This window comes from Chionomys nivalis, chromosome 22, assembly GCF_950005125.1.
Source record: "Chionomys nivalis chromosome 22, mChiNiv1.1, whole genome shotgun sequence".
NCBI classification, from domain to species: domain Eukaryota; kingdom Metazoa; phylum Chordata; class Mammalia; order Rodentia; family Cricetidae; genus Chionomys; species Chionomys nivalis.
In genome coordinates, this window is record NC_080107.1 from 41,343,966 (window position 1) to 41,415,187 (window position 71,222).

The 71,222-nt window shown below is 46.6% G+C and overlaps 2 protein-coding genes and 1 non-coding gene across 3 annotated transcripts; 2 read left to right on the forward strand and 1 right to left on the reverse strand.

Annotated features, from left to right (window-relative positions):
• Window positions 1-20,764: 20,764 nt before the first annotated feature.
• Window positions 20,765-24,495, reverse strand: LOC130864962 (von Ebner gland protein 1-like). The gene is made up of 6 exons (XM_057755839.1): window positions 24,409-24,495; window positions 23,830-23,966; window positions 22,647-22,717; window positions 21,628-21,738; window positions 20,976-21,077; window positions 20,765-20,790 (listed from the first exon to the last, which is right to left on the reverse strand). Exons 1-6 carry the CDS (start codon window positions 24,493-24,495, stop codon window positions 20,765-20,767), a joined length of 534 nt encoding a protein of 177 aa, XP_057611822.1.
• A 9,904-nt stretch (window positions 24,496-34,399) lies between these two features.
• Window positions 34,400-34,563, forward strand: LOC130864969 (U1 spliceosomal RNA). The gene has a single exon (XR_009056017.1). It is a non-coding gene; the product is annotated as a U1 spliceosomal RNA (small nuclear RNA).
• Window positions 34,564-39,736: 5,173 nt separating this feature from the next.
• On the forward strand, window positions 39,737-43,489 carry LOC130864963 (von Ebner gland protein 1-like). Its single transcript, XM_057755840.1, has 6 exons — window positions 39,737-39,823; window positions 40,267-40,403; window positions 41,517-41,587; window positions 42,516-42,626; window positions 43,177-43,278; window positions 43,464-43,489. Exons 1-6 carry the CDS (start codon window positions 39,737-39,739, stop codon window positions 43,487-43,489), a joined length of 534 nt encoding a protein of 177 aa, XP_057611823.1.
• The last annotated feature ends 27,733 nt before the right edge of the window (window positions 43,490-71,222 follow it).

The window sequence follows — 71,222 nt, forward strand, 5'->3', positions numbered from 1 at the left end:
TCTCATTATTGCTATCATGGCCCTTCCTCTTCCTAACCCTTTATTTCACCTAGTGACCAAATATACCTAATCAGTTCTCTGCACCTGCTGAAATATACTTTTTAGTACCTTCTTATGCAGCAGACACTATGGGGGTTGGGATCTAGCAAGCCTATCTATAAAGTTCAAAGTATAACACTCTTTGTCCATCAACATTAGCCCATCTATTCCCTTGCTCATCATACATCCCATGTATGGCAAGGGTTCTGCTGTAGTCTTATACATTCTCATACTGTGCTTCCCTATCCCAGAGATGTTCCTGAAAAGATAATCCTTGTCTTGTAGATATATAGAATATCATTATTAAAAGAGATTGTGCAAAGCCCATATCCCGCATAGCCAGCTAATCGAGAAACCCGTCCATGCCTCAGTGGTGGCTAATACCGGGCTGTCTGCCATTGACCTCCAGGAAGCCTAGTCCCATAGGACATGTAGCTCCAGTCCGGTATAATGACATATGTCATGTCACACAGACAACACTGGAGTTGGTGTGTCACTGCCGATGTCTGATGGGACCTAATGTAGGATGAAAAACAAAAAACAAAACCACTTTGTACTGAATCTTTCACACCTGCTGTCTTAACCTTTGGGTCATATTTTCACAGACACATTGCTGTTGGAAGCATTGTTTTGGGGTTGGAGAGATGATGGGGTCCATGGACACACAAGTGTGAGAACCTGAACTTAGGTCCCCGAAACCCACTTAAAAACCTGGGCATGGCGGTGTATGTCTCTTTCCCCAGTACTTGGGGGTGGAGGTGACTGGTAAGAGCTCACAAAGCAGCTAGTCTACTAAAAGGGTGTCATAGGTGAGCTCCAGGTTCATTGGACAACATTGTCTCAAAAACTAAAGTGGTGAGTGATTGAGGAAGATACCTGACGTGGATCTGGCTTTCACGTATACACACCACCAGCAAAGTCAATGCTGCAGCTGGTGCTGTTGCTACTGCCACGGCTGCTGCCACCATTCCTCCTCCTCTGCTCTCTACCTCCAAACCCAAACTAGAACTTAGTGGCCCAAGCCTGTAATCACAGTATGGAGGAGGTGGAGCTAAGTGAATCCCTGATACTTGTTGGACTGCCAGTCTAGCCCAGTTAGTGAGTTCTAGGGTCATTGAGAAACCCTGTGTTTGTTGTTGTTGTTTGTTTGTCTTTGTTGTTTTTTTTTTGTCTTTTACTTTTTGAGACAGGATTTTTCTGTGTAGCTTTGGAGCCTGTCCTGGAACTTGTTCTGTAGACCAGGCTGGCCTTGAACTCACAGAGATTCACCTGCTTTTGCCTCCCGAGTGCTGGGATTGCTGGGATTAAAGGTGTGCACCACTACTACTTGGCTAGAGAAACCTTGTCTTAAAAAGTAAGGTGGTGAGGGGGCTTAGAGAGATGGTTCAGAGGTTAAGAGCACTGACTGCTCTTACAGAGGTCCTGAGTTCAATTCCCAGCAACCACATGGTGGCTCACAACCATCTGTAGTGAGATCTGGTGCCCTCTACAGGCATGGAGGTGTGCAGGCAGGAGGAACATTGTATGCATCATAAATACATCTTAAGAAAAAAAATATGGTGGCGAGTAACTGAGGAAAACACCTGATGACCTCTGGTCTCCAAATGCACTCTCATCTGCGTGTGTGCACCCTCTCATACACATATATACATGAAGATACACACACAGAGTGATGTTTTACTCAAGAAAGGTACCAATTGGAAGCTTATGTTTTCTCCTCTGGCCGCTCCATGGAGGTTCCCTGACTCTGCCTTCTTTCTCCCAGCATTTACTTTAGTTTTCCCCACCTACCTCTATTCTGCCATGCACAGGCACAAGACAGCTTCCTTTTGGTTTTTATTGAGTTCTACATTTTTTCTGCTCCCCTCCCTGCCTCTCCCCTCCCCCTTTAATCCTCCCCCAAGGTCCCCATGCTCCCAATTTACTCAGGAGATCTTGTCTATTTCTACTTTCTACTTCCCATGTAGATTAGATCTATGTAAGTCTCTCTTAGTGTCCGCATTGTCGTCTAAGTTCTCCGGGATTGTGGTTTGTAGACTGGCTTTCTTTGCTTTATGTTTAAAATCCACCTATGAATGAGTACATGTGATAAGTGTCTTTCTGGGTCTGGGTCACCTCACTCAAAATAATGTTTTCTAGCTCCATCCATTTGCCTGCAAAATTCAAGCTGTCGTTATTTTTTCTGCTGTGTAGTACTCCATTGTGTAAATGCACCACATTTTCCTTATCCATTCTTCGATCGAGGGGCATTTAGGTTGTTTCCAGGTTCTGGCTATGACAAACAATGTTCTGGAAGATGATCATGATATACCAAGAAATTACCACATTCCATACATTCATAGGGCTTTTCTCCAGTATGTGCTCTTTCATGCATTTGGAGTTTAGAGCATTGTGAAAAAGCTTTATCACATTGATTACATTCAAAGAGCTTCTCTCCAGTATGTGTTATTTTATGTTTTGAAGGTGACCATGACTGGCAAGAGCTTTACTGCATTGATTACATTCATGGGGTTTTTCTCCAGTATGTGTTCTTTAAAGTAACTGGAGACAACTACAACATGCAAAGGTCTCATATTGATGTAATCAATGTGATAAAGCTTTTTCAACTAAACTAAATGCTGGGAGAAAGAAGACAGAGTCAGGGAGCTGCCATGGAGCTGCCAGAGGAGAAGACGTAAGTTGCCAGTTGGAACCTTTTTGGTAGTCCATGAGCCTCATGATAAAATATAAAATAATAGAAAAAGCTTAATTTAATATGCAATGATTTGTTAGGAATATGCTATAGTGATTGGCCAAGCAGTGATTTAATTTAAAAAAAAAAAAAAAAGACGCCCGGAAAATAAACAAGCGGCCTCCTACTGGGTCTTTCTACTCCTGGGACCAGGGATTCACTCTCTTCCCTTTTCAGCTTCTGAATTTCAGACAAGCTTCTATCTGTTCATCAAAAGGGGGTAATATTCAGAATTTCTTTTTTTTGGTCAAATTAAAGAAGATTTATTTTATTATGTGTATGAGTGTTCCTCCTGCATGTATGTATGAGTATTACATGTGTGCCTGGTGCCCACGGAGATCAGAAGAGGGCATTGGATCCCCTGGAACTGGAGGTACAGATGGCTGTAAGTTACCAAATGGGTGTTATGGATCGAACTCGGGTGCTTTTCAAGAGTAACAAGTGTTCTTAACCACTGAGCAATCGCTGCAGCCCACAGTCAGGATTTTTATTTCCCATAAAAGGGTCATGCTTGACTTGTGACATAAAACTGGATTTTCTAGAATTTTGACTTGACTTTATTGCAGTGTGTTTCATGATGAGACATACGGCTCTGGAGGACCAGCCGTCCATGCACCCATCTGTGATGGAGAGTAGAGGCTGGCTGAACTTTTCCTAATATTTGATGTCCCATCCTGGTCCAACAGGTCTAGAGACAAGTCCAGTGTTCTTGGTACCCTGGCTCCCTCTAGTGACAATTCCAGTTTTTGGGACCATCTATCTCAAAGTTTCAGCCGCCCGTGCCCCAAGGTGACCCCAAATCCTCCATACCTCTGTGAGAAAAATGTCCAGTTGCTAGTCATGTTCTTGACTACTTAGTTCTGGGACTCCCCCACCTTCCCTCTCTACCCTTTCCACCCCAAACTCGTGAGCTGTATCTTCCCTGTGTTCTTACAAAAAGATAGCTGTCAGTTGTCTTAGGCCTTGCTTATCCATGGCCCTGAAGCCCTGGGCACACAGGGCAATTGAGGTCAAGGGTCTGAAGAGACAAGGAACAAGGCAGAAGCTGGAGTTCAGGCTGGGGTGGGCGTCATGAAGTTGAGGCCACCATGACTGTCCTGTGCTCTGTGGGGACCATGGCAACTCTGTCACTTGGTTCCAAGAGAAGGCTGGTGTGTACAAATACTTAGAGAAACCGAAGCCAGAGGGGGAAGGTGGCAGGCACTGGACCTTTGGTCTGGCCACACCCCGCCAGGGTAACTGAGGTTATTTAAGAAGTCCACAAGCTATCTGCTGCTGCTCTAAGGACCAGCCTTCAGCAGCTCAGGAATTGAGGAGAGCCACAGAGTTGGTGAACTAGTCACTCAATTGACTTTTCTATCTGAGGGAGTAACACTTAACTCTCTGTGGCCAGTGAGTGGGGCGAAACTTAACTCTCTAGGGTCAGTGAAAAAGGGAAACACACACACACACACACACACACACACACACACACAAAAACACACATCCTCAGGATCTCTCTATCATTTCTTTGTCTTTATTTTTCCTTTATATCTTATATATCCCAGCAAAATCTTTCAAGCAACATAAAAATTACAACATTCTATTTTTCAAGTGAATGATTGCAATGAATACAGGTGAAAAGCAGCCTGTTTCCCATGTCCCTTACATGATTACATTTTATGTTTTACAGGTGAAAAACAAATTATCCCCAATAACCCACATACATTCATCTCCAAACAAATTGTTATAGATTAACAGAGTCTAATCAATCAAGATATTTTTCTCAATCAGTTCTTCTCAGGTTGCATTTTGCAGCTACAAAAAAGGGATCAATTAATTTTTATTTATCTCAAAAGATAATCTTATAAAAATCTTTAAAAGAGTCATAAATCTAAACTTTTACATTTAAAAAGCAATCATTCAGCTCTACTTTAAATCCTCAGGGTGCATACCCAATCATCAATAGTTTTTATATCAGAGGCTGAGGGCAGAAAAGGGGACAAGGAATTAATCATCACCTTTGATCACCAACCCATCCCAGCAAGAGAGGTACGTCAGCCAGCAATAGCCAGGCTGCCACTGTTTTTGTCCCCTGACCTCAATGAGTCCACTTGCTCAACCATTATAAATGTGCTTTTCTAAACTTTAAATTATTCCCCAAGATTTTCTACCTCAAAGCCATTAGCGAAAACATTTTAACCTAACCTAACATCACTATTGAAAGCTTTGTTTTGGCTATGATGCACACGAAACCTGTGAATACATCTCCCAACATTAAGATAAAAAGAACCTGAGCTAGGCTAGCTTCTGGGATTGCTTTCCCTAATCATTAACCTAAGCCACAGTCTATATGGTCCTTCAAGGGAAACTCATAAATCCTAGTTGCCTGACACTTCCTTGTTTTTATTTTCTACCCTCTGCAGTCCCCGACCTACCAGGGGTGGGGGCAACACTATATTCTACCTTTATCTGTATTGTTTTCCCCTAAACTAATCTCTATCATAATCCCTTATTATATTTGTTAGAAACCCTTAATTGTCACAATTCTACTTAAACTAACACTATCATTATATAAGATCATTACTTCAATTAAACAGTACAGCTTCAGAGGAAATTATCTTCATAATAATCCATAGGTAAAAATGCCCAGTAGAACAGGATATTTCCATGAGATAATCACACTATATTAAAGGCAGTAGGTATCTCCTGACACCTATCCACACCATGCCAGATAGCAGAGAAAAATGGCACCTGAAAACATGTAAAGGCACAGCAGTAACAAGAGACATTCTGGAGCCAAAGCCCTTGGGGCCTTGTCTATCTGAGATTCATCCATCAACATCCTGGTGGGCAGAGCTCCTGAAGTCAATTGGGCCCCCCCCCCCCCAAATCTGGCCATTTCCGGAGAGTTTTGTCTCCTTTGCCCCAGATTCTGTCCTTTCTTAGGCTTATAAACAGAAAAAGCTGACCCAGTCTGTTAGGTGACTTTTCTCCTCTGGCTTAGGATGCTGATTTTCCATAGCATCCTCATTAGACTCCCTCTCAGCAGACCCCTGTCCCGTTTGCCTGGCTTTCTCTGCTGCTGTCAAGGAGCTGGTCATGAGGCAGACATCTGATCCATTGTTTCAGATTCCTCTAGCTTTCATTGAGACCCTACCTAAGACCCTTCTGTCTCCATCCCTACTTTAGCTCCAGCCTGGGACCCCTTTCCCTGGCTCTTCCTATCTCTGATGCCCCTGCCCAGGTATGACTTCCCCTCTAGCTCCTGGAAAATTGTTTGTAACTCGCTGGGCAGGAAACCTGCCTGTTTCTGCAAAGAAGAAGTCCAGCCTGCTGCTGCCCTTCATGTTTAGCAGAAACAAATTTAGGGTTTTAGAATTCAGGATGAACCTCAGGTGAGCTCTCTGTTTCTGTTTTTCATTCCATGTTTCTCAGGCTCCCTTACCTCCTGCAGATCCACAAACTTAACTTGTGCTTGTATCTTGGCAGTCATGAAATGATGCTCAGAGACACTGAGCTCCACACAAGAGGCCCGTCTGTTGCCACATCCACGACTGTCTCGCCTGTGTGACAAAATGCCTCTTAGGTGGTGGCTGTCTCAAAATGAGGGGCTCATGCTTCCTGGAGCTTGGCCCCCTGCGGCTCCCTGGCAGTCTGCTCCAGTTGAGGTGCCTGATTAGCCTCATCGATCTCGTTCACTTTCTTCCTGGCGATGGTTTCTTGCATTGGCTCTGCTATCTTTTTCTTCTGTTCTATTTTTCTCTTGACAAAAACTTAATCTGTTCAAGGAACCAGGAAACCTTCCCAACGGCTCCTTGAATACGGAGGAAGTGATGTGTCAGTTTCTCCCTTGATTCAGGCCATTAATGTTATGATTAAGACTCCAGCTCACCCCCGCCTGGCGGTGGTGGCACACGCTTTTAATCCCAGCACTTGGGAGGCAGAGGCAGGCGGATCTCTGTGAGTTCGAGACCAGCTTGGTCTACAGGAGCTAGTTCCAGGACAGGCTCCAAAACCACAGAGAAACCCTGTCTCGAAAAACCAAAAAAAAAAAAAAAAAAAAAAAAAAGACTCCAGCTCGCTCTCTGGGGGAATTTACAGATACCCTAGAACAGAAAGAGCTCATGATAGGAGATTTGGTAGAAGATGGGTAAATTACGAAAGAAAATGTATGGAATGGCATGAGTTACCATTTATGGAGAGGCTAGCCAGAATGAGAAACCTCTGATGCATTTTAGATAGAAAAGAAAGGCAGGCTATTCTTGATAACATGAAGCCAGCCATTCAATATTGGAGCAAACCCTGGGACTGGAATCCTGAAGAATGGTGTTTGGGTCACCTTGGTTACCTTGAGGGCAGATATGATTTAGTGGTGTGAGACGAATTTCAAAGAAAAGCTCTGCCCACCTGGCCCTGACCACAAGACTTGCTGAGAATAATCAACTGCCTGTAATCATTTTTCTATGTAAGCTTTTACGTCTGCCAACTTCCTTCTGTAATCTCTTAAAAGTGATGCTAGAATTTTAATCTAGCATCTAGCATATTTAAATCTCATTAGAGTTGTGTCTGTCTGTCATTTGCCGAATCCTGGGTTCTCCTAAGCCTTCACCCCTGTTCTCCCTTGGTCTTCGATCTCCAAGAGAGTCAGTCCACGGCAGCCTGTCACACTCTAGGTTGATGCTCACTGGCCATGCTCTGGGTTGGTGCTCACTGGCATGGATTTCCTGGCACAGGGCTCATCTCTGTGCAAGAGTCTTGGGCTCTTCAAAATTCTTTTGCATTTAGTGACCAGTGAGATGTTGGAGAGACCCTGTTGGTTAAAGGTTGCCGTCCATCATGTCTGGACAGCTCTCTCTGAGATGGACACAAGATGGAGGATTCCCCTCCCCCTACCCCAGACAGTGGTTTCCTTCTCTCTTCTTGACCTTATTTGGAGACTGTCCCTGAGCCTGGATGCCTGACTTATCTCAGGCATGACCCTTGACAGAGTTCCCTGCAATTCTCTCCCCCTACTGCCACACACAGTAATCAGACATTGTGCTAGGATCTTTATGATAGGAACATGCTGCTAAATGCAATTTAGGTGACGTCCCTGCTGCTGTTCTAATCTTATGTATCTCCCTGACTCTGAAGGAGAGCTGGGCTGTAACACTGAAACTGTCTCCCGAAAGGCTGGCTATTTCTGTCGTGCTCACAGGCCGTACCAAGCCCTAATGGCGGCTTCTGTTCCTTTTGTCCTTGTGGCCTGGAGGCCAATGAGGAGCCTAGCAGGGGTGGGGGTGAGGGGCCGGGTGGGCTTGAGCAGGCCTAGAATCCTGTCATCTGGGATATGTCTTTGGAGACACATTTGGAGGCCCAGGCAGAGTGTGGCCTCCTTAGTGGACATGCCCAGGTGGACTATGGGCCAGGCTAGCCTGAACTTGGAGTGTGAACTGGTTATCAGCTCTACCCGGTGTCTTCCTGATGGTATCACCTGGAGTATGCAGGGAGGGAATATGGGGTTCACTGTGAACCATGTCTCAGAGCTGTTGCTTGTTGCTGTAAATAAGGATTGGCCAGGAAGTCTTGTCTTTGTTCTTGGAACTAGGATAGTAGTCTTCAGAAGGCTTCAGAAAAACCAACTTGTGCTGGGTGGGACATTGTTTGGGTCCATGTTTGTGCTTTGTCTTGACTGATCTTCACTAGTCTCAGATGCTCCAGCATCCCTGTGTGCCTGTAATAGGGACCATCTAAAGCTACACTGGGTATTCCGTGAGTAATCTGCGCGTGGGTGTTCAGATGTCTGTGCTTGCAGAGTTGAAGGATCTTCATTGACTGCTGAGTTAATATGTTTCCACGCTCCGAGTGGGAGCAGGGAAGAGTCTGTCAGTATCTGAAGGAGAACCATGCTAGGATCTTGTTTCCAGGAAACCAACTGGACGCATTTAGTTCAAGCTGCCCATGAATGAAGATGTCTAACATGGCACCTTCTCTACCTGTAAGCAGCCAGATAAAAATTCTTTTTTTAAGCCGAAGCTCAGAAAGACACTTGAGGGCTGCATGGTTTGTGTTGCATGAAGGGTGGGGGCACATCATATACATCAACTTCCTGTCTGTGAGGGATTCTGCCATTGTCTACATCGAGGACAAGAATATGGCTGCAAGATGATGAAGCTTATGAGAATACTCTGGTGCTTTTGGGTTTGTTGAGCTTAGATGTGGATTCCTTAGGATCTCTGATGGATAGGGATCTGCTCTGCCTCACTGTCCAGGTCCCTCTGGTTTCCATCTAGGGAGCTTCTCCTAGCATTGCTGGTTTGTAGATAGGAGAGTGGTTTACAATTGGCCTGTCTCATCCTCAGCTGTCATGTGATCAATCCCAGTATCCCAAGTCCAAATGGGTAGACAATAAACAGTTAAGATCAATGTTGAAATCAATGAAATAGACACTGAAAAACAATACTTAGAAAAGATAAAGAAAGTTGTTGATTCTTGCAGAAATCCTTTGCACTGTGGGGATTTTTAACACTCTTTCAAGGACCTCCAGGGTTTCTTTCAGATACTTCCTGTGGTCAGAGGTCAGAGGAGCAGTTGGGGTGTGACTGCATAGCCCTTCAGGGAGCCAGTGACACAAGATAGGAACAATGTCCAGCACCAGGGATTCACCTTACAGCAGTAGCAGCAGGACGGGAGGCAAGACCTTAGAGTGAAAATAGAAGTGGATACAATTGGAGGAATGGACATGTTTCTGCTGACTGGTCACATGGATGTGACACCGCCTAAGCAGCCATGCAGTGTGACAACATGACCTAGAAAATCCCGTCCCCTGGGGATACTGGTCTGTATCCTGACGCTAAGGGATCTTACCCACCAAGGGCATCTGGTAGGACACAACCCGTCAAACTGCTGTGTCATGCAACCTGAGAATCCAGGAAGTAACATGTCATGTTTTTTTTTTTTTTTGGTCTGGAATTTCCGGCCTAAGTGGACAAGGCTCTGAGAGTCACATCAGCCCTCACTGCCAAAGTACAGGCCCAGCTGATTCCTCAGATCTTCCATGCTGCACAGAACTCTGTGCCCAGCCCCAGAAGATCAGCAGAAGAAACTTCCTAGTCCCCAGGTCAAAGCTGCTGCACATTCCGCTGGTGTTTGGTAGCAGAGACCATGAAGGAAGAGGGGATCCCTGGTACCCTTACTTATGGCCCTTTCCACATAGATTTACCTCTCCAGTGAAGTCCATTCACTGTAGAAGATGTCGTGGTCCTTCGCCTGAAGCTTGTAGATGGATCTGACAGTCCTGCCCCAAGTGTAGATACACAGAGAAGACGGGTCTGTAGTGTTGTGTTCCAGACATGGGAGCAGAGCTGCTGGGGAATGCTGACAAAGGGGAAAAGTGTGAGAGCTGCAGGGGTCAGGATGGACACACGGCTCCCAGGGGCTGGTGATGTTAGCATCTGGAGGCTTCAGAGCTGTGTATTCTCCTTGGGTCCCACAGTTTCCAGACCCGCCCTGTGAGAATGGAGACAGCCGGGGACACCGGACTGAGACATCTCTTGTTTTCAAAATGTGATTGACAGTCTGCATAATAGCTAAGTATGCACAAACTTTTTTGTTGTTTGTTTTTTGTTTTTTTTTCTTTGTTTTGGTTTTTCGAGACAGGGTTTCTCTGTGGTTTTGGAGCCTGTCCTGGAACTAGCTCTTGTAGACCAGGCTGGTCTTGAACTCACAGAGATCTGCCTGCCTCTGCCTCCCAAGTGCTGGGATTAAAGGCATGCGCCACCACCGCCCATGCATAAGCTTTTGCTAGTGTGTGTGTGTATATATCTGTGAGGGTCAGAGGACAACTTGTAAGAGTCAGTTCTCTCCTTCCACGATGTGGGTTCAGGGAACTCTGTTCAGATTTGGCATCAAATACCTCTATCGACTGAGTCATCTCACAAGCTCTTTTTTTTTTTTTTTTTTAAAAAAAAACTGTGTTTTAAAACTACTTTGTGTCTGTATGTATGCCAGATGTATGCGTTTGTGTGGACATATGCATTTGTATGTGATAAGATCATGTACAGGTGTGCTTGTGTATATGGAAGCAAGAGGTCGAGATTACATGAGTTCCTAGTTTCCTCTAATTTGTTAGTCTCTCACTAAGCCTGGAGTTCGGTTCAGCTAAACCAGGTGCCCAGTGCACCACACCCCGGGATCCTCCTGCTTCTGACTCCCCAGTGATCAGATTACAGCTGTACTAGTGAATTTACTGAACGCAGGCTCTCATGCTGGAGGAGCCAGCTCCTCTGACTGAGCCATCTCCCCAACCTTCCCATTTTCTCTTGCTAGGATGGTTAATTAGGGTCTCAGACCTGTCTGGTCAGAGGGGTACATCTTATACTTGACAACGTGCTGAGTAGTGCATAGGCCTCCACACTCCGGAAACCAGGAATCCCAACCCTACTGCCATGCAGCAGCGCGGATGTACCCAACCAGGTGTCTACTCAGAGCAGGACCATGACAGAGGATGAAAGGAAAGGAGGGAAGGGCTAGGGATGGGTGGGTCTGATGTGGTTGTGAGTCTCCGGCTTCAGGTTTGGTCACACCATGGTTGAGGACTCCCAAGAGCTTACAAATCCCTCTCTCAAAGAACCCAGGAACCTCAGGCATGGGTTGGGAGCTAGAGCAAGGGGATCAGGAAATAGTCACTCACTCTGTGCCCTCTGCCCAAGAATGCCATGCCCAGCTCTCACAACTCAGACAGAGCAGGACACACCCATGAGCAACTACATCCCGATGGTGGTTCTGTCTGTCCTGATCATGATGCAATCAACAGAGACTGCCTCCCAAAACAGGAACTTGATAATGTCAAAGCATTCAGCTCTTCAGGCAATGACAGAAACTGAGCTGTACAGTTGTCCCCTGTCTCCCTGAAGTCTCGATTAAAAGGAAAACCCTTCACCTGAGCACTTACTGTTATGGAGGACACCCTGATGTTCTTTGAATTCATCCAGGGTCAGCTGGATCTCAACATATCCAGTTAGATTTCCTAGAACACAGGGCAAGAGGAAGATCATCTTCTAGACATCTGTCCCATCTGTCCCTGTTCCCACCCACAGGATATGACACAGGGTGAGCTTAACCCTTCATCCTGATGCCTGAAACAGTGGCTACACTCACAGATTACACCATGAACCTTTGCCTTCTCCCAGGAGGAGAGGAAGATAAAGAAGATTCAGAGCTATGACTGATGCATTCTCTGAGTCCAGGTGAATATGTATAGCAAGCAGACACAGCTGGTCCTGAAAAAATGGTAGATATGATGTGGTCAGAGAGAACAGTTCCCAGACCAAAGGCCACCCTGCTGACTGCCAACTGGACGTAACTGTCCTGCAGATAATTGAGATACAGCCCAAACCTTAATCTTGTTCTAACAAATTCAACAATGAAAAAACACAAACAATTTTCTTGATAATCATGGGTTTCTGGAGTTCATTTTGCATGAGCCTTAAATCATAAAATAAAAATTCCAAAAAGAGGGGGCTGGAGAGATGGTTCAGTGGTTAAGAGTTTTGTCTGCTCTTCCAAAGGTCCTGAGTTCAATTCCCAGCAACCACATGTTGGCTCACAACCATCTGTAATGAGACTTGGTGCCCTCTTCTGGCCTGCACTGTATACATAATAAATAAATAAATAAATAAATAAATAAATAAATAAATAAACAAATAAATAAATCTTTAACAAAAAAAATTCCAAAAAGAGCACTTTTGAAGAAAGACAAAAGTTGGGAAGCCACGAAACAGGGAAAGTGTCCTGTGATGTCAGAGCAGGCTTCCCTAAGCCATTCCTCAGCCTCTGGATGCTCCCCAGAGGATAGGCAGACGCCATGCTGTCCCCCCGCCCGCCCCATGGGCTGCTTGGTGTAATGTCGTTCTGTGCAGACATCAGCAGGAAGGTGAGGCAGGGCAGCTCATGACATCCAGCTGTGACTCTCCTCAGCTGTATGCGATGCTCATCCTGTCCACAGGTCTGACCTCAGAAACTCCAAGTCCTACCCAAGCTCCTCAGAGCTGCCAGGGGTCGCCAGAGGCCATTGCTTTCCTCTCTCATGTTAAGGGCTGCAAACCCCTTGCCCCTTGACTTTCTTTGCCTGCCTCAGACCCTTTGCCTGCTGGAGCAAAACAACTTGTTTTCCTGTGTCTACAGCTGCTTTGAGCACAAGATCATCATGAATTCCTGATGGCAGGGGAGTGATTTCTGGTGGGTTTTACAGCAGGAAATCCCAAGACTTGAGGCATGGCTATCAGTTAAGGATCCTTACATAAACTTCCCTGGAGCACAATAAAGTTGGCATTCTTGTTTCAAGGATGAGCTGGGTCCCTGTGTCTCTGTGTCTCTGTCTGTGTGTCCATGTTTTTAAATCTCCAGCCTAGTTCCCAGCTCACATACCATCCCGTCCCGTAGTGCAGGTGCTACATTCTCAGACCTCAATCAGCAAGAGCAGCTGCACGGTCTCCATGTATGTGCTGGGCTCCTGGCCTCCCTGCAGCTGCTTTGTCCTATACTGAGTGACCCAGGAGGCAGGGCCTGCCTGCTCTCACTGCACAAGGATCCTACCATGATTTGCATCACTTTGTTAGCATGGAGCTGAGTGGACTGTGCTAAGTATTGGAATTAGCCATCCTTACTGTCTATGAATGGGAGGAAGCTTTGTCCCAAGGGAGAGCGCTCTCAGAGAAGGGCATGCCTAGCCTTAAACCTAGAACCTAAGTCACCAACAGGCAGATCCCTCCCTGTCACAGGGCTACACCTTTAGCTCAGGCTGAAGTTGGTCAGCGCACATTGAACTGTCAACAAAGGAGGCTTGCCTGTCTTCCTTGAGATGTGACTTGGTCTCCATGACTGTTCTATCTGATCCTGGCACTAACTGTAAGTGCAGACCTACTTGAAGACAATGATGTAATTCTCAATTGTATGACCTCCAATATGAGTATTGTTTAAAACAAACCACAATTTTTAAAAAGTAAAAGTGAAGAAAGATATGGGGTTTACTGAGGGCTCCTCTGTCCAGAACCAATCCCAGCGACACCCACTACACAAACTGTGGCTGATGCAGGCCATGGAATAGGGCTCAGCCATGAAAAGAATGGAGGTTTGACTCAAGGGTTGGGGGCTAGGGAGCCAAAAGGGAGGGGAGACCTGGGATGTAGAGAGGGAGAAGGCTGGAGGAGGGGCACATGAGTCTAGCTGGGTCTCTGAGGAGGAAAAGGGAAGGTGGCATGAGCATCCTGAAGATACCTTGGTTATTGCTTTTCATTAGCTGTAATGGGTGTCATCCTCACTATTCCTGGGCACATCACAGCTGATCCCAGAAGAAATGTCAGGACGAAGCTGATGACCTCCATAGGTCTGTCTCAGCTCTGGCCGTTTCTAGCCTGTGAGTGGGATCCCAGTGCTCAGGAACACTCAGCAGACCTGAACTGAAGCCCTTTTTGGGGAACAGTCCTGGGTGCTGAGGAGATTTCATGTCCCTTTCTAAACACACAGAGTGAAAGAGAACATAGACAAGGCAGCACTGCCCCCATTACCCACAGACTGAGTAGGAAGGGACTTCAAGGTGTGAGGATAAGTAGAGGCCCTGGAAAGTTATGGGGCTGAAACAGGAGGACTGCACAAGTCAAGCAGATACATTTGGAAGCGTTCTGTGGTCTTATCACTGTTGGTCATCTTCCTAGGGTCTTCTGGGAGAGATAAAGAGGTCAGTAAAGATCCTGGAGAGGAATGTGGCATCCAAGAGAAATTCTCACAACCACTTCTGAAGCTGCCTATGTTAGAGGAATCCAAGGCATTATGGGGCCTCACTGGTCTTATGCTATGTAAGTCTTTGTGTAGAAGTTTCTTTATGAAGAGTTCATTAAGAATCTGATCTCAGGGGCTATAGAGATGGCTCGGCAATTAGGAGCACTGGGTGATGTCCTGGAAGACAGAGGTTCAATTTCTAGCACCCATACAATAGCTCACAACTGTCTATAACTCTAGTTTTAGGGGATAGGACTTCCTTAAACAGACATATATGTTGAAGGGGCTGCGGGCTGCTTCCTGCCACCCAGCTCCCAGCTGCCTGGCTAGCTTATGCCCCAAAATAATGACACACAAACTGTATTCATATAAACACTGCCTGGCCCATTTCTATTTTTGTGTGTAGCACCGAGGTGCGCTTACCGGGAAGATTCTAGCCCACGTCCATCCTGGGTTGGAGCTTCATTGTGTTTGCCCCAGAGAGCAGAGCTAAGGCGTATTAGCTCACTTCCTCTTCCTCCCAGCATTCTGTTCTGTTTACTCCACCCACCTATGTTCTAACCTATGAGGCCAAGTAGTTTCTTTATTAATTAACCAATGACCTTCCCACATCATTTCCCCTTTTTCTGTTTAAACAAAAAGGAGAGGCTTTCACTTTAACAGCAAAATTACATACAACAAAACAGTTATCAAGCAAGAATTACAGTTACAATATTTACATCTATTTTATCTTTTATCATAACAAAGGAAAGCAACTATAACTATCTATTCTTCAACTCCATCAAAGACTCCAGAAGGATATAATATTACCTAAGTAAATGAGAAGTAAGCAACTTAAAAACTCTAGAAATCACAGAGACACCTCGCTGCCTGGACAGTCACCCAAAGTTCCTCTGTACTGTTGGGGCATCCATCTTCGGCCTGCAGGCCCATAGTTTCCAGCAGACATTTCCATGAAGCAGGAAATTTCAAAGGCAGTTCAGTCACTATCTGCTGTGTCCTGCAGAATGTCTCGCAGACTCTTTCATGAATCAGGAACCCCAAAAGATCATCTCACCTTTAGGAAAGTTCAGCAGTCCTCTCTCTGAGGTTTCTCTGTGTCCAGTTCATACAACAGTCTAGGCAAGAGCAGTTTCTTGCCCAAATGGCTAACCAACTCTATAAGGATCCTCTTCGATGCCCATCTTCCTCTCAAAGTAGATTGGTGCTGCAAGAATCAGATGTGTCTCATTGTCATGAAAAGCCCTAAGTTATTAAAACATTAAATACCATATTCTGTAGTCTTTGAAAGATATGAGGAATGCCTATCTGAAATATATCTATGCACATCTAGAAAATCCAACTAACATGTCTACAAACTTGACTGATGATTATCTATTAACAACCTATATACATTACATTTTTTAATGAACTACACAATCAGAATACATTAATCAAGATCAGAAATACATATAATATAACAAAATTGACCTTAAATTTAAATCACTAAAGCAAAATCTATACTAATGCAAATTATTCATACCTATATCATATCCCCCTTTAAATGTAAAAGAACATTTATAAACAATATTTGGGAATATGGGAGCAGTTATTTCTCTCCAAACTGCTTCCTGCTGAATGGGGGCGCTGTTATTTAGGTCTTTTATAGTATAACCTGTGTGCTAGGTTCATCTCAGTCGGCAGTTGAGTAAAGGAATTTTCTGTAGGTGTTCACGGCAACCTTTCAGGAGGACGTGGTCTATCATACCATATTGGGATGGAATCAATCCACAGGGTCTCATCCTCTGTGAAAACAAAAGAAGAAACTCTTTCCAAAGCATCATGTCCTTAGATCCAAATTTTAAAGTCAAGGTATTTTCAAAATATCTATGTTGGATTAGTTCAGTAGCATTTATAAACAAATATCTTTTAGCAGCTGTTGCTCCTTTCTCAGCATTCAAACAATTCAAAGAGAGCATAATAGCATACAGTATCAAGATTCTCTGTGTATTTCCATCTTTGTGTGGCTTTGTTTTAATCTCTATTTTGTTTATTTTTACTTTTATTTTATATTCTCTGTATATCTTTGTCCTGGAATAACTCTGTAGACCAGGCTGTCCTTGAACTCTCGGTGATCCATCTGTCTCTGCCTCCCAAGCATTGGGATTAAAGGCGTGTGCTACCACACCTTGAAGTCACAGAGTTCAACTCCGAGGTCAGTCTACCTCTGCCTCCCAAGTGTTGGGATTAAAGGTGTGTACTACCACACCCAACTACTCTCTTTCTTCCTTTTTTTTGTTTTTTACTTTAAAAACTTTAACTTTTAGTCTGCATATATTTTTAACACACTGTAAATCATTTAAAGGTTTTCTTTGTCTTTGAATCTCTCTTTATTGTATATCTCTCTTTTTCTGACCACATGAGCCTTTAAATTACTGAGCAATATGGGTAGGATTAAAGCTGTGGCTTTACCAGCTAGATCCAGCCCATTCCTTAGCTTTCCAGCCTCATGGCGGAGATACTACTGGAGCCATTTTTATTGCCACAACTCTGGCATTTCAAGGTCCTTGCCAGCAAACAAGTTGAGTGTTGTTTAACACTCAAAAGCTCCTTAGTCAGGACCACCTGCTTGAAAGAGTCAGAGTTTGCCCTGGCAGGATGGCCCAGAAAGCCAGCATTTTAAAACAGCACAACTTTTTTCCTGCTACGGCTGAAAACTGAAACCGAAAAGCATGCGTTCAGCTTTTCATCAACACCGTTTAAGTGTTTCGTGGCAGGAGTGGCAGGACCTCTTAATGAGCTGCACATATATGCAGGTCTAGCACCAATGCATCTTAAAAAAACAAAAACGAAAAAAGAATCTCTGATCTCAGCTGGGTGTGGTGGCACACTCATTTAATGCCAGCACTCTGTAGGCAGAGGCAGGTGGGTCTCTGCTAGTTAGAGGCCAGTCTGATCTACAGAGTAAGTTCTGGGACAGCCAGAGGAAGCCTGTTGCGAAAAACCCAAAAATAAAAAAAAAACCCCTATGATGTCTTGTATATCATCACCTTCCAGGTCCGTGTTGGTTCCAGTCACCTCTTCTGGAGGGCCTGGGACTAAACCCAGGAACAACCCAGCCTCTAAGTCAAGCCTTTCATCAGATTCATCATCTCAGTGCCCTTCCTCATAATGGACCCCAGACTTCAGTTCTGCCCAGTACAGTCCATTGTCTACAGGTGATGGACAGATAGACCATCACAGGCCCTGCTGCTCAGAGGAAAGATGATGCCAATAGACAAACCATGCTGGGCCCAGGATGCCCAGAGCAGGTGCCTGCAATCTGGGTGACTTCCCTCTGATTACACCTGCTGGAAGACCACACTGATGGAAAGATGGAAAGAGATGAAGAATAATTACTACAAAAAGCCAGCGCCAGCAAAGGCCAGCCACGGGAGGCTTCCACAGGAATGACAAGCACACGTGGCACAGTAGGAACCAACTGCATATGGAGGCTTCAGGACCCTCCTCAGAGAAGGGATTACATGGCTCCAAGAAGTCTGCATGGGATACCTCTAGTGTCCCAAGGAGGCCTGACATTCTGAAACAACCCTGCCAATATTGGTGGGTCCAGGAAGTTCAAGGTCTTGATGGAGTTACCCTGGTACCCAAGGAAGTGAGGTTGATTCTTGCCTCCCATAGGGATAAGAACCCATCATCACAGCTGGCTTTCCATACTACTCAGTGCGACCCTCAGGGTGATTTGGGGAAGCACACCCATTACATTAGAATGCACTGGCAAGGAAATTCCCTAGAGATGGGCTGTGGTGGCCTCTTTTTCTTCCCGGTGAGTTGGTCACTAGTCCACAAGGACAAAGGGGCAGAAACGTTAACAGAGAGCTTTTTTTCATTTTATTTTACATATAGACTGGTTTCCCCTCCCTCCTCTCCTCCCAGTATCCCCTTCTCCCCATCTACCTTCCTCTCCTTCCACTCTTCCTCTGTCTCCATGCAAAGAGGGGCAGGCCTCCTATGGGCATGAGAAAAGCACGGCACATCAAGTTGAGATAGGGTCGAGTTCTTCCCCTTGCATCAAGGCTGGGCAAGGTAATCCAGCATGGGGAACAGGTTCTCCAAAGGCAACCCAGAGCCAGTGACAGATCGTGATCTCACTGCTGGAAGCCTTCATAAGAGACCAAGATACACAACTGTCACCCACATGCAGAGGGCCCAGGTTCAGTTCCACGGGGGCTCCCTAACTGTTGATCACATAAGCTCAGGTGAGCTAACAGATTTTTTTTTTCCATCATGAACATGATGGAAATCGCCTTCAAGGAAACTGCTTCAGAGAGAAAGATTGGTTTTATTCCAGAGTATGGGAATATATGGGACTGGGAATATCATCAGGGGAATCACCTACTCTGCATTAAACAGCATATTCCTATCCCAAAACTCCTAGCACAAGTGTTAGTCATCAACTGTGGAGGCAAAGTCCTATCATAAGGCTCCTAGCACAATGTCTAACTACCATCTGTGCAGCAGGGGGAAGCTTCTGCAAGGGACTGCAACCAGCCTCATACTAGAGATAAGTCAGGCATCCAGATCTAGGTACAATCTCCAACCAAGGTCAAGTAGAGAACAGGGTTCCTTCTTCAGGGGAGATTGGGGAGGAGAGGGTCCTCCATGTTGCCAAACTAGGAGAGAGGAGCCAGGCCAGGTAGACTGTCACCTCTGGCAAGCAGGGCCTCCCAGCAATGGGCGACCTCCAGATACATAAGATCACGTTGAGGAGGACTGCACAGATGAGTCACAGCACTGCACATTCTTCAAGGGATCTTCCTAATGGTCTCCTGGTCCTACCACAAGCCAGTACCCTAATGGATGATACTCCCACTCCTGCCATGGCCACCAGGTGATCAACACCTGCCATTAAGCCCTCCTGGGACCTCACTTCAGGCCTGGAGCCCCACATGCCGATCCTCACACTCATCCCATCACACACCAGTTGGCTTTGAGAGGACAGAATCAGAAGTTATGAGAGGCACCTGGGGTACAACAGCTTTGCAGCCCTGCACACAGGCCGTTGTGGCCTTTGCCCAGAAAAAAACAAAACAAAACAAAAAAAACCACCATGAGAACCAAGAGGAAGCTGGGAGCATCTGTCCATCCTAGCCACTTTACCACTCCTCCTCCTCAAAAATAACAGCCAAGTCTCTGGACTGTGAGAGCATCTTGCTGCGACCCCTCACCACCCACAGACACACAGAGACACCAGGGAGATGATGAAGTTCTTTAATGAGAAGCAGGGGAGTGGGAGACAGAGGGAAGGGGTGGGTGAAGCCAGAAGGGAGAGGGAGGGAGCACTTCTGTGTCCTGCGCTCCGAAGGTCTGGGTGCAGCATTGCTCTGAGGCAGCCTGGACCCCGGCATCCCTTGCTGTGGAAAGAAGGAGAGTCAGTGGAGCCAAAATGATTCATTCAGGGGAAACATGTTGGGATGCTGGGGTCTCCACTCACCAGATCCAAATAGGGCATAGGTCATTTCCCCCTCCTAAATGCAAACCCCATCCCCACAATTCTCCATGCTCATGTGTGAAAAGGGGAACAAATGATTTCAGGGCAAGAGCATGGCAAAGGGATGACAAGGATACTGTCGGACTCAGGCTCTGCCCACACGTGCACAGATCACCATGGGCAGATCTCTGAACTGCATCTCCCAAGCATCACACAGCAAAGAGGAACCCAGGAAGACAGGTAGACCCCAGGCATGGCTGCCACATATTTAAAACAACGTACGCCATAAATGGAATCAACATGGGAACTGAGGGGAAGGGAGCTCAAAGGAGGGATTTCCCGGCCGGGCGGTGGTGGCACACGCCTTTAATCCCAGCACTTGGGAGGCAGAGGCAGGCGGATCTCTGTGAGTTCGAGACCAACCTGGTCTACAGAGCTAGTTCCAGGACAGGCTCCAAAACCACAGAGAAACCCTGTCTCGAAAAACCAAAAAAAAAAAAAAAAAAAAGAGGGATTTCCCTTCTGCACAGAACTGCAGGGGATGCATGCAGAGAGGTATTCTCTCCAGTTGCAAACAGAGTATCAGTAAGGGAGATATCTGATGTCCAGGAAACAACACCCATGAAGGGATCCTGAACAAAATACCCACAGGTAGAGTGTGTTCCAGTAGCACAGGTTGTACCTGTCCACACGGGCAGGGAAACGTTAAAACACAGGGTCTCCAGAGCCCCATTGACCCCAGGACCACGGTTCCCTCAAGTGTCCCACAAAAATGACCACTTACCCTAATCGCTTCCTAGAGGGCAGGTTTCTGTCCAAGAAAGAAAGAACATGATTCAGAAAGTCCATGGAATTCAGGCAGAAAACCAAGGCCCTCCATCAGCCAGCATGTCCCCCACCCCCAAAGCACAAAGCTGAGTGAGAGGCAGCCTGTTGTCCTGAGGGACTGGTTGCCTCCTTTGTGTAGGGCAGAGAGCATGGCAATTTGCTTCCTACCACTCTGCCTGGGGATGAGGATGTTCTCTGTGTTGAGGCCTCCAGCCTTCACAGCTTTCTGAAAATCTTCCAGAGCCACCTGGTGGACATCAGGGTCTCTGCCTATAGGAGAGGTCAGGAGCGACGTGGTGTCAAGGACAGAGCTGGGGGAGCTGATAGAACTTCCCTCCCAGCCCAGGGAACCAAGCAACTTAGGGTGAAGTGGGAGGCACGGCCTACCCAGGTGGGGATATGAACCAGGGCCTGGGTGAGAGAGGAGAGCCCAGGTGGGGAAAGAGGACCAGAACACCATGGTCATCCCTCCATCTGACCTCGAGGACACGGGCACTGTGCCTTCAGCTCACCTGCGTTTCTCACAGGGCAGTGGGGAAACTGTGACCTACCTCACTCCGGGGGAATATGTCACCCTTGGCTGAGGGCTCCGTGCTGCCTCTCTGCTCTATGTAGGCAGTGCCCAGTCACAGGGAGGGCTCAGGAGGCTCTGGGGCTCTTTCCCAGGCAAGAAGGACACTGGTACGGGCTGTGATTGGGGCTAGGCTTTATATGATGGATCCTGTTCTGTACCCATCCTTATTCTAGTTGGAACCCCAACAGTGGTGAGGCACCTGTCACCCTGTGAACCCTTGGCCCACGTCACGATTATAGAACTCACCCACAAGATTTACAATTCGGAATTGTTCCCCTTGTATGTTGTTTTTCCAGTAGAAGATGTAGTGGTCCTCCAGAGCAGATGGTATGATCAAGAGCTCCTGAGTGCCCCCATCTGTGGAGATAGAGTCACACGGATCCTGAATAAGCACCCTGCCTCTTCCACAAGGATCTAAGGGTGTCCTGGTGTCTCTCAACCTGACTCCCTCCCAATGGCTCAGTTCTTGCTGCCCCAGCTTCTCCACCATCCCAGAAGCTCAGTTAGAAGGAACCTCCATATCCATGGGAGCCACATACATTGGATAGCCATGTACCCAACCTGCGTGTCATGCAGGAGGGTCTGCCTCTGGAAACAGATGCATCCCTCTCCTGACTCCCTTCATGAGTTCCCCATAGCTAATGGGCCACCACTGGGCAGTTCTGTTGACTAGTTTTATGTCAATAGTTTTATTGACACAAGTCAGAGTCATCAGAGACTTGTTGGGAAAATGCTTCCATAAGATCAGGCTGTAGGTTACCAAGTAGGGAATTTTCTTACTTAGTGATTGACAAGGAGGGCCTAGGGCAAATGGGGCCACCTCCATCAGAAAGCAAGCTGAGCAAACCATGAGGAGCAAGGGAGTAAAGAGCAAGCCTCCATGGCCTCTGCATCAACTCCTATACCCTGCCTTGTTTGAGAGCCTATCCTGACGTCCTTTGAAGGTGAGCACTGATGTGGAAGTGTAGACAAAATAAGCCCTTTCCTCAGCTTGTTTTTTAACACAGGGTTGCGTTCCTACAACCCTACCCTGACTAAGAAAACAGCCGATTCTCATCTAAGGACCCATCTACCACACCCGATGTAGTGTTTGGTGTCGGCTGTTCCTGTCCCATCAGGAAAATGCCTCATGGGAGCCATCATGGGTATTAACAGGGTTAGAAGAAGCAAAGGTCCTCAGGCCATGGGGCCTCCTGGGATGGCCGCACTGGTCTCATGAGTGTCAAGGGAGGTTGGGTACAGCCCTCACAGGCCCAGGGACTCACAGGCTGTGTATTTTATAGGCACAGCTGTCTTCTCTAGGACAGTGTTCATCTCTTGGCACCGTCCTTCAATCCTGAAACACAGAAGGTCTGTGAGACAAACGGCCCAGCCACACAGCTCCCCTCCTGTCAGCACCCACAATATGGCCTACAGGTGCCTGGTCCCAAGGTGACCTAGGAAGTGCAGGCTTCACTGGGTCCCAACTACATTACCAGCAAGCCTCCTGAGTCACATGTTCAAATCCCCTGACTTCCACATTGGCAGAGTTCTGTGTCATGTCACCTGCTGGCTTCACCCCGACAGCCTCTTGCTCACTCCCTTAGAGAACCTTAGCTACTTGGTTTATAGACATCGTCTGAAACAAATTCTCCCTTCCTCACCTGCATGCTGAGTGGCTCTTGGGGCTCACCCTCTGTCTCTGGAGATACTTAGGGATGAGCTCAACAATCCCTGTCACCTGGCCATTGAGGAAACTACTCAGAGAGCAGGATTGGGGGAAGAACAAAGGGCTCACTCCAGGGTAACTGACAGGACAGGGGCTGCCCAGATGCCGGACCTGGTAAAGACAGCTCAGACCCTGTCTTCTCCAGGAGTACTGAAGCGAGAGAAACCCAAATATGAGATCAGACAAGAAGGTAGAGGTCACACAAATGGAAAGTCACACAGGTGTGAGACAGCACAGGTAAGAGTCTTCAAAGAGAAGAGGTCACACACATGACAGGTCACACCAGTGACTGGTCCCAAAGGCAGTAGATCACACCAGTGGGAATAGACTGGGATTTCAGTGTCTCTGCAGAACCTGATAAACTTTCTCCCTGGGGTGCTGTACACCTCTCAAGTGTTGTGAAATCCTGTCCCCTGCCTCCCTTACAGGCAGAATTTTATGCTAGAGAGAAAACAGACGCAGTCTAAATGTTTACACTGGATATGGCAGTGAAACCCTTCTCCAAGGCCCTGGGTCACTGACAACGAATGTCCCATGAGAATAGAAAGTGGGTGCCACTTCCATCTGAGTTACTTTCTCTGCACCACTGACCGTCCCATGGTCCTCTCTAAAGTGAAACACCCTCAGTGGTACTGTGGGACCCATGCCCCCAGCTCACACCATGCACCCCACTCAGCCCCCAGATCTCGTATGTGGCAAAGGCCAAGAAGAATGCTACCAACTCAGTGGCACACACTCACAGGACAGTGAAGTTGACTTGCAGGTTGCCCCCTTCCAGGGTGGTGATGGTCATGGGAGTCACAGACATAGACCTTAACTCCACGCCAGGAATCTCCTTGTTAGATGCTGTAGCTTTTATATACCACGTTCCTGTCAGCTGGAGAAGGACCCGCCCATCAGGACTCAGGGAGACCCCAGGAATGCCCCTAGTCCTTAGCCCCTGTCTCTAGCTTGCCTCCATGTTCTGGACATGTGAAGCTTTTCCCCTTCTATCAACCCATCAAATAAGCTAGTTCAACCAGGGCCACAGCAGTGTGGTCACCAATCCTTGCAGGTGTGACACTATCACAGACCCCTGCATTCCCAGAGAACAGTGAGGAGAGCTGGACTCTGGACTCTGATCTCTTCCAGCCCTCTGCACCCAGAACCATCTGACCAGATTCTTTGTGCTGTGTCTGGCATTCCCTCAGAGTAGGGGTTCAAGCCTGGCTCTGAAATGATGTCTCTTTATATGAAGAAGCCATGGCCCCTCCAACCCACAGCCTCAACCCCCCAATCTGCCATAACCCCCTCGAAGCCACTGCCCATTTCAGCCTCACATCTAGAGTCTCTTCTGTGACACGGAAGGCCTGGGCCTGAAGGGCAGCAACAAGGCCAAGGAGAAGGCACAGGATCAGGGTCTTCATCTCCAGAGTCTGTGCTCACAGGTCCCCACAAGTAACTGGGCTGGCTGAGGATGCTGTGCTGGGGCTCCACTCAGCTGCCCTTTATACTGCTCAGCCCAGGGTCCCCAGGAAGTTGGCAAGGATGACTGACCAGTCCCTTCCTGGACCTTCACCATGGCTAGCTCTTCAGTGGACCAGATAAAGGTCATCATTGTCGGAAGTTTCTAGATAACAATCAATACTCAGAGGATGATGGGAGGAGGCTACTTGTAGATTTGCCCTGGCAAGAAAGTGAGTCTGAGTTAGAGATGCATCCTCCCATGTCAGGAGCCCTTGAGGGTGAGAAGAGCGGGAGCGAACCCCTCCTGCACACAGTGTGGTCCTCCAGCTGGCTGACACGCTCATTGACACAGAGGAGGTCACTGAAGCCAGACCGTCCTGAGCTCCATTCTCAGGGCAGGACACTGAACCTTAGATTCATCTTGGAAAAAGAGGGAAGTGGGAGCCTACAGTGTGACTCTGAAAATGTGTGCCTAAGGATGTGTCCCCGCCTCAGCAAGGTGTGCTCTAGCCCCTGCCCATATGCAGAACAAGGATGGCTCAGACATAGAAAGAAAGCAAGGAGGCCATATGTACACAGCCATGAGACTGAATCACAGACTGGAGTTGGTGGCTCAGCTGTTAAGAGTCCTTTCTGCTCTTGCTGAGGACTTGGGTTGAGTTCCTAGCACCCATAGGGTGGCTCACAACTACCTGCAACTCCGGTTCCAGGGGATATGGTGCTTTCTTCGGGCTCTCAATTACCTGCATGCATGTGCTACATATAAACTCACAGAGACTTACAGTCTGGTAAAGGCCGAAGGCACATGGACGCCTGTCCCTGTAGCTAGCAGATGGCCAGAAGTATTTTTCCTAAGGAGTATGGGAGGAGTCCTTGATACATTATGGAGCCTAGAAACCCTTCCTATGGCTCCTATGCACCACTGCTTATAACTCACTGTCCTTGTCTCCAGCACCCTCCGGGGCTATGTCGTTGTCCTGGCAACCGTGTTGTAGCATGTCCACTCTCTGTGGCCCTTTGGGTGAGGTCAGACATCTCTAGTTCAGTTCCAAAGCTCTTTTCTCAGCCTTGGGTGAGGAATTCTGAATAAATCTCCTCCTGGGAAGGGCTGTCCTTGTTACCATTTGTTTGGTTTTGCTTTTCAAATTTTTCCAATTCTCTGTACTTTAATATTCAAGAGCATCACGGCTGAGCAGAGCACTGGCACTGAAGGCAGAGGCCCTCAGACTTCCGGTGGAATGAAGACTGCAAGGTGACAGAGAAGGGAAAAGTGGGCAGGAAATATGACCCTCTCCTAAACAAAATACTGGACAAAAGCAACTTCCGGTTGGCTTACTGGCTAGCAATAAATGTCAAGTTGTTATGACTTATATACACCTGGAAAGAGAGTCTCATTCTAGGAATTATCTAGATCAAGTTAACCTGTAGTCTTGTCTGTGGGATTGTCTTCATTGTTATTGACAGCCCACTGTGGGCAGCACTGATTTGGGATTCCCTTCTGTCTATGTGTTGCTTTTATTGGTTAATGAATAAAGAAGCTTCTTTGCCCTGCGATAGGGCAGAATGGAGCTAGGCATTGGGGGAGGGTGGTAAACTGAATGCTGGGAGAAAGAAGGTAGAGTCAGTGAGATGCCATGTAGCTGTGCAGATGGAGACAGACACCTGGGAACTTTACCGATAGGCCATAACCTCGTGGCGATGCACAGATAAATAAAAATGGGTTAACTCAAGATGTAATAGTTATCTACGAAATATTCATAAACAAATATGCCAAGCAGTATTGTAATTAACATAGTATCTGAGTGTTTGTTTGGGTCTGAGCAGCCAGGAAACGAATGAGCAGTCTCCACCAATACAGAAACATTGGGCTCTGAAGTGTGTTAGTGAAGAAATTTAGCTGCGTGATAAGCAGCTTGCAGCATGGGTGCATTTATTTCTTTTGTTCTTGACTGTGGAAGTGATGTGCCTGAGCCGCCTTAGCTTTCCCTCAGTCTTGGACTCTGGCCCATAACTGTAAGCCAAATAAACCACTTAACTCTGGGTTTCTTTTCTGTTTTTGTTTTGTTTTTTGTTTTTCCACATTATCTACAATGAAACTTTCCTGTCTTAAGTTGATTTTTATCAGGGAATTTTTCACTGCAATAGAAATGAAACCACACTGTGGAGAAATTATTTTATCTCCTGGTTTCTGAGGGTTCACTCTGTAGTCTCTTGATCCCGTGTGTTTAGGCTGAGTACTGGGAACTTGTGGTAGAAGAGACTTTCCATCTCCTGAAAACAAGAAGCAGAGAAACTGAAGTAAAACTAGATCAATTCCTCAAAGACACCTTTTAGTAACCTATTTAATTTAACTAGGTCCTATCTCCTAAGACTTCCAGAACCTTCTCAAATAATATCAACAGCTAACGACCAAGAGTATACCACATGAGCCTACGGGAGATACTTCATATTCAAACCCCTAAATCCCAAAGACATGAGTGTCTTTTAATACATAATGCATCAAGAGTCTTTCAAGTTGTAACTGCTGGAGCAGAATTCAAAGTCTGCAGTACAAAATTCGCTGTGAGATTCAAAGTAAACCCTTAGCTCTATGTCCCTATAAAAGAAAAACAGAAAATGTCATACTGCCAAGATAGCATAGGACAGAGGAGACATCATGGGATCAAAGCAAGACTGAAACCCAGATGGGAAATCATTAAGTCCTATCGTCTATGTCCAGCTCTTGAGTCATACAGTGTGGTCATCGCAGCTCAGACAGTCCTGGGAAAACCAACCCAGGCTGGTAGATGCTGGTAGGTATACCCTGGCTTGGGGATACCTCTCTGGGGCTGGTTTTGTTTGCTGTCTGAAGCTCTTATCAACAGAGAATTTTCATTCCCTACTCTATAATTTCCCAAGGTAAGCAATACATCGTTCTCATAGTTACTCTCCCGGGAGCTGCTTGCAGGAATCCAGAGTCTGCTGTTCATTGCCTAGCCTCCCAGGACTTTCTCTGAAACCTGGTGCAAGCCTCCATTTCTAGGTAAACGTGGATTGTGCATGCCTGCAAAAGCCTCACCGCAAACGCAGTTCCTGGTCCTGCCAAAAGGGCAGCAGATGGGCGGCCTTGGTAGTAGCAGCCTCTGGGTACCTGGTTACTGAGGGAAATTGATCTGGGTCTGAGTCAGATCTATCCACGTGAAGGAAATTCTTTCAAATGAATTTACTCTTTTGTGCCCATGAGTCTGCAGTAAGTGGGGCCTCACCAGTTCACCAAGGTATGGTTCTCATTGTCTCAAAACTATTTGATTTCTTTTCAATGGCTGTGATTTTTCCAGAAACAGTGACTTTCTTAGCTGCACCGTTCCATGAGCTTCTATGATGAAAATGCAAAAATCTCCCCAAGTCTTTCTACTCTGCATTTTGTTCTTGATTCTCTCAGTGAACTCGACCAACAATAACCCTACTGTAGTCTCAATTCTGGGCTGCCTTGAAATTTCCTTTACTAGATTAATTAGTCTGTCACAGTTACTTCAGCCTTTCCCAAAGACCTGGAACACGAACAAACAAGTTCTCTCCCACAGTGTGACACACACTTCCTCAAGCTCAGTTCCCAATAGCGATGTCATTTTCGTTGATACCACATGAGTGCAGTCTCGACTGCTGGTCTCACGTTCTCTCAAGAACGCTCCTTACATCCTTTCCACAGAATTCTAGGGCTTCTCTAGCCATCGTCTCCAAATTTGTCAGATTTCTCCCACAAACCAGTTACCACATTGTCAGGTAGCCATGGCAACAAGCCCACTTCTCCAACATCATTTTTTAAAAAAATATCTTAGGGGCTTGGAGAGATGGCTCAGAGCTTAAGAGCATTGCCTGCTCTTCGAGAGGTCCTGAGTTCAATTCCCAGCAACCACATGGTGGCTCACAGTCATCTGTACTGAGATCTGGTGCCCTCTTCTGGCCTGCAGAAACACATGCAGGGAGAATACTATATACATATTAAATAAAAGATCATTTTTCAAATTTTTATCACATTATTTAGTGTATGTATGAACACGTGTGGACGCATTCATACCATGGAGTGCTTGTGGAAGTCAGACAACAGCTTGGAGGAGTTCACTCCCGACACCACGTAGGCCCAAGTGGCCTGACTCAGTTTATCAGCGTTGGTGGCAGAGACCTTCACCTGTTCACATGTTGATCTATCTCCCCAGCCCCTGGTCTACACAACCTAAAGGAAGTTAGGGTCCATCTGGCTCCTTGCTTCAGAGATTTCAGTTTGTCCTGGCAAAGGGCATGGCAAACCAGCCTAGTTGCACTGTGAAGGAAACACACCGAGGGCTTCTCCTTTTTCAGAACCCATTATACCCTCCCTCTTCCCCTCCAGGGTCCCCGGCTGAGGGATGAGATCATCTTCTCCCATGCTGCTCTCCTCACTTTAGCTAATCCTCTTTGGATTCCCTTAAAGACGCATCCAGAGTCATATTTTGCTAAAGTTCTAGGCCCTTCTCCATCTAATCCAATCTCAGACGGGATTCACAATCACTCTGGGCCTACCTGATGGGTTGTGAGAATATCTTCAGAAATGGCTTTCCCAGTACCAAGTCACTGTATGGAACTATCTGCCGTCCCTATGGATGAGGGCACAGAAGGTCCCCCCCTCAAGTATCTGCTGAACTCTAAGAACAAGGATAGAAAGTTCTGGCTTCCTGCGGCTCACAGAAAAGTTGTGCTTGTTGTCCAAACTTGTAGATTTCTTGGGTGTTTTTGGTACTCTGAAGGCCAAGCCAGTATTGAAGGCTCAGAGTTGGCTCCCAAGCGCCAGTTCCTCTCAGGATAGTTAAGTCATTCAAAGCCAGCATGACACAGATATGAAGTTGGCTCTCCAGTGATGCAGAAAATGGAATAATTGTCTGATACCCACTTCCTCATAGAGGAGCCAAGCCATCTGAAACCAGCATGGCACGGCCATGAGGTTGCCTCTCCACAGATGCAGATAACTGTGTAATGGAGATTCACTTCCCTGTGGAAGGGCCAAGCCAGCTGAAGCAGGAATGCTGTAGATCTGAGACTAGTGCTCACGGGAAGCACTGTACAGTTGTTTGGGGTGAGGAGGACTCGGACAGTGTCATTGATGAGCGTGTCTTTTGCTGACGTTTGAAAGGTCAGTCGCTACGCTTTAAAGACACATCCTGTTGCCTGTCACGGTTCCTTACTCAGGGCTGCTTATGACGGTTCAGGGGGCCACTCTGAGCTCCACGTCTCCCGACGCCTCACTATCCTGCACTTCCCTGTCCCTGACATCCACATCACTCTAATTGTTCCTATGGTACAGCTGTCCTCTGACACACAGCCTCCATACCGGGCACCGCTTGCCTCCCAAGCTTAGCCCACAGCCTGAGCTTCTGTTCTCTGGACTGGAATCCAGGTACTGGGCCAGCTTTCGTGCTGTCATGCGGGACCTGGATGTTCTCTGACTCTGTTCAAGGGCTCACTGGGCAGGTTTCTCCCGTAGGTTTTCCTCTGGGGTTCTCAGACATACCCAGTGTGTTTCCCCTTGTTTGTCTGAGACATCCCCTGTGTGCTTCTCTGGCCAGCGCCAGCAGCATAGACAGAAGAACAGGTCACTGTATATCAGTCAGAGTCTCCCTATAGATGGAAGAGCATCACTATTCGTGAGGACATTGACCTGTATGGGAGGAAGGAGAGAGGAAACGGATGCCAGGCAGCCACTCACAGTGCCTCCACCAGCCCCAAAGAGACCCAGAGTGTACCCAGCACATGAATACTAGAGACCAGTGGCCCTGGAGGTGGCTGTGGCACCACAACTTGGGTGCAGATCAAAAAGATAGGCAAGAAACTATGGTGAAAAGGCAATTGTTCCCAGTGAACCACACACTCTATGGTGACCCAGCTCAGACTCAGTGGAGAGTTTAGGATGGGTTGAGTTTATGCATAATTTTCACTTTTTTCTTAAAAATCTAAAAATTATCTATAATGCAAATATACACACACACACACATGTGAACATTACTTTCTGTGTTTGATTGTACAAATCACCAGGAAATCTGAAATTTCAACAGTGGGAACTGAAGGTCATCTATGTGATACGCAGCCTTCCCATGAGCTCTTTGGCTTATGGTGAATCACTTGGCGGGTGGCCACAGCTCAGGGCTCACAGTCAGAAGAAAGGAGAGAGATGGCCTTAAACGGCGGGGCGATTCAGATCCCTGGATGTGGGATGGGGTGAGTCTGTAGAGAAGTGGGAACCCCAGCCATGCTCAGCACTGGATGCCTCTTCAGAAGGAGGACAGGAACCCTACTGTGGAGGACATGGGGCAGGAGATTTGCATGGCTGCATCTGGCAAGAATCAAGGCATTTCTGTCTCCTGATCCGTGGTGAATCTGGAATCTGGCGAGCCTCTGGGTGGGCCAGCACCATGCTCACTGTTTTCAACCTTGCCTTCCCTTTTTTTTTTGGAAAAGGGGTCCAGGATGGCCGAACCCTGGCTAGACAATGAGGCACTTAAATAGCCATAATCCTTGGTCCCTTCCTCTTCCATAGGCCTGTCTAGACAAACCACAACACTGACACATTCATGGGGCTTGCCCCACAGAGAACTTCCTGCTGTTTGTCTGGGGACCAGCTCAGGTGACAGGACACACACGATGGGTTTCTTCCATATGATTCATGGCCTGGAGGGCCATCCCTGGCCACTCCCAGCCCCCACATAAAAGTTGCCTGTGTGAAGAGGTGGAGGCCAGATGGGAAGAGACTGGGTGAGACTTTAATGAGTCTCAGTTTCCCAGGAGATGTCGTTGAGAGGCTCAGTGTTGCTTTCTTAGTGGCTTTTTCCCTGCCTCCCTCCCTTTGCTTCCCTTCCCCTTACTCCTGGGGACTTCAGTCTCCCTGGTTATAACACTTTGGAGTGGGGTGGTTGTTAAGCTGGAACTCCAGGAGATCAAGGAAGGGAAGAACTGTGTGTATTTCCAAATGGTCCCCTTCTTTTCCATTGGTTTGCAGGGCTTAGATGGTCAAAGGGTCAGGATGACCCCACTGGAGATGCCCAGGCTTCTGGAACAATGGTAAGTGACTGTGTTTCCAGCATGAGGTACCCAGAGTAAGGCTGGTACAGATGCCCCTAGACAACATCCAGGACATTACTTGGCTCTTGGGTGAAGTAATCTCCAGGTGTGTTCCCATTTGTGTGACATTTACTGTGACATGGCACAAGCCATGTGTGTCCTGTGTTCAGATTATCCATAGTCGGGAGGAACTGAAGGAGAAAGAGCCGGAAAGCAAACACAGCCTTTCCCTGAACACAGCTCCTTCTGTACACAAATATGCTCTGGTCGGGACCCCACCCTCAGCTTCTGAACCAAGTGTAGATTCTATCTCCTCAGTCACCTGCAACACAGTCCCGTGAAGTCCAGACAGCATTTACTGAGTCTCGGTCTGGAAAGACGAGGGGCCTAGCTGCTGGTCCTGACCTGCCCACATGGCGTGAGACCTGTGATGGAGACAGGCATGGAGTGGAGGAACGAGTGGGACTGGGCATGGCTCCAAGCTCACTGAAGCCTGAGTAGTCAGGCCCTTCCTGACTCAGGGACGCAACTAAGTTAGACAATGTGTTAGGGATGGCAGAGGGCTTGCAAAAAGTAACGGAGAGACACACAGAGTTGACATGACTGTAAGACACGTTTTTCAGGACCCTGAACTCCTCTGGGGACAGAAAGGAGACAGGAGTCCTGATAGAGACACTGACGCAGACTACCCAGGGGAGTTAGGAGCTCGGTGGACCTTGGGAAGCAGAATGATAGCTGTTCGTGTCCAGTGTGGGGTCTCTCCGTCCTGTGTGGTCATGGATCAACTGCAGAACTAAGGACAGCCTTCAGCTAGTTCCCTGAAGTCCATCTGAGGCTTCTTGAGGGGAACTGTGTCTGAGAAGGAGGACGCAATCTTTGCCCTTGGACTGGCACGACTTGTCCTCAGAAATTTAAGATTTCTTGCTTAAAGCCTGTCCTATCAGCCACTGTGTACGTCTGTGTGTGAAATGGGGAAGACGGTCCACAGCCCCCTCACAATGAGTCTCTGACCCTCTACTGCCCTCTGCTGCTTTGGGACATTAACTTTCAATAGCTATTAGTACAACACACGGTGGGACTGGAGAGATGGCTCAGCAGTTAGGAGCATGTGTTGATCTTTCAGAGGACCCGGGTTTGATTCCCATCATCTACATGGCAGCTCATAACCATCTGTAATACCAGTTTTGGGGAATCTGATATCCTTTTCAGCCCTCTTTAGGCAACAGGCATGTATGTAGCTGCCCATATACACACGAAGGCAAACACTCATAAGATAAAAGTAAACTAATTTTTCTTTCTTTTTTTTTTCGTTTTTGGATTTTTCGAGACAGGGTTTCTCCGTAGCTTTTGGGTCCTGTCCTGGAACTAGCTCTTGTATACCAGGCTGGCCTCGAACTCACAGAGATCCGCCTGCCTCTGCCTCCCGAGTGCTTGGATTAAAGGTGTGCGCCACCACCGCCCGGCAAAAAAGAAAACTTAGAACTCCAACAAACAGGATATCATGGTTGGATCATTTCTACTTACATAACCTTGGCTAGCCTCTTTGAAACTCCTTCTGCCCTGTGACCACTATTCCTTGATTCCGGCTTCCTGTGGAACTGACATCAGACTACTTCCTGTACGTAAAATAGAACTGTTTCCGCCTTTGCTGGCTGCGGAGTTGGAATTAAAATCATTTCCCCTCATTAATTGAGAGGATGAAGGGAGCATGCAGCTTCTGGCACTGATGTCCTTGTAAATTCTGCCAGTAAATAAGAAATGTGACCGTTCTATTTCATGATATACCATCAGCCTGAGGCTGCACAGTGACAGCCTGCTGTGGTTCAAGGTCCAGCACCCCTGGGACAGGACACCAGATGTTCTGGCACAAAGCCTGTTGGGGATGCTCCTAAAAGCCGAGACCATATGGTAAAGATGGGTGCAATCTGATGTGACTGTTGGTTTCGCCCACACTGTTGCCTAAAAACCTACACCACAGAGACAGATGACCGTGGCAAACGCCATAAAAATCACGAGACATGGGCTCCTTGCTTGTGTGTGGAAAGGCCCGCACGGGAACAGTCTGGGGTCTGTAGGATACAGCAGAGCCTAGGGTCCTAGGTCTGCCTCCTCAGCACAGCAAGCTCACGGATGAGGGCCCGGCCACCTCATCTTGTCAGCGTTCATCACACTGTGTCTGCCGCGGGGCTCTGAGGTCTAACCAGTGGTCTGTGTCAATTTGCGGTCTTTTCACAAGGCACAGCATTCTGGGTGTCCTCTTCTCTCACTCCCCTTCTCACTGACTTTGTTCCTTTACTCTCATTTTCCAGCTTTTTCCAAACCGTCTATAGAAAATTCTTCGTGTACTTTGCCACCTATCACACACTGACTTGTCCCAGTCTCGGCACTGGAAGCTGCACCTGTATCTTCCCTCGGACCCAGAGCCGAGGGGAAGGAGGAGGGGATAAGAATATTCTTCCTCCTCATCCTCAGTACTGTGGCGACTAGTCAGTTCACACCCCCCACCCCGATCTATATGGAAGGACTACCAACTCCTTCTGCAGCAGGAAGACATTTCTCACTCCTCAAGAGACAGACCCCTGCTGTGCTGGCTAGTTTTATGTCAACTTGACACAAACTAGAGTCACTGGAGAGAAGGGAGCCCCATCTGAGAAAACGTTTCCATAAGATCAGGCTGTAGGAAAGCCTATAGGGTATTTTCCTAATTAGTGATCAATGGGGGAGCGCCCAGCCCATTGTAGGTGGGGCAATCTCTGGGCTGGAGGTCTTGGGTTCTATAAGAAAACAGCTGGATGCTTACTTACCTGGCAGGAGCGGTGCTGTGATTGGGAAGGTGGTTTTCCCAGGGTGAGGCGTATTCATTACACTCTGGATGGACTGACCCCTGTAATTTCCCCAAACTTGGGGAACTCACCTGCATAATTTGTGGTAGTTTGGGACCGTATTCATTCTCTCCCCTGGAAAAAAGGAAAGAAAAGAAGGAAAGAAAATTAGTTGAACAAGCCACATGTAATAAGCCAATAAGTAGCCCTCCACCATGGCGTTTGCATCAGCTCCTGCACTAACGTCCTTCAGTGATGGAGAAGTGTAAGCCAGACAAGCCCTTCCCTCACCAAGTTGCCTTTGGTCATTGGTGGTTCTTTACAGCAATAGTAATCCTAGCAAAGACTGAAGCTGGTAACAAGACTGTGGGGTACAGACCTGACAATGTGTTTTTGGGAGGATTGTGGAAAGGCTTTGGAACTTTGGACTAGAAAAGTCATTGAGTGTTCAAAATTAGTGAGATGTTCTGTGAGAGTTTGGAAAATAGGAGTTCTGAGAGCAGTGCAGAGGTGGAGGCCTGGCTTCTGAGGTTTCAGAGGGAAGCAAAGACTCTACTGGACAATTTGTGCGAAGAATCTGTGGTGACTGGTCAGATGTAGCGGAGAAGTTAGCCATGCCTTAGAAGAGATCAGCATCACTGAGGTGAAGTCTTCTGGGAAGTGTTTCCTCAGGGTCAGCACGCAGTCGTGTTCCAGAGGCAGCTCAGGTTTTACCTCACACTGGCAGCCAAACTCAATTCTGTAAGAGTCACCCAGGAGATACTGCTTTTCTAGACCTGCAGGGGTCATAGAAAGCAGCTAAGGTTTGGCGCTGTGAGGCAGGGAGAGCCCAGGAGAGGTCATTGGTGAAAGTGCAGCTCAGTTGCAGCAGAAGACCCAGCAGTTTTGAGATGCAAGCACCCTGGGATGACCACCATGAGCAGCAGCAGCAGTGACGTGGAGCCTACTGGAGCCGACAAGACAAGATGGACGTGCTGCAGAGGGCAGAGCCGGAGAAGCAACCCAAGAAGCCCAAACATGGTGAGCGGATCCCAGACATTGGACATTGAGTTGATCACACAAATGGGGTTTCAGTTTTCCTCTATTCAGACTGTGACTGTACCCTAGTTCTTCCCTCTTGAAGGGAGAAAGTGTTCAACTTATTTTTCACTTAGGGATGAACAAAAATTAAAAACTTGTGGCTTAACAGTGATATGTTTGTGTGTCAAGATGACAAGGGGTCGGTTGTGCTGGCTACTTTTGTGTCAACTTGACACAAGCTAGAATCACTAGAGAGAAGAGAGCCAGAACTGAGAAAATGCCTCCAAAAGATCAGGCTGTAGGTAACCTTGTACCTGTCGGTCATTTTCTTAATTAGTTGGGGAAGCACCCAGTCCACTGTGGGTGAGGCCAAACCTGGGTTGGAGGTCCTGGGTTCTGTAAGCTATGTTGAATAAGCCCATAAGCAGCATTCCTAAGTGGCTTCTGCATCAGCTCCTGCCTCCAGATGCCTGCCCTGGTTGAGTTCCTGTACTGATTTTCTTCAAGAATGAACACAGGGATATGGAAGTGTAAGCCAAAGAGAGCCTTTCCTCTCCAACTTGCTTTGGTTATGTGGTTTCCTTACAACAATACTAATACACTAGATCAACTGTTGGCCCAGCCTAGGTGCCACAAGCCTAGGGCCCTCTGGCGCCCTGTGTTTTGTTTTTCTTCACTGATTTCTTTTTATTTGTTTGCATCTGTATGAAGCTGCATAAGTTTATGTGCATGTCAGGGCCTGGAGAGGGAAAGAGGGTGTCAGTACCCTGGGCACTGGAGTTACAGGAGGTTGTGAGCCAAAATATGGAAACTAGGAATTGAACATAAAAGACTCTTAACAGCTGAGTCACCTTACCAGATCCAGTCTGTGATTCTGTCCCATTGCTGATTGTGTGTGCATGTGTCCCTGTACATACATACTCACACAGGCCTTCTTGCTTTCTTTCTATGTCTGAGCCATCATTGTTCTGCATATGGGCAGGGGCTTGTGGACCAGGAACTGCATGTACAGTGAGCCTTTTGCAGGCATGCACAATCCACATTTACCTAGAAATGAGGGCTTGCACTAAGGTTTCAGAGAAAGTATTGGAGGCTAGGCAATGAACAGCAGACTCGGGATTCCAGCAAGCAGCTCCCGGGAGAGTAACTATGAGGACGATGTATTGCTTACCTTGGGAATTTATAGATGTAGGGAATGAAAATTCTCTGTTGATAAGAGCTTCAGACAGCAAACAAAACCAGCCCCAGAGAGGTATCCCAAAGCCAGGGTGTACCTACCAGCATCTTAGGGGTTGGTTTTTCCAGGATTATATGAGCTGTGATGACCACACTGTGTGACTCAAGAGCAGGACATAGACGATAGGACTTAATGATTTCCCATCTGGGTTTCAGTCTTGCTTTGATCCCATGATGTCTCCTCTGTCCTATGCTATCTTGGCAGTATGACATTTTCTGTTTTTCTTTTATAGGGACATAGAGCTAAGGATTTACCTTGAGTCTCACAGGGAATTTTGCACTGCAGACTTTGAAGTCTGCTCCAACAGCTACAACTTGGAAGACTCTTGATGCGTTATGTATTATAAGACACTCATGTCTTTGGGATTTAGGGGTTTGAATATGAAGTATCTCCCATTGGCTCATGTGGTATACTCTCGGTCGTTAGCTGTTGATATTATTTGAGAAGGTTCTGGAAGCCTTAGGAGATGGGACATAGTTAAATGAAATAGGCCACTTAAAGGTGTCTTTGAGGAATTGATCTGGTTTCTCTTCAGATTCTCTGCTTCTTGTATTCAGGAGATGGAAAGTCTCTTCTACCACAAGTTCCCAGTACTCAGCCTAAACACATTGGTTCAAGAGACCACAGAGTGAACCCTCAGAAACCAGGAGATAAAATAATTTCTCCACAGTGTGGTTTCATTTCTATTTCAGTGAAAAATTCCCTGATAAAAATCAACTTAAGACAGGAAAGTTTCGGGGGCTGGAGAGATGGCTCAGAGGTTAAGAGCATTGCCTGCTCTTCCAAAGGTCCTGAGTTCAATTCCCAGCAACCACATGGTGGCTCACAACCATCTGTAATGGGGTCTGGTGCCCTCTTCTGGCCTGAAGGCATACACACAGACAGAATATTGTATACATAATAAATAAATAAATAAATATTAAAAAAAAACAGGAAAGTTTCATTGTAGATATTGTGGAAAAACAAAAAACAAAACAAAAATAGAAAAGAAACCCAGAGTTCAATGGTTTATTTGGCCTACAGTTATGGACCAGAGTCCATGACTGAGGGAAAGATAAGGCGGCCCAGGCACATTAAATCCACAGTCAAGAGCAACAAGAAATAAATGCATCCATGCTGCAAGCTTGCTTAGCACGCAGCTAGATATCTTCATCAATACACTTCAGGGCCCAATGGTGAAGGCAGCTAGTTCATTTCCTGGCAACTCAGACCCAAATAATCACTCAGATACTATATTAATTACAGCATTATTTGGCTTATTAGTTTATGCATATTTCTAGATAATGTTTACATCTTGAATTAACCCATCTCTATTAATCTGAGCACAGCCACAAGGTAGTGGCCTACTGGTAAAATTCCCAGGTATCTGTCTCATTCTGCAGTGGCTACATGGCATCTCACTGACTCCACCTTTTTTCTCCCAACATTCAGTTTAGTCCCCCTGTCCCCTGCCTAGCTCTGTTCTACCCTACCACAGGGCAAAGCAGCTTCTTTATTCATTATCCGAAAAAAAAGCAACACATAGACAGAAGGGAATCCCAAATCAGTGCTGCCCACAGTGGGCTGTCAATAACAATGAAGACAATCCCACAGACAAGACTACAGGTTAACTTGATCTAGATAATTCCTAGAATGAGACTCTCTTTCCAGGTGTATATAAGTCATAGCAACTTGACATTTATTGCTAGCCAGTAAGCCAACCGGAAGTTGCTTTTGTCCAGTATTTTGTTTAGGAGAGGGTCATATTTCCTGCCCACTTTTCCCTTCTCTGTCACCTTGCAGTCTTCATTCCACTGGAAGTCTGAGGGCCTCTGCCTTCAGTGCCAGTGCTCTGCTCAGCCGTGATGCTCTTGAATATTAAAGTACAGAGAATTGGAAAAATTTGAAAAACAAAACCAAACAAATGGTAACAAGGACAGCCCTTCTCAGGAGGAGATTTATTCAGAATTCCTCACCCAAGGCTGAGAAAAGAGCTTTGGAACTGAACTAGAGATGTCTGACCTCACCCAAGCGGCCACAGAGAGTGAACATGCTACAACACGGTTGCCAGGACAACGACATAGCTCTGGAGGGTGCTGGAGACAAGGACAGTGAGTTATAAGCAGTGGTGCATAGGAGCCATAGGAAGGGTTTCTAGGCTCCATAATGTATCAAGGACTCCTCTCATACACCTAGGAAAAAGACTCCTGGCCATCTGCTAGCTTCAGGGACAGGCGTCCATGTGCCTTCGGCCTTTACCAGACTGTAAGTCTCTGTGAGTTTATATGTAGCACATGCATGCAGGTAATTGAGAACCCGAAGAAAGCACCATATCCCCTGGAACTGGAGTTGCAGGTAGTTGTGAGCCACCCTATGGGTGCTAGGAACTCAACCCAAGTCCTCAGCAAGAGCAGAAAGGACTCTTAACAGCTGAGCCACCAGCTCCAGTCTGTGATTCAGTCTCATGGCTGTGTACATATGGCCTCCTTGCTTTCTTTCTATGTCTGAGCCATCCTTGTTCTGCATATGGGCAGGGGCTAGAGCACACCTTGCTGAGGCGGGGACACATCCTTAGGCACACATTTTCAGAGTCACACTGTAGGCGCCCACTTCCCTCTTTTTCCAAGATGAATCTAAGGTTCAGTGTCCTGCCCTGAGAATGGAGCTCAGGACGGTCTGAGCTCTGTGTCAATGAGCGTGTCAGCCAGCTGGATGACCACACTGTGTGCAGGAGGGGTTCACTCCCGCTCTTCTCACCCTCAGGGGCTCCTGACATGGGAGGCTGCATCTCTAACTCAGACTCACTTTCTTGCCAGGGCAAATCTACAAGTAGCCTCCTCCCATCATCCTCTGGGCATTGATTGTTCTCTAGAAATTTCTGACAATGATGACCTTTATCTGGTCCACTGAAGAGCTAGCCATGGTGAAAGTCCAGAAAGTGACTGGTCAGTCATCCTTGCCAACTTCCTGGGGACCCTGGGCTGAGCAGTATAAAGGGCAGCTGAGTGGAGCCCCAGCACAGCCTCCTCAGCCAGCCCAGTGACTTGTGGGGACCTGTGAGCACAGACTCTGGAGATGAAGACCCTGATCCTGTGTCTTGGCCTCAGCCTTGTTGCTGCCCTGCAGGCCCAGGCCTTCACTGCGACAGAAGAGACTCTAGATGTGAGGCTGAGATAGGCAGGGGCTTTGAGGGGGGTTATGGCAGATTGGGGGGTTGAGGTTGTGGGTTGGAGGGGCCATTGCTTCTTCATATAAAGAGACATCATTTCAGAGCCAGGCTTAAACCCCTTCTCTGAGGGAATGCCAGACACAGCGCAAGGAATCTGGTCAGATGGTTCTGGGTACAGAGGGCTGGAAGAGATCAGAGTCCAGAGTCCAGCTCTCCTCACTGTGCTCTGGGAATGCAGGGGTCTGTGATAGTGTCACACCTGCAAGGATTGGTGACCACACTGCTGTGGCCCTGGTTGAACTAGCTTATTTGATGGGTTGGTAGAAGGAGAAACGCTTCACATGTCCAGAACGTGGAGGCAAGCTAGAGACAGGGGCTAAGGACTAGGGGCATTCCTGGGGTCTCCCTGAGTCCTGATGGGCGGGTCCTTCTCCAGCTGTCAGGAACGTGGTATATGAAAGCTACAGCATCTAACAAGGAGATTCCTGGCGTGGAGTTAAGGTCTATGTCTGTGACTCCCATGACCATCACCACCCTGGAAGGGGGCAACCTGCAAGTCAACTTCACTGTCCTGTGAGTGTGTGCCACTGAGTTGGTAGCATTCTTCTTGGCCTTTGCCACATAGGAGATCTAGGGGCTGAGTGGGGTGCACAGGGTGAGCTGGGGGCATGGGTCCCATAGAACCACTGAGGGTGTCTCAGTTTAGAGAGGACCATGGGACGGTCAGTGGTGCAGAGAAAGTAACTCAGATGGAAGTGACACCCACTTTCTATTCTCATGGGACATTCGTTGTCAGTGACCCAGGGCCTTGGAGAAGGGTTTCACTGCCATATCTAGTGTAAACATTTAGACTGCGTCTGTTTTCTCTCCAGCATAAAATTCTGCCTGTAAGGGAGGCAGGGGCATGATTTCACAACACTTGAGAGGTGTACAGCACCCCAGGGAGAAAGTTTATCAGGTTCTGCAGAGACACTGAAATCCCAGTCTATTCCCACTGGTGTGATCTACTGCCTTTGGGACCAGTCACTGGTGTGACCTGTCATGTGTGTGACCTCTTCTCTTTGAAGATTCTTACCTGTGCTGTCTCACACCTGTGTGACTTTCCATTTGTGTGACCTCTACCTTCTTGTCTGATCTCATATTTGGGTTTCTCTCGCTTCAGTACTCCTGGAGAAGACAGGGTCTGAGCTGTCTTTACCAGGTCCGGCATCTGGGCAGCCCCTGTCCTGTCAGTTTCCCTGGAGCGAGCCCTTTGTTCTTTTTCCCCAATCCTGCTCTCTGAGTAGTTTCCTCAATGGCCAGGGGACAGGGATTGTTGAGCTCATCCCTAAGTATCTCCAGAGACAGAGGGTGAGCCCCAGGAGCCACTCAGCATGCAGGTGAGGAAGGGAGAATTTGTTTCAGACGATGTCTATAAACCAAGTAGCTGAGGTTCTCCGAGGGAGTGAGCAAGAGGCTGTCGGGGTGAAGCCAGCAGGTGACATGACACAGAACTCTGCCAATGTGGAAGTCAGGGGATTTGAACACGTGACTCAGGAGGCTTGCTGGTAATGTAGTTGGGACCCAGTGAAGCCTGCACTTCCTAGGTCACCTTGGGACCAGGCACCTGTAGACAATATTGTGGGTGCTGACAGGAGGGGAGCTGTGTGGCTGGGCCGTTTGTCTCACAGACCTTCTGTGTTCCAGGATTGCAGAACGCTGCGAGAAGGTGAACACTGTCCTAGAGAAGACAAATGTACCTAAAAAATACACAGCCTGTGAGTCCCTGGGCCTGTGAGGGCTTACCCAACCTCCCCTGATACTGATGACATCAGTGCGGCCGTCCCAGGAGGCCCCATGGCCTGAGGACCTTTGCTTCTTCTAACCCTGTTAATACCCATGATGGCTCCCATGAGGCATTTTCCTGATGGGACAGGAACAGCCGACACCAAACACTACATCGGATGTGGTAGATGGGTCCTTAGATGAGAATCGGCTGTTTTCTTAGTTAGGGTAGGGTTTTAGGAACGCAACCCTGTGTTAAAAAACAAGCTGAGGAAAGGGCTTATTTTGTCTACACTTCCACATCAGTGCTCACCTTCAAAGGACGTCAGGATAGGCTCTCAAACAAGGCAGGGAATAGGAGTTGATGCAGAGGCCATGGAGGCCTGCTCTTTACTCCCTTGCTCCCCATGGTTTGCTCAGCTTGCTTTCTGATGGAGGTGGCCCCATTTGGCCTAGGCCCTCCTTGTCAATCACTAACTAAGGAAATTCCCTACAAGCTAACCTACAGCCTGATCTTATGGAAGCATTTTCCCAACTGGGCTTTCCTCGTCTCTGATGACTCTGGCTTGTGTCAATAAAACTATTGACATAAAACTAGTCAACAGAACTGCCCAGTGGTGGCCCATTAGCTATGGGGAACTCATGAAGGGAGTCAGGAGAGGGATGCATCTGGTTCCAGAGGCAGACCCTCCTGCATGACACGCAGGTTGGGTACATGGCCATCCCATGTATGTGGCTCCTATGGAAATGGACGTTCTTTCTAACTGAGGCTCTGTGATGGTGGAGAATCTGGGGAAGTAATAACTGAGCAACTGGGCAGGAGTCAGGTTGACAGGTGCCAGGCAGGTGCCTGGACACCCTTAGATCCTTGTTGAAGGGACAGTGTGTTTATTCAGGATCCGTGTGACTCTACCTCCACAGATGGGGGCACTCAGGAGGTCTACGTTATACCATCTGCTGTGGAGGACCACTACATCTTCTTCTGGATGAACAACATACAAGGAGAACATTACCTAATTGCAAAACTCGTGGGTGAGTTCTATAATCGTGACGTGGGCCAAGGATTCACAGGGCGAAAGGGGCCTCACAACTATTGGGTTCCAGCTGGAATAAGGATGGGTACAGAACAGGATCCATCATATAAAAAACAGCCCTAATCACAGCCCGTACCAGTGTCCTTCTTGCCTGGGAAAGAGCCCCAGAGCCTCCTGAGCCCTCCCTGTGACTGGGCACTGCCCACATAGAGCAGAGAGGCAGCACGGAGCCCTCAGCCAAGGGTGACTTCTTCCTCTGGAGTGAGGTTGGTCACAGTGTCCCCAACTGTCCTGAGAGAAACTCAGGTGAGCTGAAGGCACAGTGCCCGTGTCCTCGAGGTCAGATGGAGGGATGACCATGGTGTTCTGGTCCTCTTTCCCCACCTGGGCTCTCCTCTCTCATCCAGGCCCTGGTTCATATCCTCACCTATGTGGGCCATGTCTCACACTTCACTCTAAGATGCTTGGTTTCCTGGGCTGGGAGGGAAGCTCTATCAGCTTCTCCAGCTCTGTCCTTGATACCATGTCTCTCCTGACCTCTCCTATAGGCAGAGACCCTGACGTCCACCAGGAAGCCTTGAAAGATTTTCAGAAAGCTGTGAAGGCTGGAGGCCTCAACACAAAGAGCATCCTCATCCCCAGGCAGAGTGGTAGGAAGCAAACTGCCATGCTCTCTGCCCTACACAAAGGAGGCAACCAGTCCCTCAGGACAACAGGCTGCCTCTCACTCGGCTTTGTGCTTTGGGGGTGGGGGACATGCTGGCTGATGGAGGGCCTTGGTTTTCTGCCTGAATTCCATGGACTTTCTAAATCATGTTCTTTCTTTCTTGGACAGAAACCTGCCCTCTAGGAAGCGATTAGGGTAAGTGGTCATTTTTGTGGGACACTTGAGGGAACCGTGGTCCTGGGGTCAATGGGGCTCTGGAGACCCTGTGTTTTAACGTTTCCCTACCCATGTGGACAGGTACAGCCTGTGCTACTGGAATACACTCTACCTGTGGGTATTTTGTTCAGGATTCCTTCATGGGTGTTGTTTCCTGGACATCAGATATCTCCCTCACTGATACTCTGCAGTCGGTTTGCAACTGGAGAGAATACCTCTCTGCATGCATCCCCTGCAGTTCTGTGCAGAAGGGAAATCCCTCCTTTGAGCTCCCTTCCCCTCGGTTCCCATGTTGACTCCATTTATGGAGTAGGTTTTTTAAATATGTGGCAGCCATGCCTGGGGTCTACCTGCCTTCCTGGGTTCCTTTTTGCTGTGTGATGCTTGGGAGATGCAGTTCAGAGATCTGCCCATGGTGATCTGTGCACGTGTGGGCAGAGCCTGAGTCCAATAGTATCCTTGTCATCCCTTTGCCATGCTCTTGCCCTGAAATCATTTGTTCCTCTTTTCACACATGAGCATGGAGAATTGTGGGGATGGGGTTTGCATTTGGGAGGGGGAAATGACCTATGTCCTATTTGGATCTGGTGAGTGGAGACCCCAGCATCCCAACATGTTTCCCCTGAATGAATCATTTTGGCTCCACTGACTCTCCTCCTTTCCACAGCAAGGGATGCCGGGGTCCAGGCTGCCTCAGAGCAATGCTGCACCCAGACCTTCGGAGCGCAGGACACAGAAGTGCTCCTTCCCTCTCCTTTCTGGCTTCACCCACCCTTTCCCTCTGTCTCCCACTCCCCTGCTTCTCATTAAAGAACTTCATCATCTCCCTGGTGTCTTTGTGTGTCTGTGGGTGGTGAGGGGTTGCGGCAGGATGTTCTCACAGCCCAGAGACTTGGCTGTTATTTTTGAGGAGGATTGATGGAGGAAGGTCATTGGCTAATAAAGAAACTGCCTTGGCCCATTTGATTGGCCAGCCTTTAGGTGGGTGGAGTAAACAGAATAGAATGCTGGGAAGAAGGGAAGTGAGCTCAGATGCCATAGCTGCTCCCCATGGCATACGTGATGAAGCTCCGACCCAAGATGGACGTAGGCTAGAATCTTCCTGGTAAGCGCATCTCAAGGTGCTACACACATTAATAGAAATGGGCCAGGCAGTGTCTAAAAGAATACAGTTTGTGTGTTGTTATTTTGGGGCATAAGCTAGCCAGGTGACCGGGAGCTGGGTGGCAGGAACGCAGCCCGCAGCTTCTTCAACAGAGGATGAGTGGTAAAGTGGCTAGGATATACAGATGCTCCCAGCTTCCTCTTGGTTCTCATGGTATTTTTTTCAGGGGTGGGGCAAAGGCCACAATGGCCTGTGTGCAGGACTGCAAAGCTGTTGTACCCCAGGTGCCTCTCATAACTTCTGCTTCTGTCTTCTCAAAGCCAGCTGGTGTGTGATGGGATGAGTGTGAAGATGGGTGTGTGGGGCTCCAGGCCTGAAGTGAGGTCCCAGGAGGGCTTAATGGCAGGTGTTAATCATTTGGTGGCCATGACAAGAGTGAGGGGTGTCATTTGTTACGTTACTGGTTTATGCCAGCACCAGGAGACCATTAGGAAGACCTCTTGAAGAGTTTGTAGTTCTGTGTCTTGTCTATGCAGTTCTCCTTGACATAATCTTATGTATCTAGAGGTGGCCCATTACTGGGATGCCCTACTGGTCAGAGGTTGCAGTCCACCATTGCCTGGCTGTTCTCTCCTATCTTGACAGCATTGAGGACGCCCTCCCCCTATGGCATAAAGCCTCCTGGTCTCTAGCTGACCTTGTTTGGAGACTGTCTCTAGACCTGCATGCCTAACTCTAGTATTTATTTCTAGTATAATCTTTGACACAGTTCCCTGAAGAGGCTTTCCTCTTTTTCACATAAGATAATTTGAAGCAGAACACGTCCAATATGGGAAATCATGAGTAAAATTATCCCAAACTAACTTCAAAAGTATTCTAAGATTATGATTATTCTTTATTGTAAGGGAGAAAACTCATGGAACAGGAATGGGAGTCCAACCTCAAGGCATGGAGAAAGAGAGAGAGAGAGAGAGAGAGAGAGAGAGAGAGAGAGCTGGCTGGCCAGGCAGCTTTCTCTGGGTACCCAAGAGTCATGCCCTAACCTGGTCCAGGCTTTTAAAGGTCATTGGCTGAAGGAGGTTCTCCATAACCTCCCCCTTTTGTGTAAATGAGAGGGTTCCAAACCCAATACAAAACTATATACGCTAGGAACAGATTTCAAGTATAAAATTAGAAGTACAACCAGCATAAATTAAACTATATTAAACAAGGTTCATATGCTCAATATTTTAATAAACATTCTATCCTAAGGAGTCTAAGTCTTGTATTGGAAATGGCTTGGCCTAATCATAAGCATAAGGTAACTACGGCTATTTAATCTTCAACCCCATCGAAGGCCTGAGAAGGGAGATAATATTACTTGAATAAACAGGAAGTGCAATCAAGGGGCTTCCAAAATGTGCAGTAGATGACAGAGACAACTGGCTACCTGAGCAATCACCCAAAGTCTCATTTGCAATGTTGAAGCAATTAACTTTGGCTAAGGCCTAGAGTCACTGACAGACCATTTTCAGAGGCAGGAAAAATTTCAAAACCATCTTACCTTATCTTGGCAAGGTTTGTAGTCTTTTTTTCCTGTATCCTGCTTGTCCTGTCTAGATACCATGCACTTTGTTAGTGGTTGAGGAATGGGCAGTTCCTTGTCCTAAGACCAGTTGTGCCAAGAAGAAAACAAGCTCCCAGTGGAGTGTCTTTGGTGCTCAACATTCTCTCAGGAATAGACTGGTGTTTCCAGGAGCAATTGTGTCTCACTTCAACAGAACCCTAAGTTATTTAAATGCCATATTCTACAGCTCTTTGAAGTTGTTGAAGGTTACCTATTCCTGTGGAAGCCTCCCGTGGCTGGCCTTTGCTGGCGCTGGCTTTTTGTAGTAATTATTCTTCATCTCTTTCCATCTTTCCATCAGTGTGGTCTTCCAGCAGGTGTAATCAGAGGGAAGTCACCCAGATTGCAGGCATCTGCTCTGGGCATCCTGGGTCCAGCATGGTTTGTCTATTGGCATCATCTTTCCTCTGAGCAGCAGGGTCTGTGATGGTCTATCTGTCCATCACCTGTAGACAATGGACTGTACTGGGCAGAACTGAAGTCTGGGGTCCATTATGAGGAAGGGCACTGAGATGATGGATCTGATGAATTGACTTGTCTTAAAGTTTGGGTTGTTTCTGACTAGGTGCCAGATCCTCCACAAGAGGTGACTGAACCCAAGGCTGACCTGGAACGTGGTGATATATAAGAGATCTGAGATTTTTTTCCTTTTTTGGATTTTGAATACAGGTTTCCTCTTTATAGCCATGGCTGTCCTGGAACTTGCTCTGTAGACCAGGCTGGCCTTGAACTGGCAGAAATCCACTTGCCTCTGTGTAGAAATTAGCTCAATTTGGGAAATAACAAGGCTAGCTAAAGGATAAAACAATTATATTTTTATTTATTATAAGGGAAAACCCCACAAAATAGGAATGAGAAGTCCAAGCTCAGCTGTGCCCCGTGGGAATCACACAGCGAGAGCACACCTAGGTTGTGTGCCTGTTTTTCTCTTCCAGTCCCAGAAAGCCACACTTTAACCTGGATCCACCTCTTAAAGCTAACTGGCTAGCAAGGTTTCCCCATCATCTCCCCCATTGTCTAAACAAGAGCGGTCCAAACCCAATACAAAACTATATACAATAGGAACAGATATCAAGTATAAAATTACAGAACAACATAAGCAATATTAAGCAAGGAACACATGACAAATGCTTTAATAAACATTTTATTTTAAAGAGTCTGAATCTTGCATAGGAAACAAGCTTGGCTAAATCATGAGAGGAAGGTAATTACGACTATCTAATCTTTAACCCCATCGAAGGCCTGAGAAGAGAGATAATATTACTTGAGCAATCAAGCAGCCTCCAAAGGGAGCAATATATGACGGAGACAACTGGCTACTTGAGCAATCACCCAAAGTCTCATTTGTAACGTTGAAGCAACCAACTTTGGCTAAGGCCTAGCATAACTGACAGACCATTTTTAGAGGCAGGAAGATTTTTAGAACCATCTTACCCTGTCTTGGCAAGGTTTGGCAGTCCTTTTATTGTGTCCTGTTTATCCAGTCCAGATATCATGTACTTTGTCAGTGGTTGAGTTCAGAGATTCATTTTTTTAAAATGTGCATTGGTGTTTTGCCTGTGTGTGAGAGGGTGTTGGATCCCTTGTAATTGGAGTTATAGACATTTGTGAGCTATTGTATGGGTGCTAGAAATTGAACCTCTGTCCTCTGGGACAGCACCCAGCAGTTTGTAAAGAACTACACCCAAATTTCCAAATACTGTTTATAAATTTTTGTTTACATTTAAAGGGGGATATGCTATAGAGATGAATACTTTGCATTGGTATGGATCTTGATCTATTGATACAAATTTAAGGTCAATTTTGTTATATGTCTATTTCTGTTCTTGGTTAAGCTATTGTGTTTGTTCAGCTCATTTAAAAATGATGTATAATTAAGAAATACAGGTTAATAGATAATCATCTATAATAGTCAAGCTTGTATTCAAGTTAGTTAGGTTTTCTAGATGTACAGAGATATATTTCAGATGGATTGATATTTTTCAGATCTTTCAAAGATGAACAGAGTATGGCATTTAAATTATTCTAAGAATTTAAGACTTTTCATGACAGTGAGACACATCTGCTCCTAGCAGAACCAATTACTTCAGAGAGGTTGATGGGCATTGAAGAAACTCATTATGAAATTTGCTTTCTATGTGATAAGGTTATCCATTTGGGCAAGAAACTACTCTTGCCTGGACTGATTGATGGCATGTTATATGAACTAGACTTTCAGGACCCACAGAAAAGTGATTGTTGAACTTTCCAAAAGAGGACATTGTCCTTTGGGGTTCTTGCTTCACAGAATATACTGTCAAACATTCTGCAGGACACAGAAGAAAGCAACTGATAAACTTTGCCATTACAAAGCAGAACAGATCTTCAAATTTCCTGCTTCGTGGAAAAGTCTGCCAGATACTATGCACCAGTAGGCTGAAGATAAATGCCCCAATGTTACATAAGAACTTTGGGTGACTGTCCAGGCAGCAAGACATTCTTTCAATTCTAGAACCTTGGAAGTTGCTTACAATGCACTTCGTGTTTATTTAGGTAATATTATATCCTTCTGGGGTCCTTGATGGAGTTGAAGAATGGGTAGTTATAATTAAAATTTTCTTTAATTATGCTAAAGATAAAGTAGATATAAATATTGTAACTGTAATTATTGCTTGATACCTGTTTTGCTATATGTAATTTTACTATGTTAAAGTTAAAACCTTCCTTTTTATTTAGAAAGAAAAAGGGAGGTGATATGGGATTTCCCTCTGTATACCACTGATTAATAAAGAAGCTGCTTTGGGCTTCTAGCAGGGCAGAATAGAGCAAGGTGGGAATTCCCAACAGAGATAGAAGAGAAGGTAGGCAGAATCAGTGGGATGCCATGTAGCCACCAAAGGAGAAAGATGCCTGCTGGAGCCCACCAGAACCTTTCTTGTAGGCCATGATCTTGTGGTGACACACAGATTAATAGAGATGGGTTGGTTTAAGATGTGAGAGTTAGCTAGAAACATGTATAAGCTAATAGGCCAAGCAGTGTTGTAATTAATACAGTTTCTATGTAATTATTCCGAGTCTGGGTGGCCAGGAATGAACAAGCAGTCTCCACCTACAATTCATCTTCTGACAGACACTGAAAAGTTTCTGCACCCCAATAAACCTCTCTGCCAATGCAATAATGTGAATCAGACCAAATCAATCCAAACTAGAAAACGGTTTAATGGATATAGTGCTCCCAGGTGACCTTGCAGCACCACAGAGAAGAGATGGGGAAGGATGACTGGAAAACCATGTGTTTGTTCTCTGGGGTAAAATTTAAATACCCTGTGGGAGGGGTCTTGAGCTTCTCTGGGGAGGGGTCGTTGATTGGCAGGCTTTCTTGGAGGTGTAGTCTGAACTAAAGCAAGTCCCAGGGGAGGGGTTTGGGATGGAACTTCCACCCAAATAGACACCTAAGCTGGTTCTTAACTCTGGTGAACAGGCCTGCAGTAAACATGGATATGTGAGGGTCTCTGTGGAGTGGTGGGCCTTCAGGTAAACAACTCAAAGGTGGTATGTCTGGTTCACACGGTAGTTCTATTTCAATTTTTTTGAAAGAATTTTTATATTTCAATAATTTATGTTCCTAATATTTATTTATTTTTGTTTTTATATCCTGATCACTCCCTCCATTCCTCCCAATTTCTCTTCAGAAAAGGGCAGGCCTCACATGGATATCAGCCAGCCATGGTATATCAAGTTGCAGTGAGATTAGGCACTCCCTCTTCTATTAAGAGTGGACGAAGCAACTCAGTAGGACAAATTGTAGGTTGAAGACCTTGTTGTTGGGTTAGTGTTCCAGACCCTCTAATGAAAGCCTTGTCTGGTTATAGGAGATGGCTGGTTCAGGCTCTGCATCCCCTACTGCTAGGAGTCTTAGCTAGGGGCATACTCATAGACTTCTGGAAGTTTCCATTGTACTAGGTTTCTAGCTCATTCCAGAGATGCCCCAAGATTCCAGTTGTATTTCCTAGTTCCCTCTCCCTCTATCTTCCCCCAGCCTAATTGCTCCTCTTTCCATTCTCTACCTCCCCAATAAGACCCTTCCCCTCATCCACTAGTGTTGTCTATTTTATTCTCCTTCACCTTGAGATTCACGCATCCACCCTTGAGCCCTCTTTGTTACTTATCTTCTCTGGGTCTGTGGTTTGTAGTATGGTTATCCTTTATGTTACAGCTAATGTCCACTTATAAGTGAATATAAACCATTTTTTTTTCTTCCTGGGTCTGGTTACCTCACTCAGGATGATCTTTTCTGTAAGTGGAGACAGTTCATTTGTTTCTTGGCTGCCCAGATCTGAATAATTGCACATAAACTATATTAATTGCAATACTGCTTGTTTTACTAGCTCAGGCTTCTTATTAACTAACTCTTACATCTTAAATTAACCCATTTTTATTAATCTGTGTATTGTCACAAGGCTGTGATCTACCAGTAAGGTTCTAGTTTTCTGGTGTCTTTTTCCTTTGGAAACTACATGGTATCTCTTTGACCCCACCTAATCTCTATATCTCTATTCAAATTTCTTGCCTGACTTTCTTCAGACCTGCCATAGGCTGAAGCAGCTTCTTTATTAACCAATGGTAATAAAACATATTCACAGTATACAGAGGATAATCCCACATCATCTCTCCTTTTCTGTCTAAATAAAATTTTCTGTCTGAATAAAAAGAAAGGTTTTAACTTGAACCTAGTAAAATTGTTTATACAAAACAGTTATCAAGCAAGAATTATAGTTATAATATTTAGTACATTTACATTTGTCAAATTAAGGAAAATAATATATCATCTATTCTATCCTTATCAGTTTTAAGTTTTATATCTAATTTATCTTTTATCAAAACTAAGGAAAACTGTAACTATAACTATCTGTCTTCAACTCCATCAAAGACCCCAGAAGGATATAATATTACCTAAGTAAATAGGAAGTACATTGTAAACAACTTCCAAAGTTCTAGAATTGACAGAAATGTCTTGCTGCCTGGACAGTCACCCAAAGTTTTTTTGGTCTTGTTGGGGCATCCATCATCAGTCTACAGGCCCAAAGTATCTGGCATACTTTTCTATGAAGTAGGAAATTTGAAGATCTGTTCTGCTTTGTAATGGCAAAGTTCATCAGTTGCTTTCTTCTGTGTCCTGCAGAATGTTTGGCAGTTTCTTCTGTGAAGCAGGAACCCTGAAGGACCATCCCCTCTTTTGGAAAGTTCAACAATCACTTTCTGTGGGTCCTGCAGGTCTAGTTCATACAGCATGCGATCAATCAGTCCAGGCAAGAGCAGTTTTTGTCCAAATGGCTAGCCTTGTCACATTGAAAGAAAATTTCATAATGAGTTTTTTTAATGCTCATCTACTTCTCCGAAGTAACTGGTGCTGCCAGAACCAGACTGTCTCATTGTCATGAAAAGTCTAAATTCTTAAGTAATTTTAAATGCCATGTTCTGTATGTCTTTAAAAGGTTTAAAGAATACCCATCCATTTGAAATATATCTGTAATCATTTTCTGACCAGGAGCACCTTTTTTTTTTTTTTTTTTTTTAAATTCTGAGTGGGAGTGGCTAGGACCAACACCATGGCCCTTCCTATTGGCTCTGCCCAGTCCAACATAGCAGAGTCGTGTTCACATGCTTACGGCCCCAGCTCCAGGTCTATGTTACCATTAAGCAATTTATAATACACTGCTCACAGACACTATTTAAATGCAGGACCTCCTGAAAGAGCCAGAGATGTTCATGCAACCAGCACCAGTATGAACCAGTAAGCTGTTTCTTTATGAAGCCATGCAGTTTTTTGCTGCTAATGCTGAGTCAGGAAGCCTTCTTTTAAAGTAATCATGCCTCTGCTTGTCTCTAGCACACAGAACCCACCTGAGAAAATGTTGCTACCAAGAAACTTTGTTTAACTCTCTTCTTTTGTGTCTAGAATTCTTTCCCAAGCTCTCCCAGATTTTATGTGGATGTAGTTGACCCATGCTGGCTTTGCCATTTCTAAGTGGAGACTGGTTGTTTGTTTCCTGGCTGCCCAGACCTGAATAATCACAAAGAAACTATATTAATCACAATACTGCTTGACCTATTAGCTCAGGATTCTTATTAGCTCACTCTTACATCTTAAATTAACCCATTTCTATTAATCTGTGTATCGTGACAAGGTTGTGGTCTACAGGTAAGGTTCTGGCTTTTGTGTCTTTCTCCTTCTGTAGCTACATGGCATTTCTTTGACTCTGCCTACTCTCTCTGTATATCTTTGTTTGGATTTCTTGCCTGGCTTTATTCCACCCTGTCATAGGCCAAAGCATCTTCTTTATTAACCAATGATAATAAAGCATATTCACTTCATACAGAGGGGAATCCCACATCACTTTTCTAATTCCATCCACTTCCCTTCAAATTTAGTGATGCCATTGATTTTACCACTGAGTAACACTCCATTATGTAAATATACCACATTTTCTTTATCTATTCCTCAGTTGAGGGACATCTAGATTTTTCCAAGTTCTGGCTATTATGAATACAGCTGCTATGAGCATAATTGAGCAAGTGTCCCTGTGGTATGGTAGACTGTCCTTTGGGTATACGCCTAGGAGTGGTCTAGCTGTATCTTAAGGTAGATCTAGTCCCAATTTTCTGAGAAACCTCCGCATTGATTCCCAAAGTGGCTGTACTAGTTTGCACTCTCACCAGCAATGGAGGGGTTCCTCTTGCTCCACATCCTTTTCAGCATGAGCTGTCATTTGTGTTTTTGATCTTAGTCATTCTGACAGGTGCAATATGGAACTTCAATATTGTTTTAACTTGCATTTCCCTGATGGCTAAGGATTTTGAACATTTCTTTAAGTGCTTCTCAGTCATTTGAATTTCCTCTGTTGAGAATTCTGTTTAGATCTGTACCCCATTATTAATTAGATTTTATGTTTTTTTTGATGTCCAGTTTCTTGAGTTCTTTATATATTTTGGAAATCAATACTCTGCTGGATATGGGGTTAGTGAAGATATTTCCCATTTTGTAGGTTATTATTTGTTCTATCAACAGTGCCCTTTGCCTTATAGAGTTTTTTTCAGTTTCATGAGATCCCATTTGTTTTGACTGTCAATCTTATTGTCTGCATAATTGGTGTTATATTCAGGAAGTGTGGTCAGCAAGCTCCATGTGCCTGCTGCATGCACCAGCTTTCCTTGCTGTGTGGACTCCAGCCATCTGCAGCCGTGAACCAAAGTGTACTGCTGTTTGCTTAAGCTTCCTTTGGTTATGGTACTTCATCTTAGCTACAGAAAAGTAACTAATGTAGAAACTATACCAGAGGAGTGGTGTTGTTGCTGTGAAGAACCCAACCAAGTTAGGTTGATTTTAGGAGAAATTTGGAAGACTGTGAGGCATTGGACTAGATAAGTCATTGCTGTTTTAAGCAGAGCTAAATGAGGCCATTCTAGTAGGAGCCTGGAAGGCGATAGTGTGGAGAGCAATGTGAGCAGTGAAGGCCTGGTTCGTGAGGCCTACTGCACTGTTGTGGAATATATTTTAAGATGTGTTACATTCACTTATGCTGTGGAATATTTGCTTAATGATGCAAAGATGTATTGCATTCTTTTTTTTTCAAGACAAGATTTCTCTTGTAGTTTTGAAGCCTGTCCTGGCACTCACTCTGTAGACCAAGATGGCCTCAAACTCACAGAGATGGGTGCTCCTTCTTTTAAAGCCCTGGGTGAGAGGGTTCCATGTGGGGAGATTGTCAAGCTCACATGTCTGGTGTTTCTGACACAATCTGACATGATTCAGTGTTGTTTATTGTCACACAGAAGTCTCTCATCAGTTTGTAACCCCAGCTGTGTTGGATGGGGAGGGTGTTAATTTGTGTAAGCATGATGTGGGTTCTTATTTCCTGTCATTTTTTTTTCTCAAAACAGACTAATCCAAGTCAAAGCAGGCACTATGGAATGGGTTAACTAGAGGTTAGGCACGGCCTGGAAGTTTGTATCTCTGCAACGTTTAGGAGCCTGCAGCATTCCTGCCTGGTGTCCTCACCAAGCTGTAGCATGAATGCTGAGCTCTTTTGAAACCTCCACCCATAGCTGTTCAATCCAGCTTCATCCGATCTGTCATGACATCAGCATATTTAGCTAGAGTCTTTACCATGGTCAAACATGCGGGACCCATAGTCTAAGTCCTGATAGCATCCTTACTGTCTTCTGAGATTTCCGAGCTTGGTCTTTCCAGTCGACCTTCCCCGAGGAATGCCCTTGATCACCACATACAGCTCTGAAGGGCCTGCCTATCCTGCACCTGCAATCCCTTCCTAATTTCCCATATAATGACTTCAAGGTTTGAGACCAACATGCTCAGGCTTCTTACAGCAGTGACCCCACTTATCAGTGACTCTTCCTTCTGTTAGTTTCTCTAGTGGGAGTCATGTCACAACACAGAGAAACAACACAGTGGAGAAAAGATTGATTCTGGTTCATGGCTCAGGAAATTCTGTCGATCACGTAAGAAGGCAAGGTAGGTGAATCAACTCTGTGTCTGGGCATGGGAGTGGTGTAGGAGGGTCATCTGTCTATGTGTTACTTTCCTTGGTTAATAAGGAAACTGCCTTGGCTTTTTGATAGGGCAGAATTTAGATAGGTGGAGTAGACAGAACAGAATGCTGGGAGAAAGAAAGCAGAGTCAGACAGATGCCATGACTCTCCTCTCCAAGACAGATGCTGGTTAGACTCATTCTGGTAAGCCACAGTCAAGTGGCAATACAGATATTAGAAATGGGTTAGATCAATATGTGATAGTTAGCTAATAAGGGTCTGGAGATAATGGGCCAGGCAGTGTTTAAATGAATACAATTTGTGTGTTGTTATTTCGGGGGTAAAGCTAGCCATGCGGGAGCCGGTTGGGATGAAAAGCAGGCCTGCTTTCCCCATCACTACATGGGAGCTTATCACAGTCTGGTGGATCCGGGGTAGAGGGCTCAGGGCAGACCCAGAGGAGATTCCACTGATATCCAGCATCTCCTAGTGAGGCCACAGTGCCAACGGTTCTAGTTTTCCCAACAAAGGGCCTATACTTAGTGATCAAGTGTGCAAGCATGTTGACTGGGAGGGTCATTTCAGATCCTCATGACACCCAGAAGCTAACCCACACACAGACACATCCACAGAGACAGGCATATACAGACACAGATTTGGATTCTCACAGACCCTGCCATATGGATTCACAGAGATACAGATGCACACATAGAAATAGTGGCACACAGTCATGTATACAAACATGCCCCTCCCCAACGGCACAGGTTCATACAAAGACACATACAGGGATAGATGCAAACACACACACACACACACACACACACACACACTGATTATAGGTATACTTGTATACACAAAGACAGAGATACACAACCAAGCACAAAGGATGTACTCACTCACACATATAGGGAGCGACACCAGAATTTGAAGACAGGAACACAGATGAACTTCCAGACTCCCATGCCCTCTCAGACACCTACACGGACACACATGCATACTTACACATGTACATGGGCACACACACAGCCCCATATGTGCACAGCAGCAAGGCAGTAGGTTTGCACTGTCCTGATGCATAGGACAAAGAACCAATGGGAGGAGGGCACCTCTGAGAGGCTTCAGTCCCAACGCTTGGAGCCTGAACTGAGAGAAATAGCAGCTCTGAGAAAAAGGGGCGTGTAGAATTTGGAGGCTTTCTAGTGATCCAGGTGCTGAGCAGGAAGTCTCAAGTTGCAATGAAGACATCTGCAGAGTCCCCGTGAAAATGTGGGGAAGATGGGACTCCGAAACCAGAGTGCGGTGGGGAGAGAACGCAGCTAAGCTCTCTGGGCACTGTGGATGGGGGTAGGGTTTTGCAGCCACAATTATTGCATAGAGAAGAGGCGGGGGCATCATTTGGAGCTTGTAGTTCTGGGAGGGAAGAGGAAGTGTTGTGACTGGTTTTGTTAGGGAATTGAACCTGGACATGGAAAGAGTGGGAACTGGGGAGCCCTGGTTATTCTCCAGGCTCTGGGTTCTCAGAAGTCATGTCTCATCTGATAACATTCTTCCCCCTGACAAGGCTTCCTCAGAACGAGTGAAAACACAGGCAGGTGTCTAATTACAGAATCAGCACCAGGTGTTCATGAGGTCCAAACAAAACAGTGAAACCACCCTCGAACATGAATAGGGGCTTTGTGCAGATGGGGTGTCACCCAGTGCAGGACATACATGCTTCAGGGGGGCCAGGAGCACAGGGGTACCCTGGTGACCACGCAGCCTGACTCTTCTTTCTGTAGTACTGCAGATGAAAGGGTTTTAGTGATTCCTACTGCTGCCTATACAGGGCTAGCATCTTTCCTGCCACCACTGAGAACATGAGCAACCTGGGGGCACTGAGGGTGGGACTTGGGTCTGGGTCATGACCTTGGACTGGGTGAGCATCTGAGGTCATTGACCCACAGATAGACTTCTGTGACGGTCCCTGTGTTTCATGCTAGGCTGTGACCTCCAGTGTCACAGTACCCACAGGCAGAGGGATGGGTTGTAGAGTCAGCTAGCTCTCACTCTGTCACACTGACCAGTGCCTCCTTTGTCAGCCTGTGGCTGCAAGAACCTTCTTTCAACTTACAGAATTGAATCTTTTTTCAGAATTTCTGTTTTCGTGAAAGCCCCATGCAGGAGGCTGTGCACAGATGCAGCATTGCTTTATTGCAGAGGGCTGAGCTCTGCTGGGAGGGAAGGTCAGCAGGGATGGACTTCCCGAGAGGTTGTGTTTATCAACGTATGGTGTCTATTCCTGAGAAGATGTGAGGTCCTAAGGCAATCATTCATGCTCCCAAGCCCTGTCACTGGTGAATAGAGGTGCCTGCTTCTGCCTTTCCTGTTTGTTGATGTCTTTTCCCTGGAAGCCAAGGATTATCTGTGCCAACTAGGTCCCAGGTCTAGGCATGTCCAGGCACCTTGTCTCCCTCTAGGTACAATCCTCTCCATACAGCCTATTCACGGATACCCCAAGTCCTTTCTCCAATCAGAGAGCCGGCCAGCTGCTGCTCATGTTCTTTGCTCCCCAGGTCTGGAGACCCAGTTCCACTCTCTGTCTTTTCCAGACCAAACTCTTGGTATCCATCTTGCCTGTCCTCCACAGAAGAAAAGTCTTTCATTTCAACTCTCACCTTGGTCCTGGATCCCTGTGCACAGGAGACATTAACGTCAAGGGTTAGTGCATCCTAGGAATCAAGACCAAGAGGAGGCAGGTGTGAAGGTCACATGCTAAGTAAGGTCCTTGAGGCCATTGTGTTAAGGCAGGGTCAGAGACAGTACTTACTGAGTACTGAATGTTTTTGTGAGAAGATTGATGAGTCAAGTTCTTGGAGAATTGGTGAAAGAAGTATAGGTGGGACAACCAGACAGGAAGTAGAGGGGTCAATGAGAACAGGAGAATTCTGGGAAGACGGAAGTTTCCTCTGCAGTCCTGTCCAGACACAGAAGAAGGAAGATGTGTTTGCCCCATTGAAAAAAGGTACTGAGCCATGTGGCTATCATAGATAAGAATAATGGGTTAATATAAGTTATAAGAGTTAATAAGAAGCCTGAGCTAATGGGCCAATCAGTTTGTCATTAATATAGACTTCTGTGTGATTTCTTTGGGGCTAAACAGCTGTGGGACCTGGTGGGACAAAAACCAGGCAGCTCAGACACCCCGACAACAGAGAATTCTCTCTGATTGTGAGTGCGGAGAAAACAGAGACTGGACCCCAGGGTCAGCTGACAGGTGAGTGAGGTGGCGATGTCATCAAGGATCCCATAGTCTCTGGGTGCTTGGTGGTGTCTACCACCCACGACTGGTCCTCTCTGAGCTCTGTCTACATCATGCTTCATTCTCTGGGTGGCTTTTCTCAGCTTCTCGTGCAGGAACTCCTCAAAGACACAGGACAAAGTCCCTTTCAGGAAGATTATCTCTCAGGAGACCCCACTCCAGTTTGTCTGGCTCTGCCTGAAAATGGTGGAGAGTGTGCAATCATGACCAGGTCTCCTGCTGCCTTTCCAGTACCGCAGGCCTCTCCTGTGTGCACTAAGATGCTCCCCAAGCCTCTCCCAGCCCCTGTTCCCATTTCATCTCTAGCTTGGGAACCCTTTCATAGCTCAGTCCATCGCTCCAGCATGGAGCTCAGTCCATCACTCCTGCTTACTGTGGTCATAGACATGTTCATCCTGGATCATCTGGGGTCCTCCCTTCATTTCCCTCCTCAGAGAGCACCTTCTCAGATTACTCTCAGGAATGTATTTGCAGAGAGAGATAGACGGCTCTAAAGAGGGCTTCTGTGGTCATATCTTATAGGGAAATCCTGAAGAGAAAGGAAGAAGATACAAGGAAAGACTCAATCTCTACTATCACAAGGAGGGTTGAAGATGTCTCTTCAGGCCTGTATTTACTGTAAATGCTTCATACAACCTCACAGATTGTGGGTTTGCAACCAGAGGATGACCTGTAGGATACATGGGGTGATAATGTGTGAGACTGTAAGAACCCAGTCCAAAGAGGGGTGGGAAATGAAGTATCAGAAAATGAGGAAGGCACCAACCTTCCTCGTGGATCGATCATCTAGGACCTGAGAAGACTCAGGCCAGAAATAGGGAGGCCCCAGTTCAAACCTCCTATAAAAGAGGTCAGCCAGGTGGGGGGACTCTGGAAGGAATCAAGTTTGCCTATGGTTTGGGACAAGGGTCACCTGAGCAGCAGTGTCTGCAGTAGGGTTGGAAGCCTCAGGTGGATCACTCACAAAGCTTCTGAGCAGGGGGATCCCACCCACACAGCCCTGGGGAGCAGAGGACGCATGCAGATCTCAATGTACAGGCACACGCTGGATAGAGCCTGCACCCTCTGCTGAACTGAAGGGCTGAGTTTCACACCTAGCACATAACGATGGGTAAAAGGGAAGACTCCAAGAGTGACCGTCCACATCCATGATCTCATCGCGCTCTAGAACCCTCCCAGCATGCCCACATCTGCCAACGTAACCCTGAGTAGCCTCTCCCCCTCCCCCAAGACATGCACTGATGAGGGCCCTGTTTACCCTTGCATACTTCAGGCCAACAGTGCCATTTGATGCAGAAGAGGAAGGTCAGAAAATAAACTAGCATCACCTAGAGGACCTGGGCAGCAACAGAGACCTGGAGTGTGGTCATGATGTGAAGGTAGGGCCCAAGGCATTTCTCTCTCGGCCTGCGTTGTCTGTGCTGTGACACCCGCAGGACACTGTGGACTCGGCTACAGAACCTGCGTTGAGGGCAGGGGAGGGAGGAGGATGGTTGAAAAGGTTGCGGTGGAGCACAGGAGGGAAACAGCACTGTGACACCTGGTTGGGAGGGATCCTGGGAGCAGAGTGACTGGCGGACACCAAGAGAGGTGTGCAGTGGTCAGAGCTGTGGGCTAATGGTAGACATGAGGCTCTCAATGCTTGGGGACAGTGGCAGGTGGAGGTCATGTCTCCTGGCACTGATGACCTTGGACCTGTTCGTGTCTGCGTATCACTCCACAAAGACCACCACTCACATATACAATTAGCAAGAGCATTTCTTTCTTCAAGACTAAGTTCCCGCATGTAGGAGCCAAACATTTAGGCAAAATGGCGATGATCATGAAAGGAGTGTGAAAGGTCCTTTTAAGCCAAGCTCAGGGAATTCCAGGGTAGGGTACCGGACCTTTGGGCTGATTGGTTGGTTTGAACCTAGCAGCAACGAGTCAACAGAGAGTTGGTTGGGAGCCAGGGACTTTCCAGCTTCAGGGTGGGACAGCTGTCTTTGGTCACCATGAGGTGGTGGGGCGTTGTTGTCCCTAAGAGGGCTAGCTCAGCCCAGGAAACCAAAACAGGCCTGGTCTTTCAGCAAGGCTACTTGGGTCCTGCCAGGAGGTCCGTTCTGCTACAAGAGGGGACAGCCGCTTCAGACCCAAGTACTCTCCATGTGTCCCTTAGTGTCCAGAGCAGACCCGTAAGAATGAGGACAGCTAGAAATCTGTTCCAAGAAAGATCACAACAGTGGAAAACACAGAAGGGAGTGAAGGCATCAGGACTGGGTGAGTGGAGATAAAAAGCGGACCTGGGCCTCTAGAATGGTCACATGATGGATGAGGAGCAGAAAGGACAAGAATTTGCAAATCATCCTCCCAAAGATCCCGAGAATGGCAGGAATTGTCCCAGTTGGAAACCAGACTAAGTAAGGTAGAAGGAGCCCACTTTTGATCCAACGCCTCACCAAGTTCATGGGAAATTCTTGTAAACCCACACACCATGATCATTATCATTAGATAGGTGGGATGTTTAAAGCTATTCGTGTAGTAGGGCCATGGCGATATCCTCGGTGATCAGGAAAAAGATGCCTCCATAGTGCCATGACCCTGTGGGGAAATGCCTTATCAGCTGTCTTCGAAGCCTCTACGAGAAGCAGAATGCATGAGTGAGCTTATGTTTACCAACAAATGCCTTTATTTTGGTTACTTGCATGGCATGGGGACAGGTTTCTGAAAGGTTACGAGTGACCCAAAGTTGACTTAGCACTTAGAAAAAGTCTCATCCATTGTTGGGCAGTGGTGGCGCATGCCTTAATCCCAGCACTTAGGAGACAGAGGCAGACAGGTCTCTGTGAGTTCGAGACCAGTCTGGTCTACAAGAGCTAATTTCAGGACAGCAGAGAAACCCCGTCTCAAAACACCAAAAAAACCCCTCAAAACAAAACCAAAACCAAAACAAAACAAAAAACCCCTCACCCTAGCATGGAGAACAATCCTCTTTAGCTGCATGGCTAGAGTCCCCTCTTCAGTTCTCACTATATTCTACAGCATGTTGTGGAGTGAGGAGACCACAGGCAGCTGGGGCAGAATTCCATATAGCAGTCAGGGAGGCATGGAAGGGCAAGCTTGCAGACTCAGCTTCAGGTTCATGGACCTCTCCACTTCCTCCTGGGTAGGGGAATGGACACAGGGGAGGATATTGTCAGCAGACTACAAAATAGACCAAAACAGCCCCCATACATATGCATATACTGCTATTACACTCATTGCTCTACACATAAACTTTAAAAATTGGGAAAAGAAGTGTAAAACAAAACTGCTAATGTCACGCCCTCACTGTGTCAACACACTCACCTTCTCCTACTTTCTCCACAGTAAACAGACAGTCTTCAGCTTGGGCTACAACTCATCGCTATTTTTTTTTTTTTATTTTTATTCTTTTTTAATTAAAATTTCCACCTGCTCCCCATTTCCCATTTCCCTCCCCTCCTCCCAAATATTGCCCTCCCCCCACTTCCCTCACCCTATCCCCACTCCTCTTCTCCTCCCCCCACTCCATTCCCCCTCCCTCTCGATACTGAAGAGCAGTCCAAATTCCCTGCCCTGCGGGAAGACCAAGGTCCTTCTATCTACGTCCAGAAAGGTGAGCGTCCAAACAGGCTAAGCTCCTACAAAGCCAGTTCATGTATTAGGATCGAAACCTAGTGCCATTGTCCTTGGCTTCTCATCAGTCTTCATTGACCGCCATGCTCAGAGAGTCCAGAATCAACCCATGCTTATTCAGTCCCAGACCAGCTGGCCTTGGTGGGCTCCCAATAAATCAGTTCCACTGTCACAGTGGGTGGGTGCATCCCTCGTGGTCCTGATTTTTTGCTCATGTTCTCCCTCCTTCTGCTCCTCATTTGGACCTTAAGAGCTCAGACCGTTGCTCCAAATTGAGACTCTACCTCGATCCATCGCCAGATGAAGGTTCTAAGGTGATATGCAAGATATTCATCAGTATAGGATAGGGTCATTTCAGGTTCCCTCTCCTTAGTTGCCCAAGGTACCAGCTGGGGACATATTCCTGGACACCTGCGAACCCCTCAAGAGTCAAGTCTCTTGCCAACCCTAAGATGGCTCCCTTAGATAGGATATATACTTCGCTGCTCCCGTATCCATCCTTCCTATATCCCAACCATCCCAATCCTCCGAGCTCCTCCCATCCTCCCCTTCTCATATTTCTCATCCCATTTCCCCTTTGCCCCATGCCACCTCACCCGCAAGTTCCCAGTTTTTGCCCTGGAATCTTGTCTACTTCCCCCTCTCCATGCGGATGACTATATGATTTTCTTTGGGTTCACTTTCTTATTTAGCTTCTATAGGATCACACATTATATGCTTAATGTCTTTTATTTTATGGCTAGAAACCGATTATGAGTGAGTACATCCCATGTTCCTCTTTTTGAGTCTGGGATACCTCACTCAGGATAGTGTTTTCTATTTCCATCCATTTGCACGCAAAATTCGAGAAGTCATTGTTTTTTACTGCTGAGTAGTACTCTAATATGTATATATTCCACACTTTCTTCATCCATTCCTCCATTGAAGGGCATCTAGGTTGTTTCCAGGTTTTGGCTATTACAAACAATGCTGCTATGAACATAGTTGAAATACCATCTTACACCTGTCAGAATGGCTAAAATCAAGAACACCAATGATAGCCTTTGCTGGAGAGGTTGTGGAGAAAGAGGCACACTCATTCATTGCTGGTGGGAATGCAAACTTGTGCAACCACTTTGGAAATCAGTGTGGCGATTTCTCAGGAAATTTGGGATCAACCTACCCCAAGATCCAGTAATACCACTATTGGGAATATACCCAAGAGATGCCACATCAAATGACAAAAGTATCTGCTCATCGCTATTTTTTCTGCTCTCTTTGTAACCTGGCTCTGGCCATCTTCCTCCCCGTCCCTTCTGTTCCTGTCTCAACCATACCCCTTTGCCTCTTGCAGATCACACTGAATGTCCCTCCCACCTGGAGTCCCCTCCTACTTCCTCATTCATGACTCATTTCCTTTTCCCCTTTTGTGCATCTGACTTGGGCAATTTCATCGAATCCACCGACCCCTGGTCCTCCTAGTTGCTTCCCACCTTCTTCCATTTGGGGGTTCCTCTGGGATGTGCCACCTATAACAATATATAATTGAGTGATCAGGAGACTGGGCAGGCACAGTTAATACAATGAACACTGAACACAGTGTAAGGAGAGCTAGAGGCACTAACAGAGGGTTACAGGAGATTAGAGGAGGAAACCTTTTTGCATTAGGATTCCTTACACTTGGTTGCTCTCACCATGACGGAGAAGGTGTTACAGTTTGGGGCCTTGGCAAAGTCACTTCTCCATTCTGGTTTGGTTTTTAGACCCATTGAATCTTCCCACAGAGACAGTCACACCACCCACACATAGGGTTTTATTTTTTTTCCTATAAATCTGTCTCTTAAATTTCCTTTTCCACCCTTAGTGATCCTGCTGGAAATCACTACGCTTTTCCTTGCTCATCATGAGAATTGGGTTTTTGTTTGGTTTCTGTTGCTTTGATAAAAAACTGACCCAATAAAAGTGAGTCAGAGAAGGTTTTATTTTATCATACAACTTCCAGGTAACAATCCATGACAGAGGAAATCCATAGCAGGAGCTCAGGACACGCACCTGGAGGCAGGAGCGGAAGTAGAAACCATGGAGGGAGGAGAGCTGCTGGCTTGCTCCCTATGACCTGGCAAGCCCAGGACCTAGGGCACAAGGGTGGTACTGCCCACAGGAGTTGTGTCCTCCGGCATCAACCCTTAATCAAGAACATGCCTTACAGACTTGCTTACAGGCCAGTGTGATGGAGGAAATCTCTCAACTGAGATTCCTTCATCCCAGAGAGGCCTAGGTTTGTGTCAAGCTGACATAAAATGAACCAGCATAGAGAACCACCCATGAATTTGATGCCCAAACACATCTGTATAAACCATAGACTTTCATTTCTACTTGTTCCCAAGCTGCCAGGTTGACATTAATATCAGAATATAAAACCCAGACAACTTTAAGAGTCCCACAGTCTTAAAAAATTCCAACACCATAAAAAAAATACCACGTTCCCTTAAAAAACCCAATGTCTCTTTCAAAGTCTCTAAATTGTGGGATCTTGTAAAATATGTGAATATGTGTGTGTGCATATATGTGTGTGTATATATGTATATACACATCAAGTATATATGTGTATATATGTATACACACACACACACACACACACACACACACACACACACACAGAGTTAAATAATTCTTGCTCCAAAAGGAAAGAACCAGGGCACAGTCACAACCAACTCAAATCACAATCAAACTTCAACAGTGAAAAAGTGCTTGATGTGTGGGACCCACTTATAATTCTCTAGATTCCAAATGGCCTGGTTAGCTAGCTCCAATTCTCTGCCTCCGCCGTCTACAGAACAAATATTTCACTTCGTAAGTTCGGCCAGCCTCCACCTCACATCTGCTGCTCTCTTTGGCAGTGGTTACACATGGTACTGGTGTCTCCAGTGTCCTGGGGTCTCCATTTTAACTGAGGCTACACCCTCACCAATGGTCTCTCATCAGGGACTTCAGCCCTGCCCCATGATGCCAAGCTTCAGTTTCTCCCCATGATCTCTTCATACCTTCGGAACCAGAACCACCTTGGGAACTGGAGAGATGGTTCAGCGTTTTTTTTTTAAATATATATATGTATATATTTATTTATTATGTATACAATATTCTGTCTGTGTATATGCCTGTAGGCCAGAAGAGGGCACCAGACTCCACTACAAATGGTTGTGAGCCACCAAGTGGTTGCTGGGAATTGAACTCAGGACCTTTGGAAGAGCAGGCAATGCTCTTAACCTCTGAGCCATCTCTCTAGCCCCATGGTTCAGTGGTTAAGTGCACTAATGCTCTTGTAGAAGATTGAGGATGGACTCCCAGTCCTCTTATGATAGTTTAAAACCACCTTTCACTTAATTTAGAGGAGATCTGATCCCCTCTTCTGATCTCTGTGGGCAAGAAGCACTTACAAGGTGCACAGGCACCCTTGCACCAAAACCCCTCACATGTAAAATGAAATGAATAAATATAATAAGAGTTATATGAAACCCAGCACTGCTTGGGAGACTCTTACCAAGTTCAGATGAAAGCACAAGATGGAGCATTAGCTTCCTCTGGACCACAGCTTCTGTGTGCTGACCCCGAGGGAATACTCCCAGAAGACGGCACCTCAGTGATTCTAGTCTCTTTTTGGTCACTGCGAATTTCTCAGCTCCAGTTAACCAGCCCTGATTGTCTGGGGGAAGCAGCGGTTTCACTTTAGCTTCAGTGGTGCTGGTCTCTGGCAATCACAGCTATTCTTGAGACCCAGAAGACCTGACACCATGCATTATTAATTCAAAATATCACAAAACTCCTCTGGACCTTCTCAAGGAAGTCCCTCGCCACCTGCCTGCTCTCGCCTTTCTTTCTTCCCCTCTCGCACAGAAGAGTCATTGAGCTCTGATCAACCAATGACTTTTCCAGCCCAAAGTTCCAATTCCACCACAATCCTCCCCAATTTACATGGTTAGGTTTGTCACAGCAACAGCCCCACTCTTGGCGCCAGGTTCTGTCTTAGTTCTGTGATAACGCCAAGACCATGGTAACCTATGGAAGGAAGGATCTCAAACACAGGCAGAAAGCACAGTCAGCAAACACAAAATGCCACGTGGCTTTTGAAATCACAAAACCTCAGTGGCAAACTTCCATCAGCAAGGCCACATCTCTTACACCTACCCAAAGAGGCCCACAAGCTGAGGGCAACATATTAAAAATATCTGAGTCCATGTGGGCCATTGTCACGCAAACCATCACAAACAATGAAAATAGTTGAGTAAAATAAAGAAATAAAAATGCAAAGAACACATGCTTCAGAGACTCATGTTAGTTCTGTCACAGTTCTGGGACCCCGAAGTCAAAAAGGGATGCGCTGGTGGAGTCGGGTCACAGTGCACTCCAGCATGGTGCCTGCCTAGCTTCCTCCAGCCCTGGTGGCTCTTGGCATCTGGAACTTGTGTCTGCCTCTGTTCAGGCAATGCCCCCTAGAAAAGCAGCACAGGGCTTCCTGACACATGCCATAAAGTTCTTATTCTAATCTCGTGCAGCCTAACAGGGGAGCCATAGGAAAGGGTGTGTTTCCAAGAGGTTTTTAAGTGACAAATAAAATATCCAGGAAGAAATGGGAAGTTCAAATACTTGCTTATTTCACAGTAACTGTATAGTTCCCATAATGACAATAAACGTGAGATTTATTGCTAAAAAAAAATGCAAAGAACCCCTCAAGAGTCAGGTCTCTTGCCAACCCTAAGATGGCTCCCTTAGATAGGATATATACTTCGCTGCTCCCGTATCCTCCCTTCCTATATCCCAACCATCCCAATCCCCCGAGCTCCTCCCATCCTCCCCTTCTCATGTTTCTCATCCCATTTCCCCTTTGCCCCATGCCACCTCACCCGCAAGTTCCCAGTTTTTGCCCTGCAATCTTGTCTACTTCCCCCTCTCCATGCGTATGACTATATGATTTTCTTTGGGTTCACTTTCATATTTAACTTCCCTATACTGATGAATATCTTGCATATCACCTTAGAACCTTCATCTGGCGATGGATCGAGGTAGAGACAGAGTCTCAATTTGGAGCACCGGTCTGAGCTCCTAAGGTCCAAATGAAGAGCAGAAGGAGGGAGAACATGAGCAAAAAATCAGGACCACGAGGGATGCACCCACCCACTGTGACAGTGGAACTGATTTATTGGGAGCCCACCAAGGCCAGCTGGTCTGGGACTGAATAAGCATGGGTTGATTCTGGACTCTCTGAGCATGGCGGACAATGAAGGCAGATGAGAAGCCAAGGACAATGGCACTAGGTTTCGATCCTAATACATGAACCGGCTTTGTGGGAGCTTAGCCTGTTTAGACGCTCACCTTCCTGGAAGTAGATAGAAGACCTTCGTCTTCCCGCAGGGCAGAGAATTTGGACTGCTCTTCAGTATCGAGAGGGAGGGGGAATGGTGTGGGGGGAGGAGAAGAGGAGTGGGGGGAGGGGGAGGGAAGTGGGGGAAGGGGGCATTATTTGGGAGGAGGGGAGGGAAATGGGAAACGGGGAGCAGGTGGAAATTTTAATTAAAAAAGAATAAAAATAAAAATAAAAAAAAGAATTAAAAAAAAATGCAAAGAACATGAAAAGTGTGCCACCCAGAAGATGAGCACGGTGGGAGACTGACTTCGTCGGCTTGATATTCCTCGGAGATAAAGAGAGGGAGAATGGAAAAGTCTCTCTCTCTCTCTCTCTCTCTCTCTCTCTCTCTCTCTCTCTCTCTCTCTCTCTCTTTCTCTCTCTCTCTCTCTCTGTGTGTGTGTGTGTGTGTGTGTGAGAGAGAGAGAGAGAGAGAGAGAGGGAGAGAGAGAGAGAGAGAGAGAGAGAGAGGTGTGTGTGTGTGTGTGAAGGAGGAACACAGAAACACAGACTGCTTTCCTTAAATTTTTTTTGGAGACAGAGAGTCTAATGTAGGTGAGTCTGGCCTGCAACTCAGGTTTTACCTGATCCTTGCACTGAACTCCCGATCCTCTTGTCTCCACCTCCCAAGTGCTGGGATTAAGCTGTGCAGCACACCAGGCTCCTCTTACCATACTAGTAACTGCCTCTCCTAACTGAGTGTGCTAACACAGGACACATCTCTGTCTCATTGGAGCGTGTCACTTGACACACAGAAGCGAGGTACACAGTACTGGAGGTGGGAAGCCACGAGTGAGTGTGGGTGCCCCACCTTCGAAAACCAAAGAGATCCAAGAGTGTTGGTTATCAGCATCTTCAAGGATCCCCCACTTCTTGTACTGAGCAGTCTTGTATCACATTGTCTTTATTTTGGACCTGGGCATCCATGGTGGTCCAAGAGCACCCTCAAAAATAATAAAGTCAAAGGGAAACAATCTGTAGTCCCCACAATGCAGTCCACCTTCCAGGAGGACTGATATTCATCTCAGCACTGCTCCCCATTTCTTTTTTTTTAAATGTTTATTTATTTATTATTTATACAATATTCTGTCTGTGCATATGTCTGCAGGCCAGAAGAGGGCACCAAACCTCATTACAGATGGTTGTGAGCCACCATGTGGTTGTCGGGAATTGAACTCAGGACCCTTGGAAGAGCAGGCGATGTTCTTAACCACTGAGTCATCTCTCCGGCCCTCCCCATTTCTTTCAATGCACCTCAGTCTTCTTCTGGCCTGGTGCTATTGGGGGAGCTCTCAGTACCTCCTTATCTATAAATGCCATGCAACACACAGACACTGGACCCTGCAGAGAGGCACCTGTGACTTGGCATCATCTGAAAGGTGACCACCCTGAAGTGTGGTGAAGGGCAGTGAAGGATGTGACCGGAAGTGGTGAGAATGGGAGCTGTAGAGTTGGGGAACCCTGTAAGAACCACCCCTAGAATGAAATGGGGCCACTCAGAGAAATGCCTTACACCATGACACACTATGGACAGGGAATCCTCTCTTTCCTACCTTCCCCTATCTCTACCTCGTCTACCCTGGTTAGACACCAGACACCCATTCTTTTGACTCCTGAGAACATCAACCACCCGTGGACGCCCCATGAAGCCCTGTCTCGATCACCAGGGATTGACTACAATCCCTGTTTCACCAGCCCTGGATGGGTTCTCCCATCACTTTACTTTCTGGGTCTCTATGAGCATAGTTGGTAGAACTCAGCTCACGGGGTGATAGGAGTGTGGAGGCTTCTCATCATACTAGCCATGAGATTTATGGTTTGTCAATCACCTCCGCCTATTGTTTCTCATTGCCTTTTCTCAAAGGATAGAATTACATACACCATTGTCATAAATGCTTTCAACAGTGATCCACGCACTGAAATATCTATTTGATTTCAATCAGCAGGGCAGCAAACAGGAAGCTCCTTGGTACCACAGCCATGGAGTCTCCAATCTTCTCATTGTTCTTTGCTTCTAAAGAGCACAGGCCCCACCCTTCCAGTCCTTGCATGGTGGGGTCAAAGCCTAGGTCTTGTGAGTATCTCAGCAAGAGCCAAGGCTTGTCAGAGACTGCACATTAATATTGTTTATAGGCAGAGTATCTGTCCAACCTGAGTCCATATTGTTTATAGATACGTGGATCTATCCAACCTGGGCCCACATAGGTACAAAGATACCATTGTGTGACCCGTACCTGTCTCCAGAGTCTGGGCCAGCTGGGTATCAGAACAGGACATTGAGGGCCAAGAAGTACAGGATGGGGAGGAAGGAGGCTGTGTTGCTACTGGAGAGGGAACTGTACTGAGTCATTAGAGAGGCAGCCAGGGAAACTCAGCCATGGACTCTGGATTTAAGAGGTCCTGGCCATCTTGTGTCCCTCTTGCCCTTTAGATCCAAAGGAACCTAGACTCATGGTCGCCTTGGCGTCCTGTCAGTTTTCAGACAAATAAGAGTGTTAGTTTTAGTGTGATGGAGACTCTTGTCTAAGAAAGTTGATGCAGTTGTATAAACACCGTCTCTCAACTGCCTCTGTCAGATCTGTACCTATCACAGACCATAGGTCTGACAGAGGCAGTTGAGAGACAGTGTTTATACAACTGCATCAACTTTCTTAGACAAGAATCTCCATCACACTAAGTGTTCCCTTTTAGAGTATCATGCCCACAACAAGGAACTTTGGAGTTCAGGACCACTGCCATGTGAGGGTCCCCCATGTGTCTTTTCTTTTTTCAATCCCTTCTCTACCTGTGTTTGGACATTGATATCAGAAAAGCCCCTTTCCTTTGAGAGGCCACAGTCTCAGCACCTAAAACTTGGAGGGGTTAATGTGGGATTTTAGGGCTCGTTGCTCTAAGGCTGATGAAGCAGGTGATGTCGGCGGAGCACAGGCATGTGTTCTGAAAGAGTCTGATGGTTTCCTTTTTTCTAGGTTTGAGGGCGAGCGCATTAAGACAGGATTCCGTTTGCAGAGAACAGAGGAGCCTGGTAAATACAGTTCCCGTGAGTCCCCTGTGTCCGCTTCTTCACTTGTTGCTGCGATAAAACATTCTAATCAACACTGCTTAGGGGAGAAAGGGTTTGCTTTAGCTCACAGTTCGAGGTGCGGTCCACAACGGTGGGGCATTCCAGGCTGCTGGAGCATGAAGCAGCTGCTCATATTATAGCCAGAGTCAGAAGAGAGCAGGGAATGCATTCATGCTAATGCTCAGACGGCTTCACCGTTTCACACAGTCCACGATCTTGTCATGTGCAGCAGAGTGCAAGAGGTTTATTGGGGAGGGGGGGAAGGGGAGGAGGGAGTGGGGAAAGCTAAAAAGAATGAAAGGCCACTTTGATCTTGGAGTGGGTACTTGAGACAGACAGAAAGACAGGAAAGCAAGAGGAGCAAGAACAAAAGAGAAGACAATGACAGACTGGTAATTTTTTGTTGCTACTACTTTTTAAAATTAATTAAGTTTATTTTATATCCCACTGCAGTTACTCCCCTCCCATTCCCTGCCCCCATGTCCCCTCTGCCCCCTGAATGCACTTCTCTGCTTCTGTTCAGAAAAGGGCAGTCCTCCCACGGGTGTCAAAGCCTGGCGTATGAAGTTGAACTAGGATAAGCTCATCCCCTCGTATTAAGACTTGGTAAGGCAACCCAGTATGAGGGAAAGGTTCCCAAAAGCCTGCCATAGCATCAGGGACAAACAGGCCCTGCTCCCACTGCAAGGGGGTCCACAAGTAGACCAAGCTCTACAACTATCACACATACATAGAGGGGCTAGGATGGTCTCATGCAGACTCATTAGCGGCAGGGCCAGTGTCTGTGAGTTTCTATGACCCCAGGTTAGTTGCCTCTGTGGGTTCCCTTGTGATGACCTTGACCCCTCTGGCTCCTGCAATCCTCCCTCTCTTCTTCAACAGGAGTCCCGGAGCTCTGCACAATGCTTGATGGGATCTCTGCCATCTGCTTCCATCAGTTACTAGACAAGGCTCTCTGAGGATAATCAGGGCAGTCATCAATCTGATTACAGGAGATGATCACGTGGGCACTCTTAAGGGGTGTGGGTGTCACATAGCTGACAGCGGAAAGTCACCTGTCAGTGGACTGAGACAGGAACTAACATTTTTTTCT

What these genes read in the sequence shown, in the direction of transcription:
- LOC130864962 (XM_057755839.1), bottom strand. Translation starts at nt 24,495, where the DNA reads ATGAAGACCCTGATCCTGTGCCTTCTCCTTGGCCTTGTTGCTGCCCTT. An exon ending in CAAGTCAACTTCACTGTCCT is followed by an intron (nt 22,718 to 23,829) that starts GTGAGTGTGTGC and finishes TCTGTGTTTCAG; the next exon opens with GATTGAAGGACGGTGCCAAG. An exon ending in CCGAATTGTAAATCTTGTGG is followed by an intron (nt 21,078 to 21,627) that starts GTGAGTTCTATA and finishes CCTCTCCTATAG; the next exon opens with GCAGAGACCCTGATGTCCAC.
- LOC130864963 (XM_057755840.1), top strand. Translation starts at nt 39,737, where the DNA reads ATGAAGACCCTGATCCTGTGTCTTGGCCTCAGCCTTGTTGCTGCCCTG. An exon ending in CAAGTCAACTTCACTGTCCT is followed by an intron (nt 40,404 to 41,516) that starts GTGAGTGTGTGC and finishes TCTGTGTTCCAG; the next exon opens with GATTGCAGAACGCTGCGAGA. An exon ending in ACCTAAAAAATACACAGCCT is followed by an intron (nt 41,588 to 42,515) that starts GTGAGTCCCTGG and finishes CTACCTCCACAG; the next exon opens with ATGGGGGCACTCAGGAGGTC.